Source organism: Varroa jacobsoni, unplaced genomic scaffold, assembly GCF_002532875.2.
Source record: "Varroa jacobsoni isolate VJ856 unplaced genomic scaffold, vjacob_1.0 scaffold_1302, whole genome shotgun sequence".
NCBI classification, from domain to species: domain Eukaryota; kingdom Metazoa; phylum Arthropoda; class Arachnida; order Mesostigmata; family Varroidae; genus Varroa; species Varroa jacobsoni.
Genome location: NW_019214204.1, coordinates 628,465 through 689,412, shown reverse-complemented (window position 1 = coordinate 689,412; position 60,948 = coordinate 628,465). Strand labels below are relative to the sequence as shown.

Sequence of the window (60,948 nt, the reverse complement as noted above, 5' to 3'; positions counted from 1 at the left end):
CTCCAAAATATATGCAACAGTTTTTGCTACGCGAATTGGCCTGCTTCAAGGCAAAGTGATACCTATGTTGGAAACCTATGAAGGACAGCTTTAGACCAACTTCAAGTTGAGTTTAGTACAGATGGAATAAGTTTTGGACCTTTATAGTTAGCTGGTATGCTTGTCCAAGGGGACAGCACAGTTGGTGGGCCTACTAATAATCCTGCCTGACGTGGCAGAATTACTTCTTAATTATCCCAAGTTGCCACTAGATTTTTAAGCCATTAGGTAGGTAGCAGTTTGCTTATATTTTACAACTCATGCAAACAATAAATAGACCAAGTGTTCCTGTGTGTGCGCGTAAAGAACGGTATATCCTGTTTCATCTTTGACTGAAATAAGGCTCTATCTCAGGGAGCGCTACCCCAGCTGCTACATGTCAATCTGTTAATATGCCAAACCTTCCTCTCCTCCACTGGGCCGTGCTTATTATGGGACAAGCTGCCGTTGGGCAAACGACTAAACCTGTTTCAGAACTCTAAAATGGTTTTCTTAAATCGACTTACGATTAGATCAGCATAAAATGTATTTTCTTTTTGTAGAAATATTATTAGTATTACCTTTACGAAAGGTAATTTGGGAACAGAATTTCTTTGCGTTCACACTTACTATTAATCGTAAAGTAATTTATGAAAAAGTTATGCACATTGGCGAAATACACAAATTCTTGGTCTTTGATAGCCGGCGGCCATGTCTGTAGTTTAGCACTGGCCGTCACCTAAGCTTCTGGGTGTCATTGTGATTTTTGGTGTGGGTTAACTTCCCACACTCGTTATACTATTAGGAGACCATATTTGGCTCAATAAGTTAGTCACGGGAAGAAAAAGGAGGCCACCTGATACAATGCGATCTCGCTTTGCTGCGATTTCGCTTGAATCATTGAACTGAATACTGCTATATGCACAGAACACCCTCAAAAAACGGGTCGTATGACGAGAGCATCTACTACAAGAGCATACGTATCGTGTGCTGATAATTCTTTCGATACGCGTTAGAAGATTGTTCCTTTGGGGAAAGGCGATGCTTCAGATTGCAGCGCAGATTCGAGCGCTCAAAATCCTGTGCCGGTTTCTGTCGGACCCAAAGTTGTGTTTCCTCCAGGAGCCTCTTTAGGAACTACAGTTTCGAAAGTTAAGATGGTCAATTCTGGTTCTGTATGTGGTCCATTCGGTATTAGACAGGAAAATCGATAAGCTTTGTTTAGTCAATGTACGATTAGAGCTGGTACATAAATGCAGTTGCTCTCCACTTGGCTGAGCTGGCCATATGTGGACACTCTGTCTTAGGGTTCAATACTGTCTTTCGTATTTTATGCACGGTGCTCAAGCTCCTAGGTATTAATTACTACAGACGGTTGGCTACCAGCATGAAACGAAGTCTGTCTAAGGGGTCGAAGGGCTGGATATAAACGATCACGGCTGGCTATTTCTGTTCGTGGAAACTTATGTGGTTGTGAGCCCGAGCTGTTTTGTAAGGTTGTCCAGCATCTGAGGAAGGAACTATTAGAAATTAAAAAGTACTTTCCAAGTGAGTACAATAACACTCAATAGACGCACGCACTTTCGTAATGCAATCAGGAAAAATGCCTTATCTTACTTCCCCTTGTCTTGTGCGTCGGACCATTGTCGTTTGCTTAGATTCGTATAACGTGAGAACCTCCTGGTAACGTGTTTAGTTGATGATAAAACTGATCAATAACTCAAGCTCGGTTTCAAGCCCACTGAGCTTGTCTAGTAAACTAATCTCAAATTAATTTTTCAAATTTAAAAAAAAAATAGCCTCAGGTTCCGATTATACTTCAACGAAACACCGTAACTTGCTAAACAACGCCTAGTAAAATCAAAATGATCTTCACTCGATCCTATTCGTCTACTATGGGGCCGCAGCCGGTGTATAATTAAAAACATTACAGTTACTGTTGGAGAATACGCCCACCAATATCACGCGTCGCAAAATCTAAGCGGTAACATACAAATTGCTTATATGTCAATGCACCCTTGGACACAATATACCGTCACTTACATTTCGTGAAATCCGTTTACTATTGTAGCATAACGCTGAAGCTAACCAATTGGGTTTAGCTTCTCCTTAGCATTGTCGTAGCCCAGTAGACGAATTTTATCTTCAATCATTGTATCTAAGTTCGACCTAGCATGAAGCGTGTGAAGATATTTAGAAATTTGTTGATAATAGATGAATTTACTTACTTATGCCTTTTTTAACCTACTGCTAGGATATTTGGTCGGTCTACTCAAGCAACAGCATGTGCTCATGCATGGTCTATGAAACTTGTTCGTCATTTGGCTCCTCTTTCATTCAAAGACTTCGCAATCCTTCGACATTTTTAGCACATGAATGTGAGGCTTTCCTGGCACCCACTGAGACGATTCTAGGGAAGTCATTATAAAATACGATATTTTACGTTTTAGCAACAGGCAGGCTGCCTGCCACGCTGCAGCTGTGCCATCACCAGGACCAATGGGTTGCCGGAAATAATCAGCTTTGATTGCTAGGTTTTATTTTTTTTATAGGTATATTATCAGGCTAACACAGGTGCACATATATTTTACGACAGATTACTAAATCGAGGCACGGGGCTAGCATAATATAAAGTGACTCAACTCGTAGGGATGCAGCATCGAGAAATTTTTGTCGTGAAATTTTTGCACCACCTGCGAAATATGTTTCTCGGTACCGCTTCTAGAAACTTATCTGGACCAACATTAGAAAACACTGAACTTATTTACACGTTAATAAAACGGCTTACGGTGCCTCGCATACGATTCGAACACGTACGAGACATATATGCAGAAGCGGTAGGACACTGTCAGCATATAAATCGCAGCTTGAATATTTATGTCGAAGCTTACTGTGTCTCGGATACTTCGAAAAACCTGTCACATTTGCGTCCATTGTTACTTGAAAAGTATACTGCGAACGTCTGTCCAGTATGCGAAGCATGAGCAATTGACGTGTCGAGATTTTCAAGGTTGGTTAGACGTGTTACTTACTGACAGGATTCAGTGAGGTACTTGATAGAAACGATTCCATTAGATATATGTCAACCGTTAGTGCTTCTTGCTAGCCGTAAAAGTGCAGGTAGAGTTGGCAGTACAAGCAGATGGCTAACTGTTCGTATGCGGAACGTGCCGGCCAGCAGCTGCGGTGGGGGAACAGTATGCCCAGACCCCGCCAAGGGTGAGCTCTTCAACACTAGAATTTCTTATAGAACGCATTCATAGGAAATCAAAGAAGGTCATGCAGAGTGAAGCCGAACATATAATGAATTTGCTGCTAGCATCTGACTGATTGGGAAACCATATAGTACTGGGTATATTTAATTATATATACACACTCAAACATTCACACAACGTTTCATCTCCAGCATGTAGTAATAGGCCCATCATTGCCATTACAATGCAATGATACAACTGAATTTTGCCAGCAATTGCATCTACTGAAATGGTGCCATTTTCCTTATCGATTATATTCAAATCACAGAACTTCTGCGATCGTTCCCTTTAGGAAAGCGTCAATTGTAAACTGTATCATTACACCACTTACCCGTATCATTTGTTTATATTTTGGATAGGATGGAGCAGAGCTGGGCTGGCATAGTCAGCTCGTCCCGTATTGGAAAAATGATCCCTACGTTATAGTCCCCTAAAACGTGAAAACAAAGTTAAAGCGCTCACGTTAGCGATGAGTATCTTTGCCAAACTGGTGACGTTAAGCTTTTCTAATCGGACAAAAAAAGAGACGCTGGGAAAAAAAATGAGCAGTAATATTAAACGAGATCAGCGAAAAGGCTGGTTCACGGCAGCTTCAAGCCAGTTGCTATACGCTGCCTGAGAGAGTAGTCTGATTTTATTAAACAGAACGAAAAAGTAAGTTTCTGAAGAAAACCCGTGTTCTGCGCTTCAACACACATTGTGTCTAAGCCAGTAAGCAATTTGATTTTAGAATCTATCCCATCTCAAATACACTGTCAGCTAATCACCATACTTTTATTTGTATCTATTATATAAAAGATATTCTAAATGAAACTATAGACACAAAGCGAGTGTAATTTATAAACGTGTACAAGTAAATGTAAATACAAATAAACGTTAAAGGGGTAATGGGTAATTTCACTTAGCGGCAAAAAGAAAGAGAGCTACGAGAGGAAAAACGCTGAAACTTGTTATATAACTCATTTGCGTTTTCCTTAGCAGTTGAAGCAGCGTGTCATTCAGAACAGACTGATGTTCCCGTTCATCAACGTATTGCGAAGCCTGCTTTCTGGTTGGCGTTTTGTTACCTATGTCGATGTACCTACAGTACGTCGATCGTGCTGTACTGACGTCTAAAGCTAATGCGAAAAAGTTTGCTGAGCCAGTCGTGTTTTGGCTGATCGCGAGCCGCTTTTCGCTGTCGGAAAGAGCGGAAGATAGAGAATCAGAAGACTACTGAAACGCCATTTTAGATGGCGGTTAAGTGAAGCACCTCAGACAGAAGCGCTCACTTACCGCCCACGTTGCGAACCGTGTGCCACGGCCATAGTGCTAATACGATACAGTGTTTCGACCGGCTACAATGAAATGTGCTTTCGGTTTTCTTTGTTACGGCATGAATGCGATCTATTTTGCCTTATAATGTTGCCTGTTACAGTGATTCTAGATCAGGCGCTCCATCAAAGTTAGGGTTACAGGGTAACCTATGCTGGATTAGCCTGAGCAGTTAATGGTAACTTGTCACTTTGCAGATCAGGAAGCGCTTGCAGTAACTAGTTTTTGTTCAAGTGGACCAAAACAAAGGGATCTTACACGATTTGGTATCGACACAAACTACTCACTTTTTTTTTTATTGCCACTCCAAATAATGACCTGAAAAAAAGAAATGTTCAAATAGAGTATAATAGGAGAGAATGATTTCAGACATGTACGTTTTAGGACAAAACAATAATATGGCGCATTAATTATCGGCAGCCTATTGTGTACTATGGCAAACAACTGATTTATAGAGTTTGCTTTATTATGAAATCCCTTACGATTGAGATAAATATTCATATATTGACTAGTATGTATGTATGTAATTGTAAGTAATATATTTAATTAATTAAGTATAAAAAATAATTTACTAGGTGTATATGTTCTTGAAATTGTAGATAAATTGGATTCGGTGTTGAAAATCCCATCGATGACCATATGCTGCAGGAGCATCCAAGGGGTTCTCGGCCATAATCAGTTATTCATCTACTGCGCCTGTAATCCATTTAGTATATCACAGCTAAATGTTAATACTGCTCATTTGTTATTGAATTATCGGTCGATATTTTCAGCTGTGTGCTGTGAAGAACAACATTACGCTTAAAACAGTCACGGACACAATGCAAGCGGTAGGAGCTTATCAAGTGAATTGTCTTATAGGAGTGTTTCAGTATGCGGATTTCTTCGTCCTTTTCCAACGTTGACGTAGCCAGTGTTTGAGGAATCTGATGGAATGACCAGCATTCCAAACTAATTTAGGCGAATTTCAACTTGTAACTTCTTTATAACTTTTAACTTTTATAACATTTTGTAGATGCACAACAAGGATTGCTCAAAATGCTAAGCCAGTTGACAAATGCCAACTGTGAACACCGGCGTCATAATAATGCCGTATTAAGTTACTGTTGGGAGAAGCTAGACCTGTGAATGATTTTGTCGGCAGACTCAGTTGTACTAACCTTTGTGCACAACATCTCATTTCCGAGTCTTAACGGTCGGCGTGCTTGCTCTCAGTGTAACAATGGTATGAACACCATGACCCCAGTTGCCTGCCCGCCTGCCGCATTCCTATTGCGGGTCGAATATAGAAAAAATAAAAATCCTGCAGGAATGGCATGCGCAGCACGCAAGAATGTCTGCCGATGTCAGCATGAGATCTCAAAAGCATACAAGCACGTCAACGATGTTCCGAAGCCTAACCCGTAACTTTGTAGATTGGGTTTGACAAAACAGTCGCGACCTATTGCAAACCTATTGAGACGAATCTCCCGTACGGAGTGTCAGCCGCCATATACTGCGTAGATATGGCCGCATTAGCTTTTGTGAATGAGTGCTGATGTTTTGCTTGCCCGGATATTAATTAGAAATCGATATACATTGATTTTTTTAAATAAACAAAGTCGTTTCGTGCCTTGTGCTCAGCTTTCTCTAAACGTATCGCGTATATGAACTATAAACCTAAACTATGCTTACATGCCCTTACCACATACGAAGGTGGTTAAAATATCTTCATGGTCATATAGTGTTATTCGGGCTGAATTTTCACACTTGCTTTATACCAGTGTTCGAAGTAAAGCTACGGGGCGAAAATTTTCGTATGACTCGCTAATCGGAACTTTACCTATAAAATGCTTACGGTCGCTTGCATGTCCTAGGTCAGATGGCCTTACGATTGCAAAACGAACGCAGTAACAACGTCATGCATCATCAAAATTAAACTACATATGTAACTCCATCACAAACCGACCGAGAATTACGCGAGTGAGCTGCGTCATTGGAAGTTCATTGGAAGACTCATCGAAGACTCGCGAAAACGTCTTGACTTTATGATAATTGACTTCCATTCAATCAAATATTGTAAGTCGATTTCAGAGTCTACAAAAATAACTATGGCCCAACACGTCAGCATCAAGCTAACTACATATGAGCTAAGATAACTTTTCATAATACTGTATTTCAATGATGTCTGGCTCTGATCGACCATCTATCTATACAAGCCATTAAATTCAACAAAAGAGACGGGTTTAAAGATGAAGTTGAGTTACATCAAAATTCTCTTTCTGTAAAAAAAAAAAAAAAGCTTTCTGTAGTAAATTTGTATCAACTGAGAAAACATTTAGGTAGGCCTTTCGAACGAGACAAGAGCATAATCTAGGGGTGGAAGAAATAGGCGCTTGATCAACAGCCCAATCCTCACTGCATGCAGGCATGACTATAGGAGTAGGTGTCATGGAACGCGGCCAATTTTCTGATAAAACCCAACTTCAATAAATACAGTTTGCGTGTGCCTCGTATCACGACCTGAGATAGGTCGCAAATATTCCCAGTTACGTATATATGTTCTATTACCTAATAACGTAAAAACGAATTATGCGTCGTTGTTTTGAGTGAGACTTAGTGCTGGGTTCGATGCCCTGATGTGCTCACTGTTAGAATGTGAAGATATTAATAATGTATACTTCCTGAGAGCACTACTGATTAAACTAGCAGGCTTGATTTCTATGCAGACCTGACGGTCGACCTTCAGTATCAAACTCTAATCGGCGAAACTAACACTACAGAAGGCTGATAGCGATAGAACCGATGAAGAAACCCTGATAGCCCAGACTTACTAATGTGAGCAGTTGCCCCCAGCAAATTTACGTCTGAAATATTGTATGGCAGCATCCAATTGGTATGCGTACTCTCGCGATTATCTATAGCGGACAAATCCCTTGAATTCATAGTTGTCAAACTGTAGTTGATTTAGTAAGCGTTTCTGCGGTTCGCACTAGACAGTTAACATTAATAAAAATATACCCCTAAACCGAGCTTTCGTTACGACGCCAAAGCGACTTATTTCAATTTAAAAAAACACCAGCGTCAGGACGGCGTTGAAGTTTCAACCGCAATGTGCGTCTGAAATATATTTTTCTCACCTCTCTTGGGAAATTAACTTCTTTAATTTACAAAATCTGTCCTAAAAATGATTTAGTTTCCACCCAAACATAACATCCTAACGTTCAGGATGTGAAGGTTTTTTAAAAAAAACATAAAAGAGGAAACTCACTTTCAGTAGTTCCTGTTGTCAGAGGCTTCAATTTCATATTGGTCCAGCAGATTCTAGAGCCTAAACGGCAGTAGTGGTACTTGTTCTGGGGTGCGATTGGCAGCTATCGAGTCCCACAATGCCCGAATTTTTAAGATTTAATTTAAAACTGGCACAGCCAACATCAGAACTAGACATCATATAGGTTTATGATCTTATACATAGAGGAGGCTGTTTGTTGTGAAAAAATGTCTCGCCTTCAAATCGTTATGATTGGGTCGAAATCAAACCCACTTCTATTAAGCATAAAGTTATTGCGTGCGTAAATATTGTAGCTTCAAGCAGTTTTAAGCACAAAATTTATGAATCTGAGATGTTGTTGATAGCGAAACTGATAGACAATCAAAGTGACCGCTTCCCGTTTAGAGATATATTCAATGTTTCCACAAAGTCTCTATCAGGTTATTAGAAATTAGGGGCAGTTTTCTATTTCTCGCAGAAATCACCTTGTAAAAACTTCTTCATCTTAACGAGTTCAATGAATCAATATTAACCTCGATAATAAATCAATGCGTTACTTATTATATAATGTTGTTGTTATTCAGTTATAGAAAATTTACGTTGTTGTCGTACGTCCTCAAACTGCCATATTATAAACATATACGTCGCTGATTTAGCGAAAAAAGTAATGCAATTCTAAATTGATGCGTTGGTAATGTGGATCTTTCGGCGGCAAGCCAAAACAAGTTTGTATTTTCAATTCCAGATTGAAGTTCTTGAAAAGATCTTTTTCACAACTGAACAAAGGTGCTGATTAGCGGCATCAGTAAATGGTAATGAACCTGAAATCCGTGAAATAGCATACAACCACTGGACAATCAAATGAAGTTGAAAAGGACTTTATTAATACACTGTCGAATTTTATCTAAGGTAGCTCTGTACCTTAGTCTGGTTACACTGTCGTTGGAGAAGTTGTTTAAACTTCTATAGAAAGCTGGCCACTTACTGGAACTATTATTTAATTATCTCTTCCTTTTCTGCATTTTCGCATGACCAATTTCAAGCATGCGTATCAGGCAGGCCGACACTTAGAGTACTATGTTTCTAACTTGTAAGATGTTCGTAATCTAATGCTCGGCTCTAAGTCTCCGTTTGGCATAACGGCACGTTTTTGATCGGAATCAGATCGACTGAATTTTCATGTCGTGCGACAACCTCCACACCATTAGCGGTAAACACTCGAAACACCCACTTCGTCACGTAATTTGTCATCCATAACCCCCTAGTTTTATCCAGCGACCATTCACGTACTCGGAACACCATTTATATTTGAATTATAAGGCTTCTGTACCGTGGATAGAAATTACAGTCCACAACATTTGTACCGTTCGAACGGTGGATTACATAAGGCTTGTGAACTTTCTCTCCGGAACGCCTATAGATGTGTTGAACGTTACGGGCCAAAACCTTAAATGCGATCCATTCGAAAGATAAACCCGGTTCTAATTGTCGAGTTTCGAACTCTGGTACCTGAATTGTGTCTTGGGTAGTGATGCGGATTGTGTTAAGCAGCGCTTGCACCGTACATGTCTTTAACAGCCGTTTAAAAATGCTTTTCTAGCGACAGTACCGTGATGTGTGCTATTACTACAAACTAACCATATGCAGATGTTTAGTTCGACTGCGGAAATATCTTCAATCATAGTCAACAATGTGTGAGATTTCTGCGTTACTCCGGATCTGCTCTAAATGAAAGATTAAATGCTCTACCATTTAAGCAAATCAAGCTTGGCAAAACGTACGGAAACTGTTCTTTTGGGTAACACTGTATCAGATCTGTTTTGCATAGGAAAAATTGCGAGCGAACGGGTGGTTTTTCCATGAAATTACGGTAAAAGTGCTAGCACAAGGCTTTTGCCTTTACGATACACAAGCACGCATTACTTTACGGCTATAAAAAGTTCTAATATTGGGAAGTCAGGCAGAGGTACTCATTATCGTTTCCGAAAGGTTAGTCAAGGCTGGTGCTACCCAAAAAGGCTGCTTAGCGCATATACGACGTAGCACCGTTCATTACACAAATAAACTAGAGACAGTTGCCCTCAAAAAGAAAGGGGCAAAATCATGTCTCACATAGCTTTTAGCGAGACACCCAAAGCAAAAGCTATAATCGATTCGGAAATATCCTCAGTATCATTCGTCCGTCTTTTCCGTAGATCTCCAACGCATTAAATTACTCAGAATAACTCGGGTTTTGTCTCTTCTTGATTCTTGGTCATGCGCCAAATTTGAGCAAAATCGTGGGCAGATTTTCTCTCTGCTTCTAGCTTGCGGGCAATATCGGCATGTGGAAGTAGCCTTGTAAAAGCCTTTTATGAGTTCGGTTCCACCTACAAAGTCGTCCACTTTAGGACGAGCGTGACTTGGTGTCTGCGATCAGAAAATTTATCAATCAAGAAGGAAAAAGAATGATCAAGAAGAATCATTCGGACTTGTGATTCCAGAAGTCGCTCCCTCACAAAGCGTTTCTCGTTCTTCATCTTAGCTTTTCTTCTTGTGCAACTGCCCCATTGAGACGTTACTCTTAGATTCAATTGATATTTCAATTATCAATATGAGATCAACATCTTTCGTCAAGGCACGTTGGGGCCGTGTTATTTTGGCGGCCTGGTGGCCAGCCCAAACAATTTACGCGATAGCACACCACGTTTAGAACTTAATGACATTTAGAATGCTGCTAGTTGAAAAAGCGCACCCTTGCGATTGATCTTTTTTTTTTTTGTCCTCTATTTATAAAGCGTGACTTTATAAAAGCTAGTAGTAGCCACAAATTTTAAGACGAGCTGATATATTCTTCCCGACGCATGCGTTCGTCAGACATTGGCTGTTTATACGCTAGATGAAGGGTATTAACTCTAAGCGACGAATGCACAAAGCAACGCTAAGAACACCTGGACGCTAACGACTACCGCGTTAACGCACCACTCTGACTGGCGGAGGCGTGCCGAGATAAGGGCGTGTGCGATGTCCCTGAGAGTATGCATGAAACGCATGTAGATAGTAACTGATGACGGACGGGCTGATAAATGTAAGTCGCAACGCTCCTTGGTCTGATCTTGTCATGCCCTTGTATCAGAGCCGGGTTGTTCTCAAGTCGCTTCAGGCACATATTCATAGGCGTGGCAAAAAAAAACTCAAAATTGCATTAGCTCATTGTTAAAGCTTGCCCATTCTCTATGTATCCGACACTATTAAGCCTCGCGGTGATGCTTCTTCTCTTACCCATATGCCTTGTGTTTACGGGAAAGAGCCAACGTGGGTGACCATGAACCAAGAGCCATACCGTCGTCATTGTTTAACAGTAATTAACATAGCTAGACGCCGTTAAACGTTAACCCTGACGTTGTGGGTGTACTTCGAAGGTTCGCTACACCAACATATAAATTAGATACGCTTTAAATAAAACTAGGGGCAACCAAGTCGAGATCATGCATTGGCTGTTATTGACGTTGCCTTAAAGCATCTTTTATTTAACGACAATGTATTGTTGATTATGAATAGCCTAACCTAACTGTGCACCATTTTTTTTAATGTTGTTTTTTTTTTGATAAAAAGTAAATTATCTCATCAATTATTTGAGAATTCGATATTCGCTCTCAAAATAATCTCGTACCAATTCAATCCCGATTCTGGTAGCGCTCTTTATCTTCCTTTATATACGTTTCACATCAAGACTAAACAACGGGGCTCAGCGTGTCTTCAGGCAGCCAGCCACCGATACATTCATGTGCCCGAACTGACGGCGAGCAATTATCGAAGAAAATAAACGTAATGTAGAGATGCGCATAAACAAACAATTTAGCTATATGATATTCACGTTGACCACGTACAGTTTCAAAAAATTGACCGGCCGTGTTACATATGCGTGACTGTGGTATCCTTATCTACCTCTGACCTTTTTTTTAGACGTGAGACGAATCTAGATAGCTTCCAATACTTCAATAGCTAATTCTAACATCGCGCCGTGCAACAATTTTGGTTCTTACCCATCTAAACAGTGCCTGCATAGTACCTTACAGCCTTCCCGGTAAGCCTTTCACTAAGCAAACAGAAGCCAATGATCTTGAGCATGGGATAGTGACCAGCCGAGTATCATTTCAAGCTTCTTTAAGCGCTGTGACGAACGAAATTCGATTTTGTGGTCTGAGGAAAATATGCATCAGACATCGACGAGATCTCATCTCTCACCATGTCGCCAGTAAAATACGACAATGGAGAGTTGTTATTGTTTGCACGATGGCTTGTAGTCGGCAATCGTCCTTGTACGGGTCGGCTAAAGGCAATGATAAAAAGCTTTCTATCGTACGCTTTCCAACGGATGGCCAGATATACCGTCAAAAAACCGCCTCTATACGATGCCTTAGGCGTATACCATCGACTCATATATGCCGTCTAAAGTAGCCTGAAAGGTTTATGATGGTACCTGCAGTATACGATAGCGGCTGTTGTCAAAGATCAGTATCGATAGGAAACGAACCCGGGTCCCGTTTTGGAACGCTTAGCAGTGTACTTGATCGCTATAGGATAATATTTGAAGCATGTTTTTTGAGTGTATTCCTGCAATCTATGACACAAATTTAATTAGATGATTGAACTCGATTTACTAAACGCTAGCTCGTTCAGTTCATCTTGACGCGTTGCAACAGCCTTTGGTTACGCTGCCACTGGACATTTTTTGGGTTTGAATAGGGAACTGTTTTCAAGTAACTTTCAAACGAGAAGTTGTGAAAGTTTTATAAGCAAAATATGTTTCACTGTATTATTTCCTGGGCGCTATTCAAAGTAGCGGTACGGTTATTGAGCACGCTTATCTGCGCTATCTATATACGAAGACATTACCTAACATATTGAACTATTAAGAGAACATCAAGAAGCATTCGTCTTCTTCAGATAGCCAGCTAACGTTACTACAAGAAGTTCGAATTTTTTTTCCAGTCTAAGAACTCCACCTAAATTTGTTAATGCGTTAATCTTCGTAGAATCACGCAGTCTCTCTGCAGGGTAAAGGTAGACATGGACTTTGGGCGGCGACCATGTTTCTCTGAAGCCAAACGGCCGACTCATTTTCGCTGTTATTAAGGTTTTCAGAAGATGATTAACTGCAATGAAACATGTTCATAAGTATCCCTATCTTGTGTAACAACTTGTTCCTCAATGTAATAATAATAACAAACGGTAATAATAATAATAATAATAAATGAAGAACTTTGTTTTGAGCACCCATCGCTTTGCAATTTGCGAGACTTTTTAAATATTCATTACTTGAGTAACTTGTCAGTTCTTCTGTATGGACAGTTTTTTAGCTTACATATCTTCCAAATCACATACCTATTTATGCTCAGGGGTACAGCCACAAGGCCGACTGGTCTTGACCTTTTTGTCTCTTGAATTTGAAAATTCTGGGTCTTATCGTTTGCTTGGTTAGCATACGTATTTTTATGCCAGGTACAGGTTGTTTGAGCCTCGAATTTTTCGCACTATTCCGACCGCAGCGGGAGATCGCTGAACAGATGTCAGAGGATCTCTAAGCGAAAATGACACGCGTTTTTATTTAGAAGTTTCACTAGGGCTGAGGCTGTGTTGTGTCGCTGTTAGTATGCTTTATATATTCAAGGACTAGCCTTCTTATAAACTGATCTCGTCTAGTGATTTATATCGCGTTTTCGATACCACAACATTCTACTATGTCTATACCGTCCACCTGGTAAAAGAAGGCCCACTCGTGGAGGGAGCGCTGCTGCTATTGGCAGCAATCCAAGAAGCTTTGTCACCTTAACAGTCATATATTCTTTGCCAGTTTCGAAAGATTCTCCATCTGGATAGATTCAACGGGCAATACATACAGCCTGTAATTTTTTAGAAGGACCTCAGCTAAGTCAGTTATATTGCTATTCTTATATGCCATGAAGGTTTCCTAGATGGGAATAACCCTACTTACCAATGTCTTCAATATGGAATGGCCTGTTTGAGTTTATCAGAAGAACAGGTCGAAAAAGCAGTGGTGCCTTCCGAGGCAGCTAGTCACTGGTTACTTGATATAGTTCAGCAGACGGACATGTTTCCTGGCAACTCCAATAGTTTGCTTTGAATCGATCGGATTTTAATTAAGTGTGTTTTAGAGAAATACTGTATTTTACTGAGATAGTCATTTGCGAAACGCATCGACGTACTTAAATATATTCACACAAGCTATTACTATTATAACTAGTTCCTATTGTTAAGTGTCTCTAGGTCATAATCAAAGCTAGCAGCAGCCTTATAAGTGTACCTCTCAAGCTTAACTTTGTTAACTTAACACATGAGCTTAGAGTTGAAAAAATGAATTTGGAGTGAAAAGCTGAGTATATGGTTAGCTTGAAAAAAAAAACTTGTTTCTTCCTAACGCTAATCCTACGTCTCTTAAGTTAAATACTTTTTGATTTCCGCATCAGAACATCATTTTAGAGCGTCACACGGTTTCTTATATATGCGTGTTGGTCACGTCTATTTTTGAAGCTTTCTTCACTTTGAACTGTGGAATATGGATAGTTGAAATGTGCTACGATTTGTTTGTTATAACCATGATGCTCCGTCTCGTCTTCGCTGAGTTGAGGAAATAAGGTTCATCGTTATTACTTACATTCAGTAGAATGGAGAAGGTAATAGAAGAGCACTAAACAGTAAGTAGAACTATCAATTCCTCGAAGGTTTATTACTTTGTTATAATTCGTGCTAAAACATCATCACATTGATTTGTTACTGACACAGAGAACATGGCAACATAGTCGAAAGTCGGCTCGTCACAGGGGAAAAGCTATATGTGGTTCTTGCTTAGGTAATCTCTACTTTCATATATTAAGTACTAGATTTAAGACCCAGTCTTCCTTTCCTCTGATACTGTACGATGGTTCCAAAGTAATAGTCCCAAAAAATTTTATACTATCTAGCCAATCAAGGGCAAAACCGCGTTATTCCATAATAACTTTCTGTCACTGTTTCGTGACGTAGGTGAAGATGTCTAGGACTTTATATAAGCTATGAAGTAAACATTATATCGACTCGACGATGAACACATGAGTAGACGCAACTGTATTCTCAATGAACAATCTCGTCTCGTGTGAATCAGTACTCTCGAGTATTAGTCTGACTAAAACAAGTGTTTCAGAGAATTATTCTGACAGGATAAGCATTGCAATTTGGCCATATGTTGCCTATTACCAAAAAATATTGTAAGAGCATGAATACCTAAGGCACCCTCAACTGGGTGTATATCTGAATGCTGACACTCGCTGTCACTTCATCTAATAAGGCGACAGCACTTTGCAGACTCTATTGTTGACTTTCGACAAGGTTTATGTAAAACAAGATTGGTTTGAAATATTTTCGATAGGGTCGCTTGTAGGTACATACAAAATGACATATCTAGTAAATGCTGCTAGTTTCTGTTAGCTTTTTAATTCACACTTCTGTAGTATCCATTTACCGGCCTACGCTAAGCATAGTATCGAAACTGCCAGAAGTTATCCTCCAGTGGCGCGTATACAGAACTGAATTAACTTACATTTCATTTTGCTAAAATCTATATGGATACAACTTCCGTCCTACCTCTTGCTAGTACTTCATAACGAATATATCAATAATTTTTTAGTTTTACTAATTCGTTGTCTATTTATACGGCAAAGGCATTCTTACCACTCTCAGTTATTCCTAAGCATAGCGTTGTTGCAGCTGCATCACTGATCCCTCAAGAGAGAGAGAGAGAGCGGGGGGCTCTCAGGCTAACGTGTTTTGAAAAAAAAAAGAGCCACATTTTTGAGGATCGGTCTCCCGCAAGAACGTCTGTTTAAACATAAACTACTTCACAAACCGTAATGGAGTACTTCGTTGACACATAGTGCCTCATGGCCTAAAAAGGGCTTGATCGTCATCGTGAGAGGTGGCGGACAGAAAAGTCTAATTTCACTGCGTCTCTTGTCCCCAGTAGCGTGTTTTTGAAAACAGGTCGCCTATTTTGAAGTCGTTTCGATTGAAAATAAATCAATTTCATTGTTTCGTAGAACTCGAGTAAGCGAAGGCGTGTTCGCCGCTGGTGGACTGTTTCTGTTGCAGGCTGATAGCAAGCGGCAAAACAGCCTGCAACAGAAATAAGCAGTAGAGTGTCCACTTTACCAAAAACCTTCACATTATTACATCTTTGATATTTCATTCAAAGAATATAATTAGGTTAATTGTCGGGGACTTGTCTGCTTGAACCACTGCTGCCAAGATAACGCATCCATAAAAGCTGGATAAGATCCAAGCATGCTTCGTATGATAGATAAGAATGTATCAAGATATATGGTTATTTATAGAGTGGCACTCAGTAACAGAACTAGTGAACCCTGTCCGGACGACGCTGTTTGGTGAAGGAACCATTTTTTAATATTATAGGAAATACATTGTTTTAAACATAAAATAGATACTGCTTCTCAGTTGGAACTTAATATAATTCACAGAATCCATTCGAAAGGTTAAGCTACTGGCTCTGCTTTAACGAAACGCAGCGACACGATTCGGTCTGAGGAGGGAGCAATTACGAATAATAAACAGTGCGTCTCAATTTCATAAAATATCGTGAATTACAAGGTAAAACAAACAAGTGATACACTGGAAACTTCTATATAAACAAAATTCTATATAGAGGTTTATTCCAAAATTTTATAGTGTGCTTACATATATACATATATATATATTAGTACTAAATACGTGAGACGTCTTTACACGTTTAGCTTATTACAAAGAAAAGTTATAGATAAATTGATCACACATATTTGTACGTATAGTTAGGAATATGTTGGGCATTCCTATATCGTAGTTCAATGCTTTCGGTTATTAATCTAAAGTTTAAGAACCACAATATGCTCACATATACTCATGTCGCAAGTTAGCACAGTCTTTGTCTACGGCTACGAAATAACTATATCTCTATCTCTATAGTTCATCTATGGACTTAGTATTTGGCACATATATATAACGTTTTCTATAAGATACGGCATACAAAATACTCTACCGCGCTGCTAACTCTGTTGCACAATTCCCGTTGAATCGTCCCTGGTGGACAGGACAATCAAGTGCTACATATGTACCCGTCGTAGTCGAAGAATGATGGGTGCGCGGAGCGGATATGAACGTCTCTGCGTTTTTCGCTTGTCTCATCTTTACTCTTGCTATAGTTACTAGCGTTGTCGCTTACTCCACAACTCCGAGGCACTACTCTAGAAAGATACCGTCGCATGCTTTGGGCGTAGTTATGCAGACAGACCCTGATTCTGTGTACATTCTATCCGCTAATACAACGTAAGTTATTTGTGTCGTTTATGCCATCACATCCAGACTTCGTTCTGTGCTAGCAGGCTCTTCTGTGACATAGGGCCTGTAAGGCTCATGTCACACCCCACAGCATCCGGCAACAAGCTGGATAGAACTGCCAAACTGAACTCGAAACGACAGCGTCTTCAACCAGCAGCATTTGAAAGAAGCAACAACTGCAACTGAGAAACGTGTAGTAACAAAAGGTATGGTGTCACGGTAGGCCTGCGTAGCGATATTAGGAAGAACATACCTTCGCCCCTTACGAGGCGTTCAATCATTTAGAAGCTTCGCTTCTATACACCGCCTGCACTAACGTCTAACAGACGAGTCCGCTAAAATAATGAAGACTCATCGTATTCCTTAACAAACATCGTTTATTATTATTATTTTCAGTCTCCGCTTTCGTACTTTCGTTTCCGCGGCGTCACCGTGCCATAGCGTGTCAGCGATTTCACTATAATTATATATATATATATATAGTTTTTGTTCAATAAAGCCATTTTCAGAGGTCATCATTATTTCTCCGAACATTATCATTATTACTCTTATTTTAACTACTATTATTCCCTTATCATAACATAAACGTTCGTGTTATGTTTTATTATGGATCATGCAACCCGTCTACGTAGTATACGTATAACGTTATATCTATCCCTAATCGTGGCTAACATTGTCGTTTGTATGGATATTTGTATCCAATCTCAGAGCGTGCTTTGCAATATCCGGTCCAATTGATTATCGACAAATCCTGTTTTTTTGGAGTCACCAGGCGTGAGTCTTTCGCACAATATCGCATAACTTTGTGATCTTCATACACGTTCTCTAACGTTAATGATAGCTAGAACAGGCGCAAGGGCCTAGATTACATAACTACCGATTTGACCATTTTCGTCATATTCTCCTTTACTCTATATTCAGTCGACTTCGTTTTTCTTTTCATCATCTTGTAGGGCTACGTTAGATTAGATTTAACTTGCACTCAAAACGTACGTCGCATCGTTAGTCCGAAATATATCTATCATATATTTTACATTATAAGTTTCTCTACGTAATAGACAGGGCATTGCAAAATGTGTGTATAGCTATGGAGCGACTCTCTGTTCACTGTGATACCTGGGCTGATTGTGGGCTTTGTTTATACGCATTGCTGTGTCTGATGCCGTTTCTATGATTCATACCTATTGAACTGCCTGCTCTGTACTTCGCGCAGATATCTGTTCTACAGTTATTGCTAGGAGCTCTAACTTCGAGTTGAATCATGATTTATGCGCCCCTTTTCATCTATCGATTGCGCCTAATTGTAGTTAGTTACTTTTTTCAATCAACATAATTGAAAGTTTGGCTTCTGTGCGAATTTTTTTGATGATCACTCGTTTAAGTCAGACGAATATAGATTATTATCATATCGTACAAAATTGATCTATAAAGTATACGCTCCGAGACGTATACGGATCTCATCCGACAACTGTGAGATACGTTGCAATTCTACGATAGTATCTCGATCGAGTTGTTTCCCGTATCTTGCCTCGTCATTATCTATGGAACGATAGAATCGGCTGCGTTTTGTTTACAGTAAGTAGTTCCCTTGTCCTGGATATGCTGTCGTTCGACGGACGATACCGGTACGGAATTTTGATCATATACACACTAAACAATATAGCCCAGCCCCCGTACGTTGACTCCTCTGCTTGTACTAGTTTTTGCATTTCGCCTGACGATGCTTGTAAACAGACATCGTCGGTAGCTGTAACGCGTTCTGAGCTTGAGGAAGTAGGTTTGCAAGCGGCGCCTCTGAGTGAAAAGTATTCTATTTAGCCATAAGTATAACTAAAATTAACGAAGAGATCATTTCATAGACTTATTACTTGGATCGATATATAACAGATGAGACATTATTACTGCTGACTCGTCTTGTAGTGGGATACCGGTGTTGTGTACGTTTCCGTGCAGGTCCACCTGTTTGCTGGGACAGCATTCTGCCCGGCTAGTTTTCTCTTTTTCAATTAGTTCAAAAACACTTTTTGGTGGCCATATATATATATATATGGTATGTGGTCCTAATGATTTGTACATAAAGTGTACACATCGTACTAGCACTATATGGCCTTTCGGACTCAGAAGCAGGTGATCGCTGCCATTATTCAGTCGGGTTTACTTGTATCTGAACACTATGCATAGCTCTCAGACCATACTGATTATATTCTAAGCAGTGTAATGGGGGTCGATGCGCGGCTACAGGTGAAGTAATATGTACTTTAAAAGACGTGAATAAATACGGACAACCTATACATTTATATTTTGAGGTTAGGTGCGTTGCGCTGAACGGGTAATAATTGTAATGCCATATTGGCCTAGGTAGACATTGGTAGGTAGTGACAATGCGGCCATATTCTCGAAAATACAGAATTCGACACATCGGGATGTGTTCATACAGATATTAATCTACACATGTTTTTATTTTCACTCGTACAAGTCTCAATGAAGCTTATAAAATACATAAAACAAATATTCTACTCTATACGATATCAGACTATTAAATGCACGGATAATTATATGTGAAAAGACTGTCACGGTCGTCCTAAAATACGTGGGATGTCCTACACTTTCGGTTTAGCATGAATACAAACATTTGCCGTTAACATCATTAGTCTGCTCGAACACATCGCGGTTAATAATAGTTTTTTTTTTATTTTTTTTATCTGAAAAAGCTTTGACCGCATATTGTCCTCGAATGTATGCGTTTAAACACTGCACTATTTTCACGTTCAGACTATAGACATATCGTTCAAACCATCAAAAAATGAAAAAAACAACGACTGACTGACGGACAGAAATGAAGTGAACCGTATAAGTGCGCCTCGATTTCAAGAGCGGGCAACGAGGATGAAATGGGCCAAGAGGGTCTAATTTCTTTTCATAATGGATGGTGTATGTATAGAGATAAAAGCTGCGACAAGATAAAAACCATGACGAAGTAAGTCTACCAACTCATCTAGCTTACTTTTCGTTGTAACAATTATTATAGTACGTGGCGTGTTTCGTTTGGGTGCCTCGTCATAAAAAAGAGTACGGTGTGGGCTTGTGAATTTATGACAATAACATTAGAGACAACAGCTGGTTGAACGAATACAGGCTATGCAAAATTTGCTCGATATTGACTCTGTGTTTCTCATATTTAACTGCTGATTCGGCACACTAATTAGAGAATTCAGACGCTTGGTCAATAGCGAATCCTACCATTGGCGCCACATGCGATGTTATCTTCAATCGTGGATAATAATGATAACTATCAGAGTGTTGCACGGTGGAGTTCAGCTAAGAGCAGCCGAAGAATGTATTAAGAAAAACGCTGCAACGCAAAGCTAACCTTAGCGGGGCGGTATCACACCCACAGAGTGACTACCTCGAAGCCACCGTCTTTGCCGTCGAGCCACTTTCGAAGCTCTGCTTGATAGGCCCTACAGAACAGCTGCTTATGACTTTTAGCTAGTTTATGTGCGTCGATTGCCACCTCGTGCTACAGCAGCGCACTTGCCGCCTATCGTAGCGCTATTTAGGGAACGGCTGAAATTGGTTGTCGTCTGCTACGCCAATGAGTTGTTGGCGACAGTAGCACGTTGTTTTCATTCTGCGTAACGATGTTGGTAAATATGTATACGCAGGACCCTGATGAATAAACGAGTTAACGAACGCACTCGCTTCTCGTTTTTCTTTTGTTGACAAGGCGGCGACCGGCCGACCGACCGACCGACCGACCGTTTCGCTACCGCGGATCGTGTAGGCTGGTTTTGACAAAAAGTAAACTAGAGAACCCAGTTGTTAGCTAGTGTTTGGCTATGTTAACGCAAACACGACCAGCAAGTTAATTGACTTGCGAGATGATTGTCAACTGCGTACAGCTAGGACCAACAGCCAAACTGGCAACGATGGTGTGTCTCTGGATGTCCATAGACGATTTATAAGTGAGCCACCTCGACGAGGTAAGAGCGGACACTACGCAGCAGATTGGCAGGGGGTGACCGGTATTTTCGAAAAGCATAAATAGTCAATTGCAAGCCTCCTCTGTTCTTCTTAGTCCCATGTCTGTTGCACGCCGTATTCTATACGGTCGCTTGCGAGTGGATCGGCGAACAAATGCCTGTCGCCATGCTCGAGGCCCGGATTGTTTAGTGAAGAAACGACGAGGGAAGATAATGATTTCCAATTAGACCGATAAAACTAAACAGGTTGAGGGAAGCAGCCTTTTTAGTTTTATCAACGTCAATATTATAGATAAAAAAAGAGGCATTTCTCAAAAAAAAAGCTAGATGGCTCTTAGCACCCGCGTATTGCCCTTCTTCGAAGCAGCTGAAATATATTTACAATCTAATTAACTGTGCTAGTGGTGTTGCTAGCTAGCTAGCTATCTAAAGGAAATCAAGTAAATGTGACGTGTAAAGACCCTTTCGAAGACCCACAACTGATTCTGACATAATTGTAATACAAAGAGCTACAGTAGCTAGCAAGCTTATTGCTTCCTTTGGTCTTGTATGATTAGGATTGTTAATATAGACCTAAATATATTAGTGTCACCTTTTTCTAATTGCGCATCTTAACGCTATATATTTCTGTGCTTAGTATTTTATCAACTGTAGGGCTCTCGCAGTTCAGATCATGTACCTAGATAATTATGTATTTCCAATGATTTTTTTTTGGATATTTAGGTGTATCGGTGTATACGTATTTATGTGGGATATATGTATTACTCGTTAATATCGCAGGTATGTATAAAATTAGCACTGCAGACGTACAGAATGTACAGACATCGATGAAAGGAGCAAACAGTGTACCAAAACCTCGTGTGGTTTAGAGATATCACTCTTTGCAGCTTCTTCTTCTGCAATATTTATTTAAAAAGTTATAACTTCTATTTCCATTGGAGAAAAATGACGATACAGACAACAGCCATGTGTAATGTAAAGAGCGATGGTATTTGAACAATTTTGAACATGTGGTACTCAGCGTCGTCTCAGCTAGACAGCTTCGGACTGATGTCCAGTAATTAATAACATTCATTGACATTCGTGTTTGTATAACAGTAACTGGTGTGAGCAGTATAATTACAATGATTACCACTATTGTTGTTAGCTCGTTATTACTAGTTAATATCCCATAGCATAGCATTAGGCGCAAAACACACTGAGGTACGCTATACGAGCACTGTCGGAAGCGCGCTCCGTTGGCGGATCGGGCCTCTGGTTGAGCGGTCGCTTGACCTGCTGCCTTCACTTTTATGATCCGTGACGACTTTGTTCATGGAAGCATTGGTCGGAAACAATATTTATTACGGCTTGTTGGATGAAGGTGAGTAACTAAAGGAAATTGATGAACAAAATGCGGACTTAGAGGACCGTGTGGACGCATTTTTCATGGATGCTGATGGTCGTGAATATTGCAACCGTTGCCCTCCGCGGGAGCCTGCAAGGTGGAAAAAGGACATTAGAGCTATTCTTATCAAAGCGACACTCTTACTTAAAAAAGCTGCTGGTCTTATCCGCGTAAAATGTCCACATCCTTTTGTTCTCATTGAACTGCCTCTTCTGTTCCAATGTCAGGAGAAAATAAATTAGGAAAAAACAGTCCCAAATTAAATCTTTAAACTATTCCTATAGCATACTTCGATATCGATTTGTCAGATTCTAAAATGTTCGTTATCTTTTAAATCGTAGGACTGGTAGGTCAAAGCTTGTGCCGCATATATTTATATTTGACCAGTGTCGTACGGTAGTGCATTGAATAACTACAATTCTCATCAGTTAACTTTTACAGTTCCCAATTCAGTTTAGTCTGTCAGCCTGATGTTCCATCGTACGTACCTCAAGTGTGTATGTACGTAGATAGTAGTCATCACGCAATCGGCTATTAAGTGTCGACCAGTGGCATCGTAAAAGCTCCTTAAATGCGCGTCGAAAGTCCTGATGGAAAGTCACATAGATGATAGGATTTAACATTGAGTTCGAGTAACCCAGCCAGAGGGCAAAACTTTTAATCTCTTGGGGCGCGTTGCATTTTGCCAGCGGCTCGATGACCGCCAAAATAAAAAATGGTAACCAACAAACGGTGAATGCGCTCATGATGATACCAAGCGTGATGGACGCTTTTCGTTCCCGAAGCATTGTCGAACGCCGCATATTATTCTGCCAACTCTGTACGCCCGAAGACACTGCCGACCCTGAAGAGGAACCTTTAATTCCACCACCACCGCCGCCGCCGCCAAGAGGATTATCGCCGTTGTGGGCCAATTGTCCATCTTCACCGCTTTCATGCCAGCCATCGTTTTTGCTATTATTTAACAATACCTGCAGAGAAAGTACAATCGTCCCTTAATGTAGAACACACTCCGTAAACGTTCTAAAGTAACATCATTCGTCAAACAAACTCGGGCTAGGTTCACTTAGAGTTCCTTGCTCTAGCTGGAGTGTGAATAGCGGCAAAATTGCGTCTCATGTCCCTATTGCTAATTAATACTATTATAGAACAGTTGAAAATTGATTACGTATTGTCCTGGTAATAAGGTTATGTCTTCGAGTCACTCTTGTTTAGTTTACTTTGTTACTACACACATAACTGCGATGTAAACAGAAATATATACTCATAAAACCTATAAAGGGGTTCGCATTTGTTTTACGCGTTTACCGTTACGGCGAATAGACATCATGAAAGAGAAGAGTCGATCTGCTTCTCAAGTAGATGCTGCTCTAAGGGACAGCCAACTTTCTTCGCTAGCTCTAAGGAAAAGCAACTAGCTCCGTTTAACTTGCTTACGTACTAGCAATATATTTTAGACAACATCGATACATTTGCTCATATCCTATAAATTAACTTGCTCACACATCCCCTCTACAATGGCTTAAAAATATCACCGTTCTGACGTTCGTAATCGCTAGAGATGTGTCACTGCGTACCTCATTTGGCAAAGTAGCAAAAGAGGAAACTTTAGATGTTGGCTTTACGACAAAAAAAAAACCAATTTTTCTATGGCTGTTAATAGTGCCGTCATTAAGACAACGTGGGCGTGAAACACCGCGAACGGAAAAAAGGTAATCATACCGCAATCTCAAAAACGAAAACGAAACGCCATTCGTAGCATTCATCCAGCCACTCACTATGTTCAGACAACAAGGGCCTATTGGGAACTCACTTGCGGATTGATCTGGGCACGCTGGTCGGCGTCAACGACTCGTTTAGCTGCCGCGTAGATCTTATAATACATAACAATCATAATAAGTAGCGGGATATAGAATGCACCTGGAACATCGGAAAAGGTTAGTGTTAAGCCACCTGCAACAATATTTCAGGCCTCGCAGTCAATATTAACAATAATGATTATTATAATGAAATTGAAATGGTCTAAAAACTCTTCAGGCACTAACTAGCGAGTCCATTCCCAGTTGTTCCGGGACGTATTGTTGATTGAGAATAAATACCGGTATAAGCGGTAAGCGTGTGTGTTATTTTTGAAATACTACGTCTCGCTTGGCGTCTCGAACTTGGTATAGCTTCTTTACGCAGTGACAGATGGCTGTCCAGTTGACGTATTTGGTGATTAGTTTTTATCTTCATAGCATATAAGACAACTTTTTAACAAAGGTAAAATACAATACTTGGCCTTAGTACTCCTTTTGGCTCGCAATGAAATTTCAAAGCTGTAGTAGGATACTTGTAAACCCAAATTTATGAAAAGAACTATGAAAATACGCCTTAATTTAACTTTCAAGTCAATCTATGCGATACCCTGTTGGATGCTGTGTGACTATTCAGGCACGTTCTATATCTCTCGGATAATTTTCCCTGTAGACCCGCAGTACGCTAACCTTCTACGCACTGTACATAAAACAAGTTCTTCACTGCGAGTGAATTTTACCGTAGTGCTTGTTATCTATTTCACATCGATATGTATTAGTGCTAGCTATATTAACAACAGCTAGAACGAACGCATGCTAAGTATTTGTAGACGCTTTGAGCAAGAACAAACTACCCACGTTCAAATCAAAATGTTTAGTTCGGACTAAGCTGACGACCAATTTAGACAGAATCGTACGTTACTCTGAGGTGTGCTTTGTTCAGCATTTGCTTATGAGTTAACCTACGTTCGGCTGAGACTAGCTTTCAAGCGCTTCGTGTCGCTATCTGAGCCCGAGTGCCTCCTACGTCTCCCCTTTTGTATTCCACTCTCTTCTTTCCGACGTACCGTTTCCTGTGCATGTACCTCTATCTGTGCGCGTGCGCGTTAAAGCTTTAGGGGACTTCCTGAGTAAGCAGGAATTTTTCTATCCTTCTGAAAATCTTTCCTCTGTCCGTTTCCTTTCGTCCACAAAAAGTATGGCCCAGCAGGACCAGTCGTTCGCTTATAATACAGCGGATAAATCTCAGGTAGCAGCAAAGTCTTGAAGGAGGAAATTTGATGAATATGTTCAGCGATCCGTTATGAAGTTTTTTTGCCTTTTGTCCGACACAGCTTCCATCTCTGTCAGCTGGGCAGTCATGACAAGTACGTCCCGTAATATCATTATGAAAAAAAAAGAGCCCTATAAAAGAGCTATTTCAACTGTAATTAGTTCTGTACGGAGACGAACATTTCCCCGTTGACTCTAGGTTAGTGGCTAACTTATTCCTTTACACTGTATTTCCTTGTTAATAGGAACACAATTAGGCCAACGTATATCCAACGTATAGGCCAACGTAGCTATCTTATATATATATGTACTCGTATACGAATGTGGAGGCCACGCAAAGTATAACTGGGTCACAACTTACGGACTGTTAGTTATCATATGATACGTATATATAGATATATTTTTCGGATCATTATCGCATTTACGTCGCGTCACAGCGCTGAAGGCCCATATCCGCGGATGATACGTGTGAAGCACATTAAAAGTGAAACTTTACGATAACATAAATACGTTAGACGTCTAACGTTGAACGCAAAGATCACTGTATAGCTTACCCAACGTAGCATAAAGTTGATAGGCGAGGTTAGGGCACACTTGACAGTTGGGTTCTTCGTCTGTACCATGCTCGTTACCTGAAAAAGAAATTTATATTTGGCATAAAATTACACACTACCGATTTTGTTGAATAGTAACAATTTGAAAATGCATAAAATAATGAAATGAGTGAGCAATCAATTTATCACGTGATTTAAAATCAAAAAAGAAAAATAGATCCTCGGCCGAAGTTTAAGGTCGCTGATAGTCATTGAGGAACTTGAATATAGAACTTGAACAGAGCTTTAGATTCACATTGCTGCACCGATAGCCTGGTCACGTAAAGCAAAGTAAATAGGGTTAGAACGTAGCCACTAAGGTGACACGAGTATTTGGCAGTTTCTTTAATGCCTTAGTAGTTATAGTTTATAATAATAACAATAAATTACAAGTTCCTGTTCGGGCAATATGAACCCAATAACATCGGTCCACAGGTATTAATGTTCGAAAATGTACGCGGAATACGCGGAAAATTGTAAATTTAAAAATATTTATGTGTGTTTCTGCTCATGCATCGTGCTTGCAGCTAACATCCTTGTAAGTATTCACAACAAGTTTACCATTGTAGATGGTCTAGAAGGTTTCTATTCGCACTTGATAGGACAAACAACATCTTTATCATTTTTAGACAATACTTTATATGTACATATATGTCCCTATATATGCATTACATCTATAAGCTCTAAATGTCGTTCAGTACTTAGTGTTTAGGAATAATGTGTCATATCATTGTGTTGGCCGACGCACTTCGTGACCGCTGATGTTACTGTCTACTCTTGTCTGATCACAAGAAGCCAGCTGCTGTTTCATGGCTTGTAATTGTTTGTAAACAGGTTGAAAGAGGATTGGAGCTTTCGATATCGCTTGTAAGCGCTTCGACAAAAGCAAACGAAGCGCTCATTATGGGCAGAATACAATGCCGCATCTGCAGATATGTCGTAACGCTGCCTTGATGCAACGTAGACCAAAGCTAAGATCCCACTTAGGGAAATCATTGTAGCATTTTTGCGAAGCTTATCCACCTCCAGTCCTCAGAAACTCTTTGGTAAATGTCGCTTCCGAGACTCACGTGAGCGCTGCTACCGGATGTCTTTTTTTAGTTCTACCTGTCTGCTTTGGTTAAACCACAGGTACCCGCGCCATAATTTGAAAAGAATTTTCGCCAAAGACCATTGCGATATCGCCACACTGAATCATACGTCGAAGATAACGTGTTTATTGTTAAGAAAAAGTATCACTTAAAACAGACAAACCCTACAAAATATCGCTACTGTAGTTCCGTATGGCTAACATAATACATTAAAAATATTTTTCCTATGTTTGGCTTTAGCTTCGAAATACAAGAGCCCTTTCTGGATTACAAGTTACGTATAAATTTTTTAGCGCCGTTTTTCCCGCCGTTGTCATGTTCCAGGTTGCATCTCTCATGAATAGGCTGGAACCTTCATCCGCACTTTCTTTGGCAATTCAATTTTCGATGAAGTGGCTGTGTCATAATGGATTCCATCTTCGAGTTCAATCGCCCTAGGCCTAATTACGTATTGTCATACGATGGCAACTATACCCCCCCCCCCCCATCTCAACGGTTTTCGTCTTCACACTTGTGTCAACCAATACCTTGTCAACCTGATCATCCATAAGCAATTAATAATAGAGAACATATCAGAAATTCTTTTATTATCTCGGATAATCATGAAAAGGAAACGACAAGGGTCATTAACGAGCTCTCTTCGGTCACACTCTCAAAGGTGTGACCAAGCGAAATAAAGCTCAATATACTCAAGAACAAAATATACAGTATTCATATAACGCTGAGATTTCGTCATCAGCGAGTCTCCTGCTTGCAAACCACTTCCCGCGGACGTATGTCTGGTCTCCAAAGAAATTGTATATTAAAGGTGTTCACAGATAAGGCAGTGCTAGCTTGAATATAGTAATTAGAACCCTCATAAATACTGCCCTCGATTTCCATTTTCGCATCGGTTCTTTGCGCATGCTCACAAAAATGTCCCATAAATGTAGAGATTAATTTTCGCAATGATTACAAAAATTAATCTCGTTTGCCAGCTACCTGCCACATTAAAACTGAAGTATTAAATTCCCTGTTCAGCAAAACAGAGCCTTGTTGACGTCGAAGCTGGAAGTCGGATCTCCTCCGTGACACTGGCAACGTGTTATTCCATTTGTTTTGTCCTGAATGTCCGTACATCTTCACCGTACATTAGTAAATGGTTGCAATCGCAGGCGTCTAAACACTAGGAACTTAATAAGGCCTATAAAGTGAGCAGTAGATTCCTATTGCCTACAGATGCTAGTAGGTCGTTCGCCTCCTTCATGCGGTGTCGTATTCTTTCGCCTTGTGCCTACGTCCTTCCATTCTAGATAAATTTTGGAAGCCAGTGGAAGCTTACCACCGCTTAAACCAGTTATATTGATTTACTGGATTCAACAACGTAGATAGGTGTTACAGGCTGGTTTATTTACAGTGTAGTACTAGCCTTAACAGCGTTCGTTGTGACTGGCACTGACCGTACGCGTACATTTCTGAAAATATATGGTAAGTATGGTGTACATCTATATATGGTAAGACAGATGATAATTTAGCCACCCTTAACTACAATTATATATAAGGACTATCGTTGCTTGTATCTTATTCTAATAAGCCTGTAGTCTTTGAGGACTTAGCTGAGCCCGCAGACCTTGTTTAAAGGTCAACCCTGCTTATTCAGCCCATACAACGTGGGTGTGTACAACAATCCAATGCATATGATCTTAGTGATAATGTTATTTTTGAAGTTTTTAAGCGTTAACTTCATTATTGCTAATGTTGTCTAAATTGCTTTCACCACTTAATACCATCCCATTATTATGTCAGGCTATATTTAGTTGCAAAACTACGTTACCTGAAAAGATTAACTAAATTAGATAACGGCTGTTGTTGTTTATTGCTTCCCACTTCTTATGTGCTTATAGCCTAACTGATAGGGATTGAAAAGGAATTTCTAAGTTGAAACTTTTCTCGTACTCCGGGTTTCAAAAATGTCCAAAAAGTAAAGTGATCACGCAAGGCGATGATATAATAACTACGAGAAATTAATGTACCTACAAATTACATTTGAATTTGAAAAGTCGAATGATATGTTCCGTTGCTTATAAATGCCACTTCCTAAAATTAGCAAGCGAACTACAAGCAATATTCGTAGCTAACAAGTTATTTTCGTACGGACGAGACCTAGCCCAGACTGTTGCGGTACCTTCTTAGCCTTAAGTAGGACTGAATAGGACGTGTCGAAAACGCTCATTTCTGCCGGCCAACATTTTCACCTTTGTAACGTCTAGAACAGTGCAACATGAACATACCAACCAGGAACCAAAGGGCTTTTCAACGACGTTGTAACATTTTGTTATGAGAAAACGAACAAAATCATAAACAAAAACAAAAATCACTCATGTACATATGTATTACAGAAAAATCGGCTATTTCAACCAATCTAATATTTCTTTTAGAAAATCTGGTTATCATTTACGCAGACCCAATAGGCCCTGTAAATTATATCCTAACCCTAAAAAAGATAACTTCTCTAGAGCTTTTCTGGTTTTTTTTAACTGTCCGTTTGCCTCACTTTTTAATTTTTCCCTCTTCCTGAGAAAGCCTTTTTGAAAGGTTGTACCGGCGCGCCGAACTCTTTCTAAATAGACTATGCAACCTTTACCCTCTTTAATTAAAATCTTCTTTATTTAGGCAGTTTGGTCTAATAGGCCACATCTTACCTCTATCTATACGGAGTATTCATTTTCGCTTCATTGCCTAGTACAGGTACGATGGTATCAGCTTCATCGAGCGATTTCTCGTTGAATTATTAGTGTTGTATTTAGAGATGGTGCCTGAAGGAGACCCATGAGACCGAGAATAGGTACGGTACCAACTGAACATGTAGTTAACAGCTGAATCGAATAAAAAACAAAGTTCTGAAGGATGGGACTGCGTCATTTTCGATTCGGGCTACTAGATTTAGTTGGTTTGTTTTAAATAGCTTTTACCACCCCGTGAGCATAACCTTGAACTTACAGCTCTGAGGTAGAACATTTTTCTGGTAAGTTTCGTTAGAGAACCGAAGATTATGCGAAGGATTTCAGGCACTCATTAATAATCGAAGTATGTATCTTCGTTTTTCCCTCTACTAGTCTTATTAATGTTTAGCAAAGATGCTTTACATAATTAATATCTGGAACAACTATTTCCTTGAAAAAATGTGTAGTGGACAAACGATGCCAACAATTTTCAAGACAGTCTTAACAAACGCTCAGCGGCAAAGCTCTGTTAAATAGCATGCATACTTATGATTACCCCCGTGATATACTACTAACGCGCCACTTCAGTGTAGTTCATTACAGACGCCGTTTACTAGTCTCGAAGGAATGTCAAATAAGCTCATCACAGATGTCTGAACAAGACAAAAGGTTGTTTTTAGCAGTGATTTATGTAAAGTGTGACGATACTTTAACTGCGTAAATGGGTCGGAAAGGTCACATATTGTACTTGTCCAATAAGAACTTTTACGTTTTAGAATCAGGTGACAAAAGCACGCTTCATGGAAGAAGAACGCCCTTGCTATTGCTGATTGTATCAAGGGTTTTCGTGGGGCATTACCTTTCTGAACGTATGTATTGGTAAGGCAATACGCATACTATTTACAACACCGCTGTAAATCAGTCCTAATACGCAGGCAGGACACGCACCATATTATGTCAAATATAAGGCTGCACTTACACTTACAACAATTTTAAGACATTCGAGACATCGACAACTTCAATCAGTATTCGGACGCTCCGTGCACACTTTGACACATGGCACTAGTACTGGCCTCCTTTGAACATGTTTTTTTTTCTAATAAAAACAATACAAACGATACCTACTGTATAGTTTGCAGCCGTAGTCAGCGACCTCGTAAAATCGATTGCCTATCGAACCTGTTTGAGTCCGCCACAATGCCATTTTATTCCAAAGCGCATCTCCTATTTCTGTATATGGTGCAGCGCATCTGCGCATACGAAACTCTAGCGGAAAGTTTAGCAGCAAAGGTTATACGGCAGACTGAACCTGATACTCGACATGCGGGCTGCAGTGCGTGTTATACTCGCAAAGAAAATGATTTTTCGTGAAGTATATTTGCCAAGTTTTCTGCTACCGCTGGCAACTAAATAGCGGTAGACCGTCGGTCGCAACGAGACGAGCGTACCCTCGTCCCGTCCTTTCAACCAGACCTAAGCATATATAGAAAATGTATTCAGATACCTACAAATTTCTATGTCTTCATTTCTGAAAAAAAAATTGGCTTTTCATATGCATGTGGTGGAAAAGACCGTAACGACGAGTAGCATCAAAACAGGTAAGCCATCTCGTCGAAAAGCCAATCTCTTTGAGATGCTGCTAATATGGAGATAGCATCTTCTAAGAACCCAAGATGTTTGTGGCCAAGTTCATTGGAGTCTTTGCAATTTTAACAGGTAACACACGTCGCGTAACATCATGCGGTTTGTATTCTGAACAAGATCTAAAGGTGTTTCAAAGCATCACCTTTCTTCCCCATGGCCGGCTATTAATCAAGAGGATCAATTAGAAGTATAATAATAAGTAAGCTATTCAAAATCATTTACCTAGTACGATGACGGGCGGTATCGAGATGAGGCAGGACATCGACCACACTCCGCAGACGTAACAGCAGATGCGCTTTGAGGTTCGTCGAACTCCGTACGTTAGCGGTCGTGTGATAGCAAGATAGCGGTCCACTGAGATCATACACAGATTGAGGATTGATGCCGTGCATGATGCCACGTCGAACGACACCTATAATTGATTCGAAATATGTATTTCTCATTTACGTATATTTATTAGTTCAGTCATATTAAGCTATCCGTCATATACCTCGATATATATTACATGGCAAAAAGAACCTTGCACGAAGTACATATACATTTAAGTTAAAACTATGCACAATGATGCGTCCGTTCTGACGCATTCTTCTACAGCTCAATCCCAATGGCCCAGAAGTTTTGTCGGGATGGATTATCGAGTGTAGTAAACATAATCAAATCTACCGCCAGTACGGTCACGCTATGGTAGTGTCTGCGACAGAGCCGTATCAGATACGCATCTGATTAAAAAGTCCTAGAGCAAGCAGCAGCTGAATCGTTAAAAATTCATCTCCATCATCTTATAACAGTAACAAAAATGAATTTGTTGGGCGCATGACCTACGCTTATTCACACGTCTCTGAGAGCAAGTAAAATTCCTACTGTAGTTGTACTTAAAAGTACATATACGTATACAGTGGTAAAGGCTCAGCTGGTGTCTGAGAGTATGGAACAGAGACTTTTATGGGCGAGTATGTACAGAACACGTACATACTCGCCTATAAATATAGAAATAAACATTAGTCTACATATTGCACAGGCGTGTAAATGAGAACAGGTTGAGCATAAAATGTTTTCGTTCGGATATACAAAAGCAGAATAAATAAACGGAAGTGTTAATCATTTCTTTCCCGTAAAACTACCGAGTAACAAAAAACGCTGCAATATGGCATACCCTGGAACAACTCGATATGCGATGCGCGTGAGTAGCTAACAAATAGGTAATCTCTAGCAATTAGCCGAGGGAGCATCCTGGCAGAAAGCATGAAATCACCGATCGTTCGACGTTTCCGACAACAGTTTATCTCTATGAATAGGAAATTCGAGCTTCCCGTATAGTGCCCTATGTCAGAGTATACTTCAACGCGCACACAGGGGGTGACTAGATGGAGCAAGGAGTTCGTAAATGTAGCATCGTAGCAAGGACGGTAAGGTGCGGTTCGGCGAAGATTTACAGGGGACGAAAAGGGAAATGGAGTTCTAGAGTTAGGAACGCTGCCCAAAATAAACTGTGCTAAATGATGGGGCAACTCTGTAAAAAAGTATATGAGCGGCTGTCTGTTCTTGGATGACCATTAATGTGTAGATTTGAAATAGCAGCAGGAGAGAGCCTTCGAGGACCGTCTCGGTTTCTGTCTGCGTAGGTCTATGTATGTACAAATACACAGGCATGTGGTAAACTAATGCACGACAGTGTTAGCCGACGGCCAATCTTGTTTGCAGTGGCAGATTTATTTTTTTATATAACCTAGCAAACTATCTTCAGTTATTATATAAACGATATTATGCTTCGTATGTCGCCTTCGACTAACTATTATTTATTTAACCGATTGCTTTATTGAATCCGAATGATGAACATGGCGGTTAAAGGCTTATCAGGGCAAGAATGAACAGGTATCAAAAGCTTACACTCGATAACGAAAAACTACTTCCCCGATGCTATTGTTGTCGTACAATAATAAAGCTAATAGGCAAACAAATGTACGCTTCGAGCACCAACGTCGTTCGAAAAAAAAAATAATTAAGAATTAATAAGCAGATGTAAAACGCTAGAGATACCGAAAGATGAATCAGCCAGCAATTTAGGGCATCGTTTAGGGCATACTATACAGTGCGTCTCAAATATGTTCACGTTTCTAGAGCCGATTTGTACGCGTAAAATTCGTGTAGCAAGCCACGACTAGGTTTCAATATCGCGGTTAAGTCAAACGTACATTGCATCGGGTTTTTATATTGAGAACATTTCGGTCAAATGAAATTTTTTATATTTTTGTTGCTAGCTAAAAATGCCCTTAGAGCCTTCTTAACCAGCTTACTGAGTATTCTATAGAAGAATGGTAATACAAGAACAGCTCAGGATCTCTGCTTAGGCACCGTTTCGAGGGCAAGACACGTCACCTTGACTGGCCGCTGCCGGCCGGCTAAAGTCCTATTAGCTCGGCCGGCTGGGCGATGTCATTATACAGTGTAGTGTTCTGGGTTGGTTACAGGTAAGAACGCTTTGATCAAATTTCTGCGTCTCATCTGAACTGAAAGATTATCGGTAAGGGTTAATGACCAATTAAACGGCGGCTTGACGATTTTGTATTATAGGCATAATGTATGTGATATTATTACGATATGACAACAAGAAAATAAGAAATTTCGAGCGAAAATCAGTTCTCATGCGGTTAAGTTATCGATTTCACAGACAGTCACATTGCCATCGTATGTTACTAACGGATTACGATTAAAGCACATTAAGCCTGTTTGTCGTCTGCAAATATGGCACGTGTAGGAGGCGATATCGAAGCATGCGATATTGATTAGAAACGTGTTTGAATTTGGCGGGCGTACGCACACAACCCCATACGTACATAGTTCCTATACATATCATCTGTACAATGCAGCATAGGGATTGAGAAGCCGAGGGCTACACGCGTCAATATACGATTGCGTATTTTCAATGCTATACGGCTGATTCTGTTGTCCCATAACATATTCCTTTTTTCTCTATCCTTCCCGTCCTTCCGCAGTGTTCAAATCAGGCAGGTGCGTCTAGACCCTTGTTTTAATATATTCAGGTCTAATATTCATACAGAGCGTCTATATAGTAGTAGATAGAAAGCGTCATACAGAAGTCGCTTTCATTCGCTTAACGACATTAGATACAGTATCTCCGACGTCGCCGCCCTTACATTGCCCTCCGTGTGCAACCGTGTATAGCCACTTTAGCCACCACAACAACCGCTTTTAATGTTATTTGTGCAGTAATGAAATACAGTGATACCTTATCAACAGTGAAGTAGTTTGCATAGGCAATGTTTATGTCTGCTTTGTTTGTACGCTGACGCGTGGCGTATAGCAGTACGTCACTCAACTATCTGTGATACTTCTATGATGGCTCCAACTGGGAGAACGGATGACGCGATGATCCTCATCAGCGTACGAAGCTAGGTAAACGGTTAGCGATTGCAGGACTGCAGCCACCTTGCAGACAACAACGTAATTCGCTAGAGACATATTTACGGGATGTAGCTATTACACATCTATTCGCGATCTGTCTATTGTGGAGGTAATGGCGTTCAGATCAGCTAGCCATAAATAGTGTCGACGATCATACTGCCAGACTCGAATAGATCACTCTATATATGTTTCATGGTTGAAAATACTATATATGGAACTACTATGAGGAACGAAATTTGTGTTTAAATCCTTCCATGCAACAAGCCATAGGTCAACGTACGTTCAAGATACGTAGCAATCGCGGAAACTACAAAGGCAAGATTTGCCATAGTTAAGCAAAAATGCAGGTCAGATGGCTCTAGAATAAAAATAAAATAATTAACTCTATTATCTAATCTTAATCATAGGTTGAATGAATAGTTCTCATCAGAGTCGACAGATGGTGCTAGCGTCGGATCAACTGACCGCTAAAACGTCTCTCTAGCGAATATCTCTGAAGATAGTTATTCTCACTACTGAGCATGTGCCGTGTTGTTGTTAGAAGCAATGGACCGGTGCATTTAGTCATGTAGTTTGCAAAGGCATATATTGGGCATTGTCTTATTTATTATTGTCGCGCTGAAAAAAGTGCTGCCGAGACAAAGAAAATGTCCGAAGGTGATTTTATCTCTTTAGAACTAACTATCTGAACTTAAACGACAAGTCACGCTTCGAACGACCACGAACTGCAGGCACTTATTAAGCGGCTCCGTAGACCCGAGAGCTGTCTACGCTGCTAGGAGCGGTCCAGATGACTGTAATCGCTCGCATGAGCTAGGAACGATCAAAAAGGAAGAAAAGCGGATAAAGTGATAAAAAATGACATATTTGACAATATGCTATCGTATAACTGAAGAGTTTCTATAAAATGTTATTACTGATAATGAAAGACTGACCTTTTACGACACTCCACATAGACGCCACAAAAAAATATACATGTTTAGAAGCTATACATTTGCATATCGTGCGATGAGAAAATACTGCTTTATTATAAGCTAGTTAAACCTTTGAAAATAATCCGAGGAGATTGCTATGCAAGTCAACTGATCCGTCTGAGTCACGGAACTGGTACAGAAAACTCTGAACTGGCAAAGGGCGGCGCAAAGTGATATCGCTATATCATGACGTTATATTGCGTACTGCTTTGATGACTCACCAAGTGCTAACGGATCTCCTATGGGAAACTCTACTCCACCTGGCGCATAGCCCGGACATAGCTTCATTTGGACATAACTTGTTTCTGTCAATACAGCAGAGCCAGAAGGAGAAACACTTCAAAAATGAGGCCGAAGTCCGCAAACGTGTCGACAAATAAGCCGCTTAAGAACGTCCCAATATATTCTTCGGGTTACATCAGCTAGCAGAAAGATTTTAAATAGTCTTAAGAATTGAAAGCACTGGTACAACTAAGGTGTGCCCACTTGTTCGAGAGTTGCAATAATTTAAAGTAACTAAAAAACAACGGGAACTTTTAATCAACCCAATATAGGAAAATCCGATTTCCCGTTTTTAGCGGACTTATATTTAAGCCATTCGACACGTAAGCATTTTACTATGTCAAGCCAATACCATTTTTAACATGCATCTATAAAGCATATTAGTTTCACTGGTGTAATTTTATCGATATCTTTTTATATACACAAGTGAAAAACGAAAATATTTATACGCCTATTTTTTTGTAGTTATTATCGTCTAGAAGGATCATGTCCTTGATTACTTACCCAAAGATCGCAAACAGTGGCGCCGAGGTACCACTTGCCGACAACATCGAAATACATCGCAAACGGCATCACCAGTAGGGCGACGCAGAGGTCCGATACGGCAAGCGATACAAGTAGGTAGTTTGATGGATGTCGGAGCCGACGAACGGATAGGACCGACACACACACAAGAATGTTCCCGATTGCCGTTAGCACGATAATGCACGTCAGAACTGCAGAGAAACAACCAACAAAGGATAAACTATTATTGGTTACTGTTGTTTTTTTTTTACTTACGCCTACGCGGAATTGGATTCTTACAAAAAATAATGAAAAGCTTTTGGAAAATTGAATTGCATTATGAGAGAACGAGAGTGAAATGTATCTTCGGGTCGGTGAACAGCTACCACGTTTGTGTCTGTTGAGATATTTGGAAATGTGTCCGGATACAAATATAATGGAGGACTAAATCTCTCATCGCCTACTCGGGTAAAGGACAGCAGAGTTCACAGATCTGTTCATCTTAATACAATGTTTACGCGCTATTGTCCCAGGCCTTATCTCTCTATACAGCAGCGCCTAGAAGGGCACTGCGTCCATATTACTGCGAATAGAACATAGGCATTAAAATTTTTTTTTAAAACACACAAAAAAATATCAATAATATAGGCATAGCACCTTTACTCGAGTATCCATTAGGTGAGCCTACACCGAGTTTGTGTATAGTGTCCGACACCTAATCAAAATATACAGCGAGCAAAAACTAATATAGTCAAGCCCGTTATGGGTAATTGTTGACGGCCCTAGTCTTCATTCGTTACTCATTAAGGCTTAACTGGCGCATTTCCATGCCGAATGAGTCATAGTCGGCGTTAATCGACATAGGACAGCGACACCGATTCAGCTAATGAAAAAGCTGAAGACTACATAATTTGATCCATATATTATCGCCTCATTTTGATTATAACTTATTAAGCACTGCTGCCACGAAACGCATAGACGATTCTCATAGACTTGCATCTGTTGGGTACGACGCGAAATATAGCTTTTTTCACTACTTTCATTCGTTAATTTTTCTCTCGGGGAAAACTTATGCCACCTAACGTACATATGCTTTGAGAAATTACTCTGTATATACGATGCGTCTATATTAAAAAAAGTAAATAAAAAACTATAAAGATTATTTACAGTTTTAAGTTTAGTCTATAAAGGTCGACATCTAAGAGGTTTCTTATATGAGCAAGGCTGAAGTTTTGTGCGAGCTGTAATTCGTGTGCTCATATACCCACGAATATGACGATTTTTAGAAAACAAGCTAACCTACGTCAAATAACAGATGGTTCAGTGACTTAAGTTTCTGTCGAAATCCACTTTACAATACTGGCTTTCCGTGCTACACAAATTGAAAACTTGCAGATTGTCTAGTATAATGCTATCAAGCACGAACGAACCTCGCGTGCTGAAAAAATTAGAGAATAAATGCCAAAACTATCGCTGACCCCATTCATTTCCACGGTAGTTTGATGGACTTTCTACATAGTAAATAAAAAATGGCATACGTCGTGTGGCAACGTCAGCCACAGGCGAGTGTGCGAACACGAGATAGGACAGACTTAGGTAAAACGCACAAGATTCATTTGCCACGCTTTGGATGGCGTCAATAAACATACTTAGGTTATTATGATTGATTGCCTGGTAACAATGTGCTCTTGACCTGATTTGTAAGTTCACTTTTGTTTTCAAGTTACAGGGACACTGTATTACGAGGTTACACCTCAGCTTTATCGTTTATGCGTGTACTTCATTGCTATTATACTACTAACGCCTCTTTGGCAGCCATTAGTTATTGGATTATGGGAAAAATATTATCGCTAATTTGGTCTTTTCAGTAGCAATAATAGGAAATAGACTGTGAAAAGCAATGAATCGCTAGTATATTGGATGCGTAATCTATAGACAAAGTAACTGAGGTACTCAAAGTAGCCTTATTCAAAATCTGTTAGGTTAGTTTAGAGATATTTTATTCAAGGGAAACGTTGGACTAGTCCATGAGTCTCATAGACAAGTTCGTCGAAGTAAGTTGATGGCTGAATTTCTCAACATTGATTGATCTATTGACTTTTCTGCCGTTTGAGAGAACGATTTGGTACCACTGCAATGTTCACAAGCGTTAGAAGGGCTGCCACGTTAGGCGGTAGCGACAGTCATCGTTTTCTGCACTATTGATTAACTATGATGTGTACAAAAAGGAGCTAATGAAGGACGCTTGATTTGATACGGTTAACGTCCTCTGATAAATCGAAATGGAGTCCCCAACTTAATCCACGTTGAATCAAGTTGGGGACCCCAAAACTACACATCTATGCAGATTCTCTCCGTAAAGCTAGTAGCTGAAGCCATTGAAATAAGTTACACTGTTATGCATTCAGCAGTCGAATAATGTATCCTCATTGTGTACGTTCTGCGAAATAGCCTAAAGAGCTTTCGCTCACGCCTAATGAATAATGAGCCATTGTCGTTTTCGTTGATTGCTTTCATCTTTCGACCTATGATTTGATAACTGGTAGATGTTGGCATTATTGGAAAGCTTTTTGTTTGCTGAATATGCTTACTGCCCTTGTGTCGATTGGACGGCGAAAATTTAAGTTTAACTTCAGGCTTCAAAGACGAGTGTTTAAAGTGAAACAAATGTGGCTAAATTTCTTATCTGACTTTGGTAAAAAAAAATTCTCAAAACGACGTAGAAAGGGCGTAGTGCACATGGTGCGGACTTCACAGTTGAGATTTATGCTCACAAGGGGCTTAATCGGAGTTAAAAGAAGCGTCTTCAATTTAAAAAAGCATTCCATTTGTTCTATTTTCAAGTTTGGCTAAAATTAGCTTGAGGTATCTTTGAAGAGAATGACTGTTAAATAAGTCCATATTTCTTGGCCTAAGGGTCCTCACTCTCTACTGAACAAGTGTTGTGGCCCGTACGCGAAGCTCTTAACCTCAGAATAATGTCAGTTTAGCAAAATTTGCTTCTTTTCATCGTCCGTCTTTGAAGCCCGAGATCAACAATTGTCAGTGATAACGTGCCTGTAAAGCAGAAGCGAAAAGAGAGTCTTCTAACGGTATATGGCACTTGTCTACCAGCAAATAAGACTATTTTCCCTATAATATATTACAAGTGAAAGTAGAATCCACCTACCGATGACTTTCCACGTTGGATTCTCCTTCTCGAGACTCTGCTCGAATGGATTTAGCGCACTGACTGGGTTCGGGTACTCGAGCGGCGAGAAATTGGCGAACAATAATCGCTTGAACTTTTCGCCGACGAGCGGATCGAGGACTGCACTTACGCCAGAGGCCAGTGTATCTTGCAGGCCTGGTATGGACGGTAGTGCTGCGAACGATGGGAGGGGTGACCCTTCTGGAACCTCGGGGGTCATCGAATTTCCGGCGGCTGCCGCAGCGGTCGCAGCAGCCGCGGCTACTGAAGCCATGTCGAAAATTTCCACTCCACCAGACGTTGCCGCTGTTGCCTCCATAGAACCAACAGCGCCACCAACGACTCCATCGATCCCACTCGAACCCATGCTGATCTACGAATCGAATGTTGTTGACTCGGGGGTCGCTTTGCGTCGTGACACAGAAAGAGCAGCGGATACAGATGTAACTGTCGATGGGTTGATGTTTACTCCCGTGCGCGCACAGTTCAATCGCTGCCGATTGTAAACAATCGTATCTGCAGTTCGTCGGTGCAGGGTTCTTGTTTTCGTTGGGATTGCTGCGACTGTTGACTCTTGGGATGACACTGCTGTCGTTATTGTGATCGTGATAGCAACGGTGATAGCACTCGACGGTGTGGCGGGACAAACTGAAGTCCTCACCGAAGCGACCATTAGCGATGGCTTCCGGCTTCGTCCAGCTTTCGGCTGGCGGCATTCCTACGACAACCTTCGCATGCCGACCACATCACCGATGATGAAGTGCTATAACAGCAACAAGCAAAGCGAGATAAGGAAACAGCTACTAGTTAAATTTAGGCAGGATGTATAGTTATGCTTAAATACATAGGCAATTCACGGCACTAATTTGCCGCTCCCCTAAATAGCATACCGTTTACTGAAAAAACCATGTGAGAACAACTCGTACTGGACCAGTTAGCCAGTACTGCAAATAGACGAATGATTAGGTGTAAGAGTGCTTGCGTAATGTGGCAGGTGACGACAAATCATTGCATCAGTCCCTTCTCGAGGACCAGCCCGTTCAGCCATTGACAAAGAGTATATAATACAGTTTCGTTGTATAGTGCATACTTACGAAGAGACATTGTGCTCAATATAAAATAATAAATGAAGACGCAATTCATCAACTTAGTGAAGGGCTCCACTAAATTTGGACAAGCCTAACACGAGCATTCACGCAATTATTGCTCGCTGGTCCACCCCATTGCGTCAGACAGTGGCCAATCGTTTGCCAAACAGAAAACGCAAGTAAAAACGCTCCTCTCGCTAAGCCGGTGCGTTTGCTCTATTTCGCATTGTCAAACCACAGGGGGCAAAGTCCACGAAAGAAGCGCTATTCTTCAAAGGACAAAGACTTTTCCCGTTCTCCATTCCTTCGGGACAGCGTACCCAAGTGCACCCAGTGTGCTTCTCTTTGTGTAAAGGGTTTTCAGCACATTCGATGCCATACATCATCTTTTTTCCTTTGAGATACTCGCACGATAGGCTATAATGAATGCTGCAAGAATCTAAAATACATTTAGATATTTGAAGTTACTCAATTCCGAATGTGTTATGTCCTTCTCTGCGCATCTATGTATGTGTAGTTTCGTGCGTATCAAGTTGCTTGCTTGCTTGCGTGCAGAGGGTCAGTTGAGGCCATGAGAGAAAAGGAATTCATCCGGCTTAGGCCTACTTTCAGAGCTTTCGTCAACACTGGTATGAAACAAACAGGCTCCCTTTCATTGGCAGTGCAACGCAGGTGAGAAAGGACTCACGAGGACAAGAGAACATTTTCCTTGTTGCGCTACCTCCGTTCTCTGCTTTTGCACCTTCTTGTTAGATCTTTCGCTCCTTCCGCAACGCTTGTTGCTTTTGTAATTTTTCGAAAACATAATAGAAAATTGTTAGGTCTTCTTACGGTGCGAACAGGGATTTCTTGCTTTAAGTTCACAGTTCATAGGCAGACATATGTTGGGGGTACTGGAAGCAGTTAAATTCGTCTCTACCATATTGGTGGCAGATTTAGCTGTAAGGTAAAGGTCACGCTATGTACCATCATTTGGTATTTTAAACTAAACATTTTTAATCGACAAATGGTCTTTGGCGTATGTCTACTACGAGAAGTTCTATATCTATATAAAGTGTTGAGATAATTTATTGTCAGTTAAAATGTGACCTTCTTTTTCAGTCATATTTTATATTATACATGATTATGTACAACCTAGTAGGCATTGTAGTGGAGGAAAGTCTACCCTATTGTGTGTATGGACTACTCAGCAAATCAACACAGCTGAAAATTAGTAACTTATCAGAGAGTTACAAGAAAGCTTCGAAGTTGTTTATTGCTTGAACATTCGTAAAACATCTAATTTTAGAGGCAAACGGACATGTTGGCCGATATTGTACGTGACGTTTATGAAGCTTTGCGATTTATGACGCAGTTGCTTACAAAGGATGTTTCGCAAGGAGTAACGATTGCGTCTACGATTTCCAGCGGTAAGATTCGAGGGCTACTGATCAGCGAAGAAAAAAGAACTATCGAATCTATCTGCTCCTGTCAAAAAGCAGCACCATTAATATCGTAGTAACAAACCGTATTAGTTACTTCGTTTTTCATCTTGACCTGACTAAAACCTTCTAGAATTAACAGCTGATCAAGTGACTAACAAGGGTTTGTTGCAGTCTTCAGTAAACGTTAGGCCTATACAGCTGATTAGGGTTTAAATGTCCTTTTACGAGATATACCTAAAATCGGTAAACATAGCACATAGGTTACAATAGAAGCCAGACTATTACCCCACTTAACGTAATTAAGAATTAAACTATGTAGCACTAATACGAATACACTTGCGCCAGTTCTTACTTATTTTTTGAATGTTTTGATAATAAGGTATACTATATAGCTGAAAAAGTGCTCACAGAAGCCAGAAAAACATAGCTGCGCTGCATTAGCCGAGTGCTTTGTCCTGACCGTAATTACAGCTTAATGAGACTGGGGGGGGGGGGGGAATAACCTTCTGGAAGGTTAAAACCTTGCCCTCAGATGAAACCACTTTCGTTAGACCTTTCCGTTTCGAAAATTGCTCCTATTCGTCCTGCTTCCACAAATGATATCGCAGGGGACCCTTGATGTTTATTTTATTACCCGATAATTCCTTATGACCACGTCAAAGATTCAACCAGTCGTCGCGTATAAAGTATACCACTGAAGCTTGTGGTAGTCAAATCGCTCGGTATGGCAGCCACTCCCGTATACTATATCACAGTCAGTTGTATATATATCTAAGGGCTCTATGGTAAAATATAAATTAAATACTATGAGTCCCGTGTACTATTGCTGTCAAGACTACATAAAAACCAGTGCACTACTGTTGTTCTCGGCTGCATAATCCTATAGTGGACGGCCTTTTCTCTTCGTTTTCCCTGTGTGAATTCGATTCGTCCATCCAGGGTATAGAAAACTATCGATCGACTACACATATGCATTTATCCTGTTGCAATTACCCTGTTTCTCTTGACCTGATTGCTGATTTCTATAGTGAGTTATGTAGCCTTCTCCAATATGCTCCCCAGGAGCTTTAGCCAACTTTAAGTTTGTTTTGTTCGAGATGTGTAGGTTTTTAATAATTTCTACAATGTCCCTACGGAATTCTTACTGTCAGCCAACTGACTTTGTTTCTGGGACGTATATGACGAAGTCGGCCATCCGATCTTTGAGGGCAGCTATTAGATCCAATCGATCTTCAACCTACTTTTAACGGAGGTTGCAATTAGAGTCGGCTAATCTATCGACCCGATTCTTGGAACATGTTAAGAGTTTTTTTTTAATATTTTTTTTTCAAATGAGTAACGACATATTCTATTAAGGATGATGCAATACCTATTTAAAAATGGTTTGATATGTTTTCAATGATTGATCGATATTTCAATCCTTTTCTGTTAGTAAATAGTTATATATATTATGTAGAATGAAGATAAGCGTATTTGATATTTCTCGGTTGGCATACTGAGTTTGTTTCTGGAATATTACCTACTTGGAATTTTTTTTGTCATTTTTTATGTTTTGTCCACATTTTGAAAATTGAAGAAATCAGCTCTACATTTGTCACTTTAATTTTTTAATTGACATTTATTAGAAAATTGTTCGAAACGCCTTTTCACCTCACTGTTAAAATGTCAAACCGACACGATCAGTGGGCCGTGCACACTTCTACTTTAAATATCTATTTTAGTTAAAGGTAGATGTATTGCATTTTTTCAACTCGTCGAGATCTACTGACTGGCGTCTCTCACATAGAACTTACATCTTCTCTTACATAGAACACTAAGTTACGTTTTCACCTTTCAAACGGCATTGTCCACCTGAAAACTGAGATCTGTAACGCCGAAATATCAATTTTAGCTAAAGAAAGATACATTTAGTTTCACTCTGCTTGTTAAAATATATCGACTGGCTTGAGAGAGAAGGGAATAGAGAGGTAGGGAAAAAAATATTCGATATTTTGGTACATTCTCGATATTTCTGGTAAGAAGATCTTTATTATATTTTAAAACGAAATATGTAGCTAAAATGTTATCGTGTTAACCGCTACGATTTTCCAGTTTACACTTGAACAGTGTGCTTAAAAACACTCGAAACCCCACAGTCACGTGGGTGAGAGAAATCCTTCAATGAGTTTTTGACCGTCTTTACGCCTAAAAGTCTATTTTAGCTGTTGGGGCATGCTTGGAATTTTTTATTAAGGTCGGCAAGATCGATCCACGCAAACATTCAGCTAGCATTTGTCAGTAAAAAAAATTTCGACAAAACTTTAAAAAATAGCCTATTTCAACCTTCTCGTAGACAGCTATAAGAGATTCTTATGAAGAAAAAACGCCCGAGAAAGCCAAATATCACAATAAAACTAATTTGCTGAAACTAATTGCATCAAACTATAACACGCTATTTGCCAAAAATCAACTCCATCGGTCCATTTCAAGGGGTCGACTCGGATCGAATAAACAAACGGGCAAAACTTTGTTTAGGTAGATGGATTCATGCGTTTTGGGGTAACTCCCATAAGATTACTAAATAGAAAAAATAACTGTGAAAATAGCTGTGGCAGCATGTGCGAATTTGTCGGGACATGAGCCCATTCAAGCAAGCGATATATACTGTGTTTATATCGAAAAGAGTCTCTGTAGCTGTAAAATTACCGTGTAATAAATTATTTTCCATTTACTCTTACAGCCTATGAAGAGTTATTTGCTGCGCGAGGCCCAGACTAGGCATAATTGATACTTTCACAGTGCTATCTGTGACCGTTATAATCGATTTTGACTAAAGTGAGGCTACGTCTGCCACAGATTGGTTAACCCACGCTGTACACTAAAGCATGTGCAGGCCCCGAATCCCCCCATATATACGGCCCCGCGTCCTGCTTCTCGCTTAGCTTATCCAGCAATCGTCGAAAATGCGTACTTAGTTGCTTCAATTTTCATTTCTTACCTTCGACATGCTTATCATTTCTACACTCAACGATTGATGCCTCTTACCAGGGCTGGTCTCTGAGCAGCTCTATACATTGATAACTTTGTAGGTGACGTGTGGCTTTGGTCCTTTTAGTGTGCGAACTTAGCTAGGTGGAGCAGCTCGTGGAGTCCGTCGGTCGCATCTACAGAGGCATAAAGATGGCTAAAGTATAGGACAGTTCTAAACCATCTTGTTTTTCACGAGAAATAATCAATTTAGTTCAGTTCAACAAAGTAAATAAGACGCATTATCTAAGATTAAACTTAACTTTTAGCTACCTGCAGACGGGAACACTTCAATAGTTGTCCCAAAGTGATTCTGTAGTTATACGAGGCTCCGATCATCACCTCTTATTACTTGGACCGGACACTGATCTTCGCAGCTAAACTTTCCGTTTATCTCGACTGTTTTAGCTAAAAGCCTACTAACTAAACTAAGCTTTGTCGAAGGCACGTATGGTTTGCAATCAGCGTGTCCGGCATTTCGATCCATATTGTAAGATGTATCAGTTTGATTCTCGTTACCGAATTTGCATGGACCCATGATCCACATTAAAGCGTAACGTCACGTTAAAATAAGAAAAAGCTGCCAATGATATTTCTCATAGAGAGGTTTATTTAAGGAAACGACTCCTAGGTTTGACAAAGGTAATAGGCGTCCGATGTTTTCATAGCTGTTTATATACAGATCACTAAGTTTCGAGAGCGCATCAACAATTAGGCCCCATTAATTTCTTCCATAGCTCAGCAAGTCGGTGAACTGTTAAAAATAAACACACTACAATATATGTACCGCTCAGATTCAGTATCTTAAACGCAACGAAAGTTTACTCAATGTGTGATCACTGTATAACTTATCGTCGAACAATATATTCGCCTGTGTTTTACTGTTTGACAATTTTACGTGTAGGGAACAACGAGCGTTTTGATCGACGTTCCCTTTTTATGCATCCTGTTCTATATTATTATTATTACATATCTTCAGAGTCTTCATTCATGTTCGTGACTGCTCCAACACCTACTCCCTTAAACAGCGGTCAGCATTGCACTGTGCTCCTGTCGCTATCGACCCTCGCTAGAAAGCTAAACCTGAATTAAAACGCAATTGGCGACAAAAACCTTGGAGAAAATGGTATGTTATAGTGGAGACGCACTCGAAATTTTCATTTAGTACCTAAACGTCTATCTGACCCATTAGTTCTGTTCGCTAGATGGCGACCGAAACCATTGGTCAATCGTCATAAGTCTACGAAACCTCAAGGTGTCGTTTCCTCGTCGGATCTGAATTGGACAGGATATTTTCGGACAGGAGGACGTCAATCAGACTGTCCAACTAGCAACGAGGACGTAAGGGAACTGTTAATTATGGGTAACGAGATCGAATTGTGAAATTGTCTGTGTCGGAAAATTGCAGGATTGCTCTAGCACGGTTAGCCAAATAAGCATCCCATATTACCTATACACTATACGTTTAGGTATTTCCCGTCTTTTTTTCTTTGAGGATTAATCACACTGTTAAAATCTGTAGGCATTGCACAATGCTAACCTGTGTGGTTCCATGAGGCAAAGCCTTGAGGTCCAAATGTTTATCTGTAGTTATATCGCGAATGTTTGTACGTTAAATAGACACTGATTTGACCCCACTTCATGGAAATGGGTGCGATCCAGATAGAGGAGTAAGAGGCCAGCCGTAAACTGTAAAACCCACAAATGAACAGTTAGTGTTAAAGAAATCTCAAATGAATAGTCAGTCTTCTATAGACGACGGCCAAACTATCTTTCTGTTTTAAACAGATAAGGTAACTGGCATTTTTATGACCTCTGAACCGTTTTCGCTCGCTTTCGTAAAATTAATTTAATAAATGCGACGCTAGCTTACATTGTTCGCAGTATTCAATTGGGCAATCAATTGGGCTAATCCTATTCTTTGGATCATTGAATTTATTCGGAAACTGCCTTTCTACGACGGCCCGAACCCGGACGTTCGGTGTTGTTCTATAAAAGCCCGTTTGGAAGTTCTAAATTATGCGAATCTTTGTCACGCTTTTCAACAAATGCAGTCGCTGCGTTTCATTTATATTCCAGTTCGCGTCTCTCAGGTATGGACGCTTTACTGATCTAGTGGGTTGTTTTTCTAATTATTAAAAAGTTAAAAGTAACTTCTATGACAAGTGTTCTAGATCCATTAAAGCGTTGAACATTGGTTGGCTGAGCGCAAAATGGTACAGGTGGGGAGTGTCAACTACTGACTGGCTCCCTCCACGGGCTTACGCAACGCTGACGCTCGATGAAAACGGCGGCACGCTTCACGCATATTGTTATTATCTTCCTTCCTCTCCACATGTACGTTGCGTCTATAGCGATCTTCGGTTGTCTGAAGGCGGTATCGACAAAACTGAGTGCGTATGTTTTAACATGTACGTTTTTGAACTCACGCCAACCTATTTGAAACGAATAAAAACTGTTATAAAGAAGAAAGAGCGCGACCTACATAACCGCTACCGCAAAAATGTCAAATAACTAGACCGACAAAAGAAAATGAAAATCGAAATCAGCGTCTCATCAGCTGATGATACGTCAAAACCGAGTTGGCTAATACTTTCTCTCTTACGAATAGATTAACGCAGTGATGAACCTGGCTGTCAGCCGGGGACATGACAGAAACTGCGGCGTATATATACGCATTTTCAGTCGTCTATAAGCATTGTCGATTTTTTATATACTTCCACAAACAATGTCAAGTGATAAGTGTAACTAAACATAGTAAAAGCGCCGTCCACTTTTTGAACGTAACACCATTAACGCTTATGAGAAGTAAAAGTACGAGGATGAAATTTCAACGGAGGGCCACAGTTGCCGGTTCTGCATTGACTGATGAGTTTGTCCTCTGTTTGTACGTTTATTTACTTTTTGTACTGCTTGTGCGAGTCATCAACATTCATGTTAATGCGTCGTCTGAGTAGCATTGGCAATATAAATATTTTAGGAGACCCTCGAAAGTTTTGCATGCGTCTCCCCTTTCGGACCTGAATCCTTCAAGATCAATCGAACACAACGAGCGTATAACCGATCCGTTGCTGAGGTAAATGACACAAAGTTGCGGAGGCGCGTCTGTTTAGAATCCCCGATTCTCTGATTTAAACAGGCCGTGCCTCCCCAAATAAGATGCTAGCTCAGATGGACAACAAGAGTGCAGCGCCAAGCGTTATACAGGGCTCTCGTCAAATGCGACCGTTTTATTTATTCCTTCGACGATACCGGTTCCCGATACCGATTTGAAGCTTCCCAAAGCGGATTACCTCAAAACTCTGCGGTGAATCGAAGCGGCGCGTGCGCTCAGGAAAATAACACGCCGTAAAATAAACAAGACCGGTTGAGGCAGGTCCTCCAAAATAATCCTTAAATAAGGCAGTATTATATTGAGAGAACACTATGGTATTTCTTTCTAACAAATGCGATGTTCTATCATTGATTGACTGGCTCGTAGCTATAAAACCACGAGAGACTGAATTAAATCAGAAGGCGTTGCTACTTACCGGGTAGAGCCGAATAATGAATTATTCGTACATAAATGCACTATATCTTGTTATCCTTTATGATCGGAAGTCGCTTAACATGCGCAGGTCAATTAGTTGGCGCGTTGCATAGAGAACGCATCAATATAAGAGTATTACTATGGAACACACTGGAGGGCAACGTTGATTTTGCTATAGTGGCTCATGTTTACCTCCCGCGTGAGCAAGATGTCGGTCGCCTTGTTTCGAGTCTTCCATTTTCGGATTGTTCCTAGTAGTTAATGTCGATCGGGTTCCGTCTTTGCTTTTTTTTTCGTTTTGGAATGATTTAGCCACCATGTTTCGAATAATGATCGAGTTAAGATTTGAACCTGCGAACGGTCAGTCTCTATCGTTCCATGCGTCAACTGTTTTAGGAACACCGCCACTCTATGGACAGTTCTTCGGTCAATGAATCAACACGAGTGTGTCGAATGTCGAGGTACCCTTGCAATCTCTTTGCAGTGTCCTGTTGTCCTTTTTTAAGCCTGCCAAAGTTGTACCGCACCTTACCGGCCGTTGTCGCAAATCGAGATAATCATCATTCAAGCAGGCAAGTAAATTAGTGGTTTCTGCATCCTTTCGGTTCCGCAAGAGTCTTCAAACTTCTTTTCCTCTGGATCAACAGAGCGTCTACAACATAGCACCATCATGCACATCGTCTTCCAGGTGATAGTAAGGCCGCTTCAACGAGACCACAACGTCATAATTGTTTTGGGATATTCATCGCGCATCTCTCTCCCTACTTTTTTACTTTATTTTTATTTATCTTATTTATACTATAACCACGTATTTGGCTCTGCCTAGGCAAAGGTCCAGTGAAAGTCGAAGTGGCCAGCACTGCTTTGCACGGTACCGCTGTGTCCAAGTGGTCTTTCTGGCTAGCATGTTTTTGACCTTGTCAATGTCGCTATGTACGTGCGTCAATGTGGGTGCGAACGAAAGCCATTATCGTTTCGTCCTGAACTACACCAATAGGTGTTGCTAGATTAGTTCGAGGAAGCTGTCGCGGTGTTGATGCAACTTGGCTACCGTCATCAGCGCAGTTCGTCATGCAGTTGCTTCATCCGTAAAGGGAGAAAGCAAAAGAGAGTGAGAAGGTAGGACAGGGCCTAGTGTTCTACTTCGTGGATTTGTTAGTTGGCGATGGCCAACGTCGTCGTCGTCGTCGTTATCTGCCTGCATCACCTCCGATTATAATGACTCCCTGTGAGTCGCGTATCTGACACTGTTCCCTTCTCTGTCTATGTCTCTCTGAGTAGTTTGGCGGTAGTTCTGCTTAGCGAGACACGTGCGGTTGCGCTATCGTAAGACCGCCGACCAACCAGCACCCCTCACCACCCTTCGCCTTTCCTCCTTCGACTACCTCTTTTATTTCTACCTTTTTACGTCATTATCTGTCTCTGTCGAAGCTCCCTCTCATCGCCTAGTCTGGTGGCTTATGCAGACATTGGTTTAATCGTACTGCATGATGTAAGGATATAGGCTCGCTTGTCTGCATACATATGCACGTCGTCATTAGGCGCACAACTTAATGAACGCTGGTTGGAAATGGCCATCCGCCTGAGAGGCTCGAGACCAAGTCGCAAGAGGAGGTGAAATAATAGGAGTGAATACTTGTGTCTTACCTAGACTTAACAACAAGAGACAACGCTTTCCGCTCGAGCAACCAGGCTTACGTAACTTTTAGTTTCCACAAAACAGCAAATAGAAGAACAATTACGTATCTGTGAAAGTCTACGCAGCGAGACTACGACAAGACATGGGGCAGAAGCTATTTGAAAGAAGCCTCTGGAACGGTACTGAGATAATAATAATAATAACGGCAGTAACGATACTAGTATGGATTTGTGGTCCAAACTAACGTAAACCTAGAATAGCAAGTAAAGCATTAGTCCTGGTTATACTAGCGTACCGCGCTGCTAGGAAGTATTCACTAGGAGCACTCTAGTTGTCGTCTATATACACATACTATGACGATAGATTAGAACATTTTTTTTCAAAAAATCCGAATAATATAGGCATTAACTCGAAAGAGCCACTTCCTCTTTTATGCACTTTATTAGAAGAACGTGTAGACAATTATCCAATACGACCTTGGGGTTTAGCTCTTTTGATAGTGTTAATCTATATTATCAAGTGTAATTTCTTATATTACTCAATAATGAAGCACACAACCAATAAAGCAGTGTTTCAGAACTCTAGACAATGGGGAAATTTTGAACTCCTTATGTCCGCTACTTTCATAAGATCAGCCTGAATGCTTTTTCGTAGAAAGCCAAATTCTGATCGAGACAGAAGAACGGTGAATAGTATTTGTCTTCGCTGCCAGCAACGAAGGTACCCTTTGCAGATGGATTGTTCACTATTAGAAGCAGACTGGACAATGATAAAGACGAAACAGTAATTCTGATTAATGCTTAGGTCCCGTAACTACCTCTTGCATTCTACGCTCGCATATAGTCATGAATACGTATAACAATAAGAAAAGATCGCGAAAACAAAGAACGCTTCCTTCGCTGCGGACATCATCACCCCTCTGCATTTCGCGCGACACCTGCCCTATAGAGAATGTGGTATGACGATGTGGCTGTGTGTAGAACATCGGAAGGCATTCGATCGTGTGGTGAACGAAAGATAGGAGATCCGGAGGGTCTGAGTGCAATTGGAAGTCAAGGGCAATGGTCGGCTGTGTCAAGCGCTAGCAAGACGACGTGCTGGACAAGGCCTGTCAAGAATTGTCCTAAAAGAACTCGCATTACTTCGGCTCAGAGGCGGAAATGTCGCACGAATGAAGCAGGCTGTCAGGCACTATCTTCCGTCTTACTTGAGTTGGCTTTGGTAGCAGTACTTATGGCGAAGCCTGAAAAGGGGGCCTTAATGGTGTGATGCCGAAAAAAGGCGGTAAGGCTCCTTACAAGCCGAACTCTCAGGAAGCACCGAATAAATTTGGTTGAATGACTTTGCTTTTAGTGGACGCAGGAAAAGGAGCAAAACCACCATCGTGTGTATGGCCCATTTGCCGCTGACAGTGTCGGCTATGCCATTCCAGTCAGCTGTTACACCCTATTGAGTTCTAGAGGTAGAACACCTGCTGCAGGCAAGTACATTAGTCAGATCAGCGTACTCACCCATTCCCCTTGTAAAATAGAGAGAGAGAGAGAGAGAGAGAGTGTGTAACGTTTTTTATGTCCTTTTGTACGAATGTAAGTATATATGGCCTTTATCAGGTTCTCTAACCGAAGTCGCTCATCGTCTCCTGGTCAGCGTGCGGTCAGTCTGGTTTTACACCGATGACGTTGGTTAAGTCTTATTGGGACATCATCTGAAAATAGACTGTTCTTGTAGACTGTGGCACGTTGTCTCGTGCAACTATAATATAATGCTACAATATAATACAAACAACCCCGTGGCTCAGTGGCTTACGTTAGAAAACCGCGCAGAAGGTCAACATCTTAAGATGTTACTACCGCCACACCCCTTACAGTCACCAAACTCATATGACTAGATGACCTTATAGTTTCCGTGATTTTCACGACCGGCAACCGACTTTGAAGCCGGAACTGGGAGGTTTCCTAGGACAGACTTACTTTGCAGTTAGCCAAAGGCTATCGTTTAGGCCACTTCTCTTGATATACCGGACAAGATAAGATGTGATTTTCATTTTTGTTACTGTTTTAGGCCAGATGAGAGCTTGCACGGTCAGAGAAAAAACTTTTTGGAGGTTTAGGGTTTACAATGAATTTTCTTAGTTCTGACAGATACACTTATTTCTAAAAAGTGCCGTGCTATTATTATATAAAAGCACCAAGAATTTTGCATCTTAAACGTGCGATATAAATGTACGTCATGAATTTGATAGACGAATATATTTGTCGTATTACTGAGCATACCAGTAGTTACCTTGGATAGACTTAAGATTAGCAAAGCATAAGGTTGAAATCGGTTCGAGGGCAAAAAAGGAGAGTACCGTGAGGACGCGAATGTACAATTATGTACAGTATATATCAACAAAATTGATCTGAAGGCTGCAGTTTTGAGACCCGCTCTACGACCTATACACTGCTGCATTGAGCTTTTGAGTAGGAGATGGTATTGGCTAATTCTACTGGGTTTTATATCTCCTCAGTTATCAATTTCATGTTGACTGTTAATTTCTACTTCATCTTTCGGATGAAAAACCTTATTTCTTTAATTTTTTTTGCACTCTAAATTGGCTCAATCAATTCAAGTTACTATTATCATCATCATTTTATCGAACAAAAACTCTAATCCTACGTAAGACAATTAACAGATGATGGTAATTACATACGGCAACGAAGACGCCCGTCTAGTTTTTCTCTGGCGTCAACGTTCATTCAGCTTTTCCGTGAGCTTTTACTGTTATTAGCGTCGCCATGCAGTCCGTACATACACGCTCAACAGGACAGTGCTGCTCGGTACCCTCCCATCGGAGGGCATCAAACAGCACTTCCAACTTTCAGTTAAATAGTTATCTTCTTAACTAACGAGACATTAATAAATATTGCTTAATTACGTACGAGCATTTGATTCACTGAAAGGGCTAAGCTTGAATGCCTTGACCGGCGAAGGACCTCCGCCGGCACTGTTTCTGCAGCCTTTCTCGTTGCCATCTCAGTTGCACCTTTTAAAATTGTAACGTAAGGGCTCTTGACTCTGTCACCTTCGTCCTGTGCAAGCGAGCAATAGTGGCAAAAATACAGATAACTCACCATTCACCACGCGGGCAGAAATCAGCCATGGGCGGCTGCGCGGGACAAAATCACGTACACGTATACGATCAAAAACTTTACAGCCAGCTGGCAGAGAACAGAAATTCCTTAAGGCGACGTCCCATCAAAACAGGCACGCGGAGGATCCTTAACAGTCCTAGAGAACTAACACATATCAAGTTCCGTGACGGCGTGAACACTGGGTTCTGCCCACGCACTCAGCCATTCTCAAGACAATTCGCTTCTTTCTGCTGCAGGCGTTGCTATTGATGAAAATGCATAGGCACTCCTTTAACACACAGCTAGCTTGAAAAGACGGAATGAGCCCACAAGAATGTGTCCCTTGCTCATATCGTTGGTTCAAAATCAGGGTCAGTCCGCCAAGACGTCTAGATCAACAGGCTACTAATGTTGCTGTGAAAGTGCCAATGGAAACAGCGAATACGGAAAGTTGAACTTAGCAAAGCTCGGACGAAAGCCAACAGTATCCCAATGAGAGAGCGCTAAGTACAGTGGTTGGCTATTAGCGATCGTCTAGCGTGGGACCTACAGAGCCATCACAAAGACAACAGCTAGTGATACTTATTTGTTCGATCTATTTTCTATCTCGTTAATTTTTACAAGCGCGTGCACGCCTAATATTGTTTGTTATGCGAAGACCACCGCCCGTGTCTATTTTTATTAGAGCTTCTATCACCTGTTGTTTTGGCAGAGCGCGTCCTCATATTCATTTCGTTAGTGCGCGGGTACAGTATTAGCCGTACGGCTTATCCGGCAGCGATACGGACAACGACCCGCAGCGGTGACTCGAAAAAAGCACTGGAGAAAGAAGATGGCCACCGGCGAAGCCAAACGAAGCAGAGTACAAACGTACAATGCTTTTGGCAAACAGATAGACGAACTAGCGGCGGACTGTTCGAAATTAGCAACGGATAACCGTACAGGCTAATGATAGTTATCTTCGACAGTCATAAAGCTACTCACAGACGATGGCAGAGGTCGAACGATGTAAAAATAAGGGACGATGACCTCGGTACGAAAATAAAGCACAGTTTTACATCACTGCGTTTCGAACAACCACGCCTCTAAAGACACGCTGGTCACTGATTAGAGACGCCGCAAGAGCGCCAAAGAAGATCTTGAAACAAGAAACGACTGTATCAGGCACCGCGAGAGTGTCGGCTTCTACTGCTATTTGTGGTATGGCACTGGCAGAAGTTGGACGCAGCTGAGGCACCGAACTACCTGCACAGAGTCGTGCAATAGTAAATGGTATTATTATAACGATGTATGCCCAATACGTCGTACAGTCGTAATAACGAGCAGAGTATACACAGAAAATTGTCATTATTTTTGTTATATAACTATAAAATGATGCGATTATCCATGCGTGTTTATTTTTTGTCCTTAAAACACGTGACCTCTGTGTTCCTGTCATTATTCGGCTAGAAAATTTCACCTGAAGGATTTTTCATTTGTTTGTTCGAATCGGGCAGCTAATTCGATGAGTCTTAATACGTTTCAAAACGTTAATAGTATCCAATTAATAAGCCGTAACAATAAGTTGGAGCCGAGTGTAAGAACCAACAGCCCGAACAACAACGGCAAAGAAACAAAGAAAATGTTTACATGAGAATTGCGGGAATTGTGTTAACACGAATGGTTTCGAGCTGCTTTCGTTTGTATCCGTCGATCAAGCGCCCGCGTAATTAATCCAATTAAGGCATTGTCATTACCTTTTTGTATGTTGCCTGGTCATGGGCAAACAGTGGGCAATAGGGTTACTGACGCATCGTCCGTGTTGGAAAACACATGTTGGACATGCACGGAAAATGGATACCACCTTCCCTTGAGAAAACATAAACATCGCAATAGCCTTGACAGCTGTTTGTGTCCATTACGTATCAGTTGCTGCAAAAAAAGAATAATTGATTGATCTTAAAACAATTGATTATTTATCTAGGGAAATCAAAAACGTGCAATAACGTATGCGCCGCGATCTTCGCATCACTCGCTTTCGATTGATAGGTGCACAGTGAACTGAAACAATGTGACACATGTTTTTTTGCTTAAAAAAAATTATAACCGCGCGCTCCTATTAGAGGGAGGAGATTTTAGGCATGTAATAGAACGGACCATTTGAGCGTGGGCGTTTGGTATGTGACATTACGTAACTTTACTGTACCTTAGCCACTGACGTGGTGATAGAATGGTATCGTACTTCAATACGATATTTCAAGATATTTAGGGTGATATAAGTTCAAAACCACACAGATATGCTTTAGTTTGTGGTAGCAGGGGCCAGCTGTTCGAAGTAATGCCTAGCAGTTGCATCGCGTGTATAATTCGAAACATTTATTTCACTTAATTTAAGCAGACTCTTACTTTCTAGCTAATGTTTCCTAGAAAATTTTTAACAAGTTTAGACTAAATGGCATAAAAAGTATCTCTCGGTGGGTTGTTATTGCCCGCCAATACGGTTATTTAAGAGTTCCGGTCGTTTTCGCCGAGCTATTCCAGCGCGTGAAGCCAACAGCATTATCGGGTGCGGGTGTTTGCGGGTAGTGGTGACTACGATACTGGCGTCGTCGTCGTCTCCGACTTGTTCTAGGCTAATTTCGACAGACTATAAATGATTACTAGACCATGCAGATCCCGTGCCATGTTTGGCCCTGTGGCAGCCATGTTTGAAAGTCCTTAACGTTGGATGCGTGTTCACTCTGCAGCAAAGTCGGGGTACTATACTGTGTTTAGCCGCACGTAGAAGAACCACTATGAATGTTACCGACACTAGATTGCACGACGTTGCTTTTTGCACGCGGGAGATAAGATTTTCCATAAAGAGCCAGAGACGTTTCATTCAGCGTACCAGTCTCTAGTAATGTATTTGTTGCAGAAGCGTCTATTGGTCTTCTTGTTTTAGGCGTGCGACATTCATCTTCATTAAATGTATTTCAATTTTGTATTAAATAAACGTTTGACAATGAGGTGTACTGAAGTATAATGTAAGCTAGACACAAAAAAAACACACGAACGACTTTTTACGTTGCAGTCTAGGTTAGCAAAACCAAAAGAAGACCAATGATTAAACCATTACCTGTTAATGATGCTGCAAAGCTGTTAAACGAAAAGTGATCGTGGTAAAATATGCCTGCATTTTGGGTGTAAAGTATGATTCGTGCAACGTGTTTATAACTGTGCTATCTTTGAAGCTAAACGATATATTCTAGGTTGATATTGAAAACTTGAGCGACGCCTGTACCTTGCCGGTTAAACTATGTCCCAAAAACTGCTTAAGTGCCCCCGAAAGATATTTCGATGCAATTCGTTACCGACACAAACAGTAGCACTCGTCAGCGTCATCATCATCATGATGAACAGGACTGTCAAAAACCACCATCTGCATTGAGTTTCACCACTAACCATAGAGCTAGGAAAAATAGAATGGAGAAACCAAAAAAGTCTTTCTACCAAGCAATATGACAATCTGACCAACGGCGGGACTTAGCTCAGTTTTTAAAGTTACCGGGGGAATGTCAACAGCTTGAGCTCCGACTTCCCTACCGTGTGTCATTTGACAAACAAATGCGTGGAGCGACAACCGCTCAAGACAGATCACCAGTACCTGGTTTTGTCTGTTTGAATTTACGCGCTATATAGTTGCTACAAACAGACTACAACATCGATTGATCTACAACGATATTTTAAGTGTTCTGAAGCTTATTCTTTTCTCGTTACCTGTTGGTATATCAAGCAAGACAGTTAGATGCGCTCCAATTTACTCTATACGCGTCCCTGGTCAGTTTTGTAGGTTGAGTCCATCGTCAATGTTCTTTTTTTCAGAGAATTACGCATTCACGTGGAAAGCGGAAATTCGTCATCGATTGAGAGCACATGGGTAAAAGGTCCAAAGGAAAGAGAGGAAAGACATTGAGCTGGGCCTGAGGAGACTAAGAGAGACTGAGATAAATCTGTTCATTGTGTCGGGAACTAAACGCGCAGCCACCCCTGAGCTAATAGTTAGAAGCAGAGGTTAAGATAGGGTAATCAAGCAAGGTAATATTGGACCTTGTGCCTAGCAGTAACAGCTTCTTTCGGACAACAGCCAAATTCTATAGGAGAACTCGATCGAGGCAAGTGCTGTTTCTCGAAGCCACTAGTAGCAGCCCGACGAACAGTTTATTTCCGAGATTAGCGGTTTTACCATTCGGCCTTGCCAGAGGGTCGAATAAAGAGATCAACGTGGGCAACGGTTTCAATGGGTGCGTAGAGCAGCGGTGGTCGAATCGGGATTGGTAAAGGATTCGGCGTTGCCAGTATGTAAAGCAGGAAGTTCTTGGAAAGGAAACGAAAGCGGGTAGAGGAAAGGAAAAGGCCGCTTGTCTGTAATAAAATAAGCGAGGTAAGTCATCCGTCGATAAAGCGAAGGGCTCGATGCTATGGTTTTGCCGATGTAAGATAGAGGGGATATGGAAGGGCATCGGAGTCGGTGGTTATTTTCCTGATGGATGAGCAAGCTGTACCTGCGGCGATTTCCAGAGCCGTCGTCTGAAATTCTACCCACTTTTCGAAGTTGAGGTGCAGCTCTAGTGCTTGCAACTAGGTACACGTGGCGTTGATGGATCGAATCGAAGGGATTTATTACTTGTGCTCACAGGCTAAATGAGGAGTCGTCCACCCGAACCCTTGCGTAAGGAGATGCTATATATATACGTGAGGGAAAGCATTCACTCACCACCCATACAAAGGACAGAAGACTGGACTTAGAAGACGTTTGGATATAGTCTGACTTTCAAAAAATTTCTGCTTATGACAATCTAAAATATTCAAGATTACTGGTATTTACGACAGACGAATGGATAATCTAACTGGGCTCTAAATTGACTCTTTTGGATGCGAAACCTATAGCGACCGCTTCGTGCATGCATCGATTTCAACCAACAAAACGATTCAGCCATGTTCTGAAATCACTGAAATAAATTCTGACAAGACGCAAGGTAAAAAGAAAAAATTACAATGTCAAGCATATTTGGTACTGACCCAGCAGATATTGCCTTGCATCGTCTCTTAGGGCGGTTGTCTGGATCACTGCATGTCCCAACCCAAAAATGTACGCTTTTAGTGTCGTCTGGTTGTTTAGTGATCATTTAACGGGCGTACATGATTTGCCGTAGATTTGATTTCATCCTACCCTCTCTCCATTTTGCGGTGCTGTCGCTTGTGTAATCATTGATAGTATCGTCTCTTAGCAGGAGCGCAGTTATCTAACATACACTTAGAAATCACGTCAGAAAACTTTGTCGTCAGTTCTGTCCGCTAATTCTATTCTCTTGTGTCCACTGTTGTTGCAAACCCTATACTTGACCCATAATCTAGGTTCGTCAAAGGCAACCGCTCACATCTCCCAAATGTTTACCGTAATATAATTAAAAATACACTATAATAGGTGTATGAGCGTCTAAAGTGGTCGTAGTGAGGAAACTGTCGCGGCGAACAACGACAGTGACGAGTTGGCTGCCTTACCCTCAAGTTCTGTCTACCCCCACTTCAGCAAAAGTCTTCAGCACGACCTTTTCTTGGACCGCATAGGAAGTCAGGTGGGGACCGACATGCTCGTCGACTGACTGCCGATAGAGTTTACTTTAGCCGAGGGTGACGAAGAAGCCGGCCAACACTTAATGGTAACGCACCACCCACTGAAATTGTTGGGCACCCTTCACATTCTTTAACCTCAATTTAGTCAAATAGCTTAGCAGATGGACGACGGTTTTCACTGGGCCTTAGATAACCTTGACCTGCATCCGAGTGATTCTCTAAGCATCTAGGGCTCTTTTTTGGAGGATCGCCTCTTGTTTGTCGACTTGGCTGCTATTAAAGCACAGCCAAAATTTTGGTTGAGTAAACAACTTTTAATGTAGGTGGTGATTACCTGAAAGCGGTAATCGCTGGACTAGCGCAGGTTGGCGGCAGTGATTAATCTAGTGGAGGTTCCTATCATCAGGTAGAGTAAGCAAGTTGACGTTAGCTCATCGACTCAAACGAATCCATTCTTCTATAGTAGCACAAATAAATCACTAAATCATACTAGGGCCTTCAATTCGAGCACTAGATGGCCATAAACCACACGAGGGGTTAATTCGAGCCGTGGTAAAACCGCAACTCTTCCCTAACGAACAGTTGAGCATAAATACTTACATATACCCACAGATGAGAACAATCTTAAAGGACGATACGTGGATTTGGATTTGCAGTCAACAGCCTGACCTTGCCAATTTTTGAACAGTTCTAAAATCTCAATATAAACACTGTTTCTATTGTTTTCCATTTTGATATCGATCCGAATACTTTTCAAACTAAGTCAAATGTATTTCATGGCAAATCGAATTGGCCTGACAGATCTCTAAACTGAAATAAAAACGATGTTCCGTAGTTGTAGCTCCACGACCCCCTTTCTCCGACTCTTCAACATTGTTTTGACTATCTTTGTGATCGTCGTCGTCCGATGAACGACAAATTTCGGGACGGAAAATGCACAAAGGAAACGTTCTACATTGAATCATACATCTTCCCTAATGAATGATACAAATTTCCCTTAGTTCGGTTATTTACAAAAAAAAAAAGTTGCAACTTCCCGACTTGCATCCCGACTGACATGTGACGCATTCACAGGTAGATCTGTTAGTCTCTGTCAGATACTATTCTAAGCAATATGGAGCTTCATGTTATCCGATGGCTCGAAAAGGGAACCGCAACTTGGTCGACTTATTAGGTCAACAATAGTAAGTTTTTAAAGCAATTGGCTAAATAGGGAATTAATTAATTCATCAGAAGAAATTCTGAGAAGCGCTGTTTAAGGACAAGCTTTTGTGCTGTTGTTCAAGGCATGCTTAGGTGAATGAGAAGTTCAATATAAAATTGTTTTATGTTTGCAAGCCTATAAATTACTAAGCTTTGACTCCTCAGTTCTATTCAATATATTTATGGAGCTTCTTTGGTTTCCATTTATTTGCGTCAATGACCGTACTATACATGTAAGGACTATAAAAATAGAGCATTTTTAAAAATGCTATATCGTGTCAATGCAAAGGGGTATCGCATTCTAGAGC

General features: G+C 40.8%; 1 protein-coding gene across 4 annotated transcripts; it reads right to left on the bottom strand.

Annotated features, from left to right (window-relative positions):
• Positions 1-17,561: 17,561 nt before the first annotated feature.
• LOC111268594 (5-hydroxytryptamine receptor 1) lies at positions 17,562-40,486 on the bottom strand. Of its 4 annotated transcripts, XR_015314293.1 has the most exons (9): positions 40,023-40,486; positions 36,854-37,065; positions 31,893-32,082; positions 26,195-26,272; positions 24,386-24,492; positions 23,327-23,543; positions 23,061-23,159; positions 20,443-22,662; positions 17,562-18,996 (listed from the first exon to the last, which is right to left on the bottom strand). XR_015314293.1 is itself a non-coding variant. In XM_022847667.2 (7 exons), the coding sequence occupies exons 1-7, from the start codon at positions 40,408-40,410 to the stop codon at positions 22,612-22,614; spliced, it is 1,509 nt and encodes a 502-aa protein (XP_022703402.1). In that variant the 5' UTR covers positions 40,411-40,476; the 3' UTR covers positions 17,562-22,611. The 4 variants fall into 4 exon arrangements, 1 of the variants encoding a protein (XP_022703402.1); XR_015314291.1 differs by having other exon boundaries at positions 23,061-23,543; positions 40,023-40,476; XR_015314292.1 differs by having other exon boundaries at positions 20,573-22,662; positions 23,061-23,543; positions 40,023-40,476.
• Between the last annotated feature and the right edge of the window lie 20,462 nt (positions 40,487-60,948).

Excerpts from the sequence above, each read along its gene's own strand:
- LOC111268594 (XM_022847667.2), bottom strand. The coding sequence starts at position 40,410 with ATGGGTTCGAGTGGGATCGATGGAGTCGTTGGTGGCGCTGTTGGTTCT. Across the intron at positions 24,493-26,194 it reads TCAACTTTATGCTACGTTGG|GTGCATTCTATATCCCGCTA; the intron begins GTAAGCTATACA and ends CCGATGTTCCAG. Across the intron at positions 23,544-24,385 it reads GTGCCCAGATCAATCCGCAA|GTATTGTTAAATAATAGCAA; the intron begins GTGAGTTCCCAA and ends CTTTCTCTGCAG.